Source organism: Crinia signifera, chromosome 4 (assembly GCF_055691185.1).
Source record: "Crinia signifera chromosome 4, ASM5569118v1, whole genome shotgun sequence".
NCBI lineage: Eukaryota > Metazoa > Chordata > Amphibia > Anura > Myobatrachidae > Crinia > Crinia signifera.
Window position 1 is genome coordinate 5,796,376 of NC_139220.1, and position 72,089 is coordinate 5,868,464.

Here is a 72,089-nt window from a genome sequence, read left to right on the forward strand (position 1 = left end):
GGTATAGTCTGAGGTAAATCAGTGTATTACACCTGACTGATCTCCTCCGTATTATCCAGGTATAGTCTGAGGTAAATCAGTGTTTTACCCCATGACTGAGCTCCTCTGTATTATACAGGTACAGTTTGAGGTAAATCAGTGTATTACCCCATGACTGAGCTCCTCCGTATTATACAGGTATAGTCTGAGGTAAATCAGTATATTACCCAGTGACTGAGCTCCTCTGTATTATACAGGTACAGTTTGAGGTAAATCAGTGTATCACCCCATGACTCAGCTCCTCTGTATTATACAGGTATAGTCTGAGGTAAATCAGTGTATTACACCTGACTGATCTCCTCCGTATTATACAGGTATAGTCTGAGGTAAATCAGTGTTTTACCCCATGACTGAGCTCCTCTGTATTATACAGGTACAGTTTGAGGTAAATCAGTGTATTACCCCATGACTGAGCTCCTCCGTATTATACAGGTATAGTCTGAGGTAAATCAGTATATTACCCAGTGACTGAGCTCCTCTGTATTATACAGGTACAGTCTGAGGTAAATCGGTGTATTACCCCATGACTGAGCTCCTCCGTATTATACAGGTATAGTCTGAGGTAAATCGGTGTATTACCCCATGACTGAGCTCCTCCGTATTATACAGGTATAGTCTGAGGTAAATCAGTGTATTACCCCATGACCGAGCTCCTCCGTATTATACAGGTATAGTCTGAGGTAAATCAGTGTATTACCCCATGACTGAGCTCCTCCGTATTATACAGGTACAGTCTGAGGTAAATCAGTGTATTACCCCATGACTGAGCTCCTCCGTATTATACAGGTACAGTCTGAGGTAAATCAGTGTATTACCCCATCAGTCAGCTCCTCTGTATTATACAGGTGTACACAAAAAGGGGGGCGGTGAACCGAATCAGAGCGCTGTAAGTCTGCAGGCGGAAGGATGGAGTGCTAGTGGTAACCCCGTACCACCGGGGACAAGTATTCAAAGGGTAATGTGTACTAGACACATATGTTGCATTCCACAAAGATCCTCCTGCGAGCTTCAACAATACAAAAAGGGGATGAAAAAGGACGTTCCTATCTTACAAGGAGCGCTCCTCTTCTCCGATTTCAGGAAGATAAGTGTAAAATCACCACAGTGTATCCTTAGTCGTAAATGGGATAGTGGATAACCTTCTACCACACTTCAGGGGTGAGGGGGAGGTACCATACGTCCCTTGTGAGGGATAGGTGTCTCCTCTTCTCCGAGCGATAATATATTTCACCAAATGTCAGGTCACATCAGAAACCTTTTATCCTCTTCACATGTATCCATATGCCAATAAACCATATAGGGACAGAATAGAACCAAAATATGGTGTAATACAATTTCATTTATTGGTCACAAACATACAGATAGGGGACAATGATAAAAAGGTGTTTCTAAGGTCAGGTGTAAAGTAAACCAAATATAGGGATTCAAGCTATTACCAGAAAGGGTGGAGAACTTGGTGGCACAAAGTTCTCAAACGAGCATCAGAGGTAAAAAAGTCCCGGAAACTTTTCTCTCTAGACGAGTGTACACCACAAGGTCCTGGTAACGCGATCCTCAGATGGGTAAGTGACAGCTGGGTCCTACGCGTTTTAACCGCCTTCTGCGGTCTTTGTCAAGGATAAAGTTCCAGGCTGTCAGTTCCTGTTTAAAAAGGGTAAGTGTCCAATTAGAGATCCCGCGCTACGTCGCGTCAATCCGAGTTTCCGGTGTGTTACACCGGAAGTTGTCATCCGACAGTCTGCCCCACTTCCGTCCGTCTCATCTGGTGTATCGGACGCCACACTTCCGGTTTCGTATATGCACGCTCCGGAATAGTAGCCGCATTCAGATGTAAAATTCTCCTTCCATGTTCTGATAGGTCTCTGGGGGGGAGCCACGGGAGGAGATTGTGTCAAGATGAGATGCATAACGTTGATGTCTAAAGTGCGGATAGTGCGGATGGTTTCTCAATTCCATTATCATATATGGAGTAAAAAAAGAGGACAAAGTTAGAATAAATATAATTGAAAGATATATAAAAAAAAGGGTTAAAAGAGTATATTTTCTCATTTTGAATAAAAAATCTGGTTGAATAAGAGATGGGTAAAAGGAGAAATAAAAAATGAAAAATAAAGGGAGGTTAAAAATGTCTATAAAAACCATTTTATCTCAAAGTCTTTGTTAAGACCATTAGGGTATAAGGTATTGAGATTAAAAATACACTTCATTTCCTCCTTTGCCAGCTGAGATGCTTTATTTTTCTTTCTTGGGTCATCCTTGATTTCTTTGATGCCCATAAATCTGACGATATGGTTCGGATTGGATTGGTGAACAGTTTTAAAATGATGGGATAGACTGTGTGTTTCAAGGCCTTTTTTTATGTTGTTTAGATGTTCCGTTATACGGGTCTTAAAGGGTCTTGATGTACGGCCTATATAGAAGAGATTACATGTGCACTCAATGGCATAAACTATATTGGGGGTATTACATGTGATAAAATTTTCAATTAAAAAGTGGGTTCCATTAATAGTTAAATCGGTTGTTTTGGAGTGACCATTGCTCTTAATAGTCTGGCACCCCTTGCACAGACCGCATCTGTGGAAACCTTTAGTTCGGATCCTGCCACTTGGGTTAACTGTATAAAAGGCACTTCTTACAAGTTTGTTTTTAATATTGGGGGCCTTTTTGTAGATGAATTTTGGTTTCTTTGGAAGATGGATACCAATGACAGGATCTTTTAACAGAATTTTCCAGTTCTTTTTGAAGGATTTTTCGATAATTTTGTGTTGGGCATTGAATCCGGTTATGAACGCCCACTGAAAATCATCCCCTCCCTGGGTTGTTTCTGGTTTCTGTTTGGACTGTAAGAGGGTTTCCCTTTCTATTTCTTCTGTTTCCCTTAGGGTTCTGGAGATAGTTTCATTCGTATATCCACTTTTTACAAAACTTTCTGCCATTTTAGTTGCTTGTTGTTTATAGGTGCTAATACTGGAGCAATTACGTCTAAGGCGTTTGAATTGCCCGCCTGGGATTGCATTTAGCCAGGTGTTGTGGTGGCAACTGTTTCTCTGTATGTAGGAGAGACAGTCCGTAGGTTTTGTATAGGTTTTAGTCTCAAGGTGTCCCTCAATGTCTGAAATTGTAATGTCCAGAAAGTCAATACTGGATTGACTGATATTGAAAGTCAGTTCAATGTTGTTATCATTTTGGTTGAGGTAGTCACAGAAGATTTTAAGGTCAGATTCACTTCCTCTCCAGATAAAGACGATATCGTCTATATATCGAGACCAGGATACCAGATCCGCTCCAAAGCTATGCCCGCTCCACACATGTTCCTCTTCCCACAGTCCCATGAAGATATTGGCGTAGCTTGGAGCGAATCTGGTACCCATCGCAGTCCCCACCTTTTGAGTGTAATAGTTGCCATCGAACATGAAATAATTATTATTCAAAATTAGATCTATGCAGTCTATAAGGAGATGTTGCAGATGGGGATCTAGATTGCTTCTTTCGAGAAATTTTGTGGTTGCTCTAATCCCTTTATCATGTCGAATGATCGAATACAGAGATTTGACATCTGCTGTCACTAAATAGTATCCTGTCTCCCACTGGATCGTGGGTAGAAGGTTAAGGAGACTACTAGTGTCTTTTAGATGCGACCGATTGGTTTGAACTAAAGGCTGTAGATAATAATCAGTGAATTCTGATAAATTTGCAGTGACTGAATTAACCCCGGACACTATTGGTCGTCCTGGGGGGCAGATGGGGTTTTTATGAATTTTGGGGAGTAAATATATGACTGGTATCATAGGTTCTGTGATATTGAGGAATTTGAATTCCTTTTCATTAATGGTCTCTAAATTCTTGTATTTGGTCAGCAAAGTTGTTATTTTTTCTTGTATTTTCATGGTGGGATCCGATCTTATTTTGAGATAGGTTTCTTGATCTCCCAAATGTTTAGTGACTTCGTCGATGTACCATTTCTTATCTAGCACTACCACTCCACCGCCTTTGTCGGCTGGCTTTACAATAATTTCTTTGTTATTGCTAAGGTTTTTTAATGCCTGCCTTTCTTTTTTTGTTAAATTGTATTTGGTTTTCTTTATGGAGACTTTTTTAATATCTTCTACTACTAAGGAGCTAAAAGTTTCAATGAAATTGCCTTTGATGTGGGATGGGTAAAAAATTGATTTGGGTTTGAAGTGACTAGTGGTAGGTAGTTCTTCGGATTCCATTTCGGTTTCTTTTTTGTTCAGGAAAAACTTTTTGAGACAAAGTTTGCGTACGAATTTATGTACGTCCACAAAACTGTCGAATTTATTTATGTTAGCAGTTGGGGCATATTTGAGTCCTTTTTCAAGCACTGAAATCTCCATAGGGGAGAGGGTATATTTACTTAAATTAAATATTTTTACTTTGTTTAGAGTGTTATCCTCTGGAGTGTCTCCGTTTTGCGGGACATTATCTACAGGGATTTCATCATTTGGAGGGTTACTGATTATCTTTTTTCTCTTTCTGTTAGGAGAACCGTTATATCTCAGCTGCTACCATGTTCAAGTATAGGGAAAAAAGAGTTACCCTATTAGGACACATTTTTTGTAATGAGGTTGAAAGCTCAGAATTGATAGATGAAAACTTAGAGAGCATTATGAGGAAATTAGAAAAAATCTTGATCAAAGAGAATAAAATCTGGTGGGAGGTAGTAACTCTTGAAAAATATCTCGCACATGATATTATTCCTAGGGGTTTGATCATTGATAAACAGGCATCCTTTGAAATAGCGACTGAAAAATTCAAAGAAGATTGGAATAAAATTACCTATAATTGCTCCGTCCGCCTGATGACACTCATCATTGAGGAGAGGAAAAAACAACTCCTACTCGTGGATGATGAAATAAAAAAATATAAAGAACTGATCCATCCTTTCTCTGACCTACCAGAATATACCGAATACGAGAAAAGAATAGAGGAAAACATTAAAAAACTCTCTAAACCCATGATAGATCGCAAACTGAGAAAATTTATTCGAGATAAAAAGGAAACAACAACAACAGAAATACTGGAACCAACCCCAGCATGTGACTGTAAATCCCACAAACCTATAGGAAATATCAGACCTTTAGGACAAAGACGTAAAGGAACTAACCAAAAAAATCAAAAGGAAAATAGAAACCCTTATACATACCCCAATGGTCCTAGAAACACCTATAGGTATGAATATTCAGATCCCACCACCCCCGAAAGGTGGAATCATCAGAGAAATAGATATGATATTAACCGCCCCCAATACAAAAAATACAATGGCAATTTTAGACTACCCGACAATAGAAAACATAACACTGAAAACCATGTCAGCCCTTATAAAATTCCACAACATAGAAATCACAGAGAGAATTATCGTAATGAAACATATGATCAACAATGGGAACATCCGAGGAGACCGTTTAAAAGACGTATTAATTTCGATGATCATCCAGGATCACCATTAAATACACAAAACAGATACTCCCCCTTACAAAAGGATTCCAACAGAATCCGTTTTTTAGAGAGAGGGAGCGATCAACGCCATATAAAATAAATAAAACCAGGAGAGGGAAAAGAGGCGGCACCCGCATCAAGAAAAACAAGATTAAATCAAAAAGTAACAGAAAGAGAAAAAAGATAATCAGTAACCCTCCAAATGATGAAATCCCTGTAGATAATGTCCCGCAAAACGGAGACACTCCAGAGGATAACACTCTAAACAAAGTAAAAATATTTAATTTAAGTAAATATACCCTCTCCCCTATGGAGATTTCAGTGCTTGAAAAAGGACTCAAATATGCCCCAACTGCTAACATAAATAAATTCGACAGTTTTGTGGACGTACATAAATTCGTACGCAAACTTTGTCTCAAAAAGTTTTTCCTGAACAAAAAAGAAACCGAAATGGAATCCGAAGAACTACCTACCACTAGTCACTTCAAACCCAAATCAATTTTTTACCCATCCCACATCAAAGGCAATTTCATTGAAACTTTTAGCTCCTTAGTAGTAGAAGATATTAAAAAAGTCTCCATAAAGAAAACCAAATACAATTTAACAAAAAAAGAAAGGCAAGCATTAAAAAACCTTAGCAATAACAAAGAAATTATTGTAAAGCCAGCCGACAAAGGCGGTGGAGTGGTAGTGCTAGATAAGAAATGGTACATCGACGAAGTCACTAAACATTTGGGAGATCAAGAAACCTATCTCAAAATAAGATCGGATCCCACCATGAAAATACAAGAAAAAATAACAACTTTGCTGACCAAATACAAGAATTTAGAGACCATTAATGAAAAGGAATTCAAATTCCTCAATATCACAGAACCTATGATACCAGTCATATATTTACTCCCCAAAATTCATAAAAACCCCATCTGCCCCCCAGGACGACCAATAGTGTCCGGGGTTAATTCAGTCACTGCAAATTTATCAGAATTCACTGATTATTATCTACAGCCTTTAGTTCAAACCAATCGGTCGCATCTAAAAGACACTAGTAGTCTCCTTAACCTTCTACCCACGATCCAGTGGGAGACAGGATACTATTTAGTGACAGCAGATGTCAAATCTCTGTATTCGATCATTCGACATGATAAAGGGATTAGAGCAACCACAAAATTTCTCGAAAGAAGCAATCTAGATCCCCATCTGCAACATCTCCTTATAGACTGCATAGATCTAATTTTGAATAATAATTATTTCATGTTCGATGGCAACTATTACACTCAAAAGGTGGGGACTGCGATGGGTACCAGATTCGCTCCAAGCTACGCCAATATCTTCATGGGACTGTGGGAAGAGGAACATGTGTGGAGCGGGCATAGCTTTGGAGCGGATCTGGTATCCTGGTCTCGATATATAGACGATATCGTCTTTATCTGGAGAGGAAGTGAATCTGACCTTAAAATCTTCTGTGACTACCTCAACCAAAATGATAACAACATTGAACTGACTTTCAATATCAGTCAATCCAGTATTGACTTTCTGGACATTACAATTTCAGACATTGAGGGACACCTTGAGACTAAAACCTATACAAAACCTACGGACTGTCTCTCCTACATACAGAGAAACAGTTGCCACCACAACACCTGGCTAAATGCAATCCCAGGCGGGCAATTCAAACGCCTTAGACGTAATTGCTCCAGTATTAGCACCTATAAACAACAAGCAACTAAAATGGCAGAAAGTTTTGTAAAAAGTGGATATACGAATGAAACTATCTCCAGAACCCTAAGGGAAACAGAAGAAATAGAAAGGGAAACCCTCTTACAGTCCAAACAGAAACCAGAAACAACCCAGGGAGGGGATGATTTTCAGTGGGCGTTCATAACCGGATTCAATGCCCAACACAAAATTATCGAAAAATCCTTCAAAAAGAACTGGAAAATTCTGTTAAAAGATCCTGTCATTGGTATCCATCTTCCAAAGAAACCAAAATTCATCTACAAAAAGGCCCCCAATATTAAAAACAAACTTGTAAGAAGTGCCTTTTATACAGTTAACCCAAGTGGCAGGATCCGAACTAAAGGTTTCCACAGATGCGGTCTGTGCAAGGGGTGCCAGACTATTAAGAGCAATGGTCACTCCAAAACAACCGATTTAACTATTAATGGAACCCACTTTTTAATTGAAAATTTTATCACATGTAATACCCCCAATATAGTTTATGCCATTGAGTGCACATGTAATCTCTTCTATATAGGCCGTACATCAAGACCCTTTAAGACCCGTATAACGGAACATCTAAACAACATAAAAAAAGGCCTTGAAACACACAGTCTATCCCATCATTTTAAAACTGTTCACCAATCCAATCCGAACCATATCGTCAGATTTATGGGCATCAAAGAAATCAAGGATGACCCAAGAAAGAAAAATAAAGCATCTCAGCTGGCAAAGGAGGAAATGAAGTGTATTTTTAATCTCAATACCTTATACCCTAATGGTCTTAACAAAGACTTTGAGATAAAATGGTTTTTATAGACATTTTTAACCTCCCTTTATTTTTCATTTTTTATTTCTCCTTTTACCCATCTCTTATTCAACCAGATTTTTTATTCAAAATGAGAAAATATACTCTTTTAACCCTTTTTTTTATATATCTTTCAATTATATTTATTCTAACTTTGTCCTCTTTTTTTACTCCATATATGATAATGGAATTGAGAAACCATCCGCACTATCCGCACTTTAGACATCAACGTTATGCATCTCATCTTGACACAATCTCCTCCCGTGGCTCCCCCCCAGAGACCTATCAGAACATGGAAGGAGAATTTTACATCTGAATGCGGCTACTATTCCGGAGCGTGCATATACGAAACCGGAAGTGTGGCGTCCGATACACCAGATGAGACGGACGGAAGTGGGGCAGACTGTCGGATGACAACTTCCGGTGTAACACACCGGAAACTCGGATTGACGCGACGTAGCGCGGGATCTCTAATTGGACACTTACCCTTTTTAAACAGGAACTGACAGCCTGGAACTTTATCCTTGACAAAGACCGCAGAAGGCGGTTGAAACGCGTAGGACCCAGCTGTCACTTACCCATCTGAGGATCGCGTTACCAGGACCTTGTGGTGTACACTCGTCTAGAGAGAAAAGTTTCCGGGACTTTTTTACCTCTGATGCTCGTTTGAGAACTTTGTGCCACCAAGTTCTCCACCCTTTCTGGTAATAGCTTGAATCCCTATATTTGGTTTACTTTACACCTGACCTTAGAAACACCTTTTTATCATTGTCCCCTATCTGTATGTTTGTGACCAATAAATGAAATTGTATTACACCATATTTTGGTTCTATTCTGTCCCTATATGGTTTATTGGCATATGGATACATGTGAAGAGGATAAAAGGTTTCTGATGTGACCTGACATTTGGTGAAATATATTATCGCTCGGAGAAGAGGAGACACCTATCCCTCACAAGGGACGTATGGTACCTCCCCCTCACCCCTGAAGTGTGGTAGAAGGTTATCCACTATCCCATTTACGACTAAGGATACACTGTGGTGATTTTACACTTATCTTCCTGAAATCGGAGAAGAGGAGCGCTCCTTGTAAGATAGGAACGTCCTTTTTCATCCCCTTTTTGTATTGTTGAAGCTCGCAGGAGGATCATTATACAGGTGTAGTCTGAGGTAAATCAGTGTATTACCCCGTGACTGAGCTCCTCTGTATTATACAGGTATAGTCTGAGGTAAATCAGTGTATTACCCCATGACTCAGCTCCTCTGTATTATACAGGTGTAGTCTGAGGTAAATCAGTGTATTACCCCGTGACTGAGCTCCTCTGTATTATACAGGTATAGTCTGAGGTAAATCAGTGTATTACCCCATGACTCAGCTCCTCTGTATTATACAGGTGTAGTCTGAGGTAAATCAGTGTATTACCCCATGACTGATCTCCTCCATATTATACAGGTATAGTCTGAGGTAAATCGGTGTATTATCCCATGACTGAGCTCCTCTGTATTATACAGGTACAGTCTGAGGTAAATCAGTGTATCACCCCGTGACTGAGCTCCTCTGTATTATACAGGTATAGTCTGAGGTAAATCAGTGTATTACCCCGTGACTGAGCTCCTCTGTAATATACAGGTATAGTCTGAGGTAAATCGGTGTATTATCCCATGACTGAGCTCCTCTGTATTATACAGGTACAGTCTGAGGTAAATCAGTGTATCACCCCGTGACTGAGCTCCTCTGTATTATACAGGTATAGTCTGAGGTAAATCAGTGTATTACCCCGTGACTGAGCTCCTCTGTAATATACAGGTATAGTCTGAGGTAAATCAGTGTATTACCCCGTGACTGAGCTCCTCTGTATTATACAGGTATAGTCTGAGGTAAATCAGTGTATTACCCCGTGACTGAGCTCCTCCGTATTATACAGGTAGTCTGAGGTAAATCAGTGTATTACCCCATGACTGAGCTCCTCTATATTATACAGGTATAGTCTGAGGTAAATCAGTATATTACCCCATGACTGAGCTCCTCTGTATTATACAGGTATAGTCTGAGGTAAATCAGTGTATTACCCCATGACTGATCTCCGTATTATACAGGTATAGTCTGAGGTAAATCAGTGTATTACCCCATGACTGAGCTCCTCTGTATTATACAGGTACAGTCTGAGGTAAATCAGTGTATTACCCCGTGACTCAGCTCCTCCGTATTATACAGGTACAGTCTGAGGTAAATCAGTGTATTACCCCGTGACTCAGCTCCTCCGTATTATACAGGTACAGTCTGAGGTAAATCAGTGTATTACCCCATGACTGAGCTCCTCTGTATTATACAGGTACAGTCTGAGGTAAATCAGTGTATTACACCGTGACTCAGCTCCTCCGTATTATACAGGTACAGTCTGAGGTAAATCAGTGTAATACAGAGGAGCTCAGTCATGGGATAATATACTGATGTACCAATCACCAACCAATATTGTATCCCAATTTTTTATTTTGTTTTAGCGTGAGGGTGTCAATGAGACCCACATATTTTTGCTGAGCACAATCACTGGTTATATTATATATAGACAAACAAACACACCCATACCCCCAAGAGCTTCCACTGCAGAATCAGTACAGACCAAGGAGCATTACTACTATGTGGCATAATGCATTATTAGGGGCACTGCTACGGTGTGGCATATTGTTATAAGGGGCACTACTACTGTGTGGCATAATGCATTATAAGGGGTATTACTACGGTGTGGCATAATGCATTATAAGGGGCATTAATACTGTGTGGCATAATGCATTATAAGGGGCATTACTACGGTGTGGCATAATGTTATAAGGGGCATTACTACTATGTGGCATAATGTTATAAGGGGCATTACTACTGTGTGGCATAATGCATTATAAGGGGCACTACTACTGTGTGGCATAATGCATTATAAGGGGCACTACTACTGTGTGGCATAGTGCATTATAAGGGGCACTACTACGGTGTGGCATAATGTTATAAGGGGCACTGCTACTGTGTGGCATAATGCACTATAAGGGGCATTACTACTGTGTGGCATAATGCACTATAAGGGGCACTACTACTGTGTGGCATAATGTTATAAGGGGCATTACTACTGTGTGGCATAATGCATTATAAGGGGCAATACTACTGTGTGGCATAATGAATTATAAGGGGCACTACTACTGTGTGGCATAATGCACTATAAGGGGCACTACTACTGTGTGGCATAATGTTATAAGGGGCACTACTACTTTGTGGCATAATGCATTATAAGGGGCAATACTACGGTGTGGCATAATGTTATAAGGGGCATTACTACTGTGTGGCATAATGCATTATAAGGGGCACTACTACTGTGTGGCATAATGCATTATAAGGGGCATTACTACTGTGTGGCATAATGCATTATAAGGGGCACTACTACTGTGTGGCATAATGCATTATAAGGGGCACTACTACGGTGTGGCATAATGTTATAAGGGGCATTACTACTGTGTGGCATAATGTTATAAGGGGCATTACTACTGTGTGGCATAATGCATTATAAGGGGCACTACTACTGTGTGGCATAATGCATTATAAGGGGCAATACTACGGTGTGGCATAATGTATTATAAGGGACATTACTACTGTGTGGCATAATGTTATAAGGTACATTACTACTATGTGACATAATGCATTATAAGGGGCACTACTACGGTGTGGCATAATGTTATAAGGGGCATTACTACTGTGTGGCATAATGCATTATAAGGGGCATTACTACTGTGTGGCATAATGCATTATAAGGGGCATTACTACTGTGTGGCATAATGCATTATAAGGGGCACTACTACGGTTTGGCATAATGTTATAAGGGGCATTACTACTGTGTGACATAATGCATTATAAGGGGCATTACTACTGTGTGGCATAATGCATTATAAGGGGCAATACTACTGTGTGGCATAATGTTATAAGGGGCAATACTATGGTGTGGCATAATGTTATAAGGGGCACTACTACTGTGTGGCATAATGCATTATAAGGGGCACTACTACGGTGAGGCATAATGTTATAAGGGGCAATACTACGGTGTGGCATAATGTTATAAGGGGCACTACTACTGTGTGGCATAATGCATTATAAGGGGCACTACTACGGTGTGGCATAATGTTATAAGGGGCAATACTACGGTGTGGCATAATGTTATAAGGGACACTACTACTGTGTGGCATAATGCATTATAAGGGGCACTACTACAGTGTGGTATAATGTTATAAGGGGCAATACTATGGTGTTGCATAATGACTACTGCACATCCTGAGGTTGGATCTGGGTAGAGCACGGTGACAAGAGCTAGTGGAGGGCATAACAGCAGGCATGAGTTCAGCAGTAGTTGGCGAGTACAATGGCGGTGTTTCCCTTTTAAAAAAATGCAGTGAAGAATTCTCTAGCTGCGTCATTAAAGGAAAAAAAACAAAACACTGGTGACCCAATCATTGCCCATGATCCCTTCATGCCAGCGAACATTAGCCAGAGGGTGTCAAGCAAGCTCATGACGAGGACGATGGAAGCCCTGGTGGTGCGGCAGCAATGCAAAAGAGCTTACAGGCTGAAGAAGACACTGCAGGACCTGGGCAGGTGTCGGCCATGCTGGTTCAGGAGTTATGGAGAGGGAGGGGGGGGACGGACGGACGGACGGACAGTGTTGGTGATTTCAAAATATTCAAACCATTAAAACCCCATGATGTTGATATATCTCCACCTCCCAGCTGGTTACCCCCCTCCCCTCACAGGTAACTTATTTCCAGCAGATTATTGCAGGAGATCTGCTGAAATATTGGGCGAGTGTGCACACATGGATTGGATGTAGAATCTTCAAGCTTACAGAGCAATATATCGTGAACGATATGCACAATACCGATATATCGCAAACATCGTTCAGTCGGTATCCTCAATATCATTAACATTGCACGCTCAGGCGGATCATTAAGGACCCCTCTGCCGTCAGTGCATGCAGCTCAATCTGGCAATATTGTCAGCGACTGTATACATAGGAAGGGTCCCGGTGACGTCACGGAGGGATATTGTAAACCAATATCGTTCAGTGTCATTGAACCGAGGCACCACCGATATAAAGATAACATTTAACGATTCCCAGCCTCGCTGATATTAAGAATTACATGACCAAGAATGTTATCAGGTGCGACACAAGTCAGCAAAATAAGGGCTTTACATCAATCTTTATTTTTATAGCACAATTCAGTACATTTATTTCTTATTATCAGTTACTTATATAGCGCAGCAAATTCCATTGTGCTTTACAATTGGAAACAGTGATAAAACAAACTGGGTCATTACAGACTGTCAAAGCGGTAGGAGGGCCCTGCTCGCAAGCTTACAATCTATAGATTTACTTTACATTGTAAACAAGAGCAGCAACGAAAATCATATCACAGAACAAAATCAAACAGTAATCATATTAAAAGCAAATGAAAGTCTAAAAAATTATATTCTCTGCATGTTTTAAGTTATAGTAAATTCTCTACCAGGGGTGCGTCTTACTCCTCTAATAATAATTTTATTAATGCATTGGTTGCCACAGCGACATCCCATCTGAAATAGAACTCCCATATTAGGACTATTCACTAAGACATGGACAGGGATAAAAGTACCAGCCAATCAGCCCCCAACTGCTTTTTTAAAGACGGTTTGAAAAATGACAGGAGCAGATTGTTTGGCTGCATCCACTTTATCTCCATCCTAATCTTAGTAAATAGACTACAAAGTACATTTTAAAAACCACTTGCAGCCATTTTACAGCATTACGATGTCCATTCTTTCCTGGTTTACCCTTAATCGTTGTGGTTTCACTTCTACCCAGGGCCCATAGATTTATTTACAGGTAAATCATCACACTTACTTACTAAAGGTAGATCTGGAGCGAGTGTGTGTACAGTAACGCCTGGTTAGGGTTAAAGGTTAGAAAATATCACTGTAAAACTTAAAATCAGTGAGATTAGATAGTCAATGAGAATAGATCGCACACATTTTTTTTTGCTAGGAGGTCTCATTAAATTAACGTGATTTATTTGTGTGTCCTCCTATTGGAGTATTGAGCTTCATTAGACTGAGGTGTCCATAGGGGAATCTGGTAAATCAGTACTGCTGAAATCGGGGGTTTGTTCCTCTTCCCATAACAATATGAGTTGCCTAATAGAGGGCTGCATTAAATCTATATGTTTGCCCTTGTAGATATAGTCTTTTAATAAAGGATTGCCCTCAACAACCTTTCTAAATTCTAGACGAATGTCTTTACTCTCAATAGCCCCATATACAAGTATGTCCACCATAGACCGCCCAAACTCTATCACACTTTTTGTTCTACCTGGTGCATCAACTGGATACCCTCCTGTATGCATTGCCACAAGATGTCCCTGATCATCGAAAACTGGGGCCCCGGAAGCCCCGTGATAGAGGCATGTCTCATAAGTTACTAGCCTGGGGTCCAGCATTTCCACAAAGCTGTACAAATTAAAAATATGAATATATGAAGGGTCAGAGGTAATCGTTTCATTAATAACTTCTCTACGTTGAATGAAATTGACCACTGAACACAAACCGATTTGTTTGCACTGACCTTCTGGGTGGCCAATGACGCTCGCCGTGCCATGTTCTGGTGGAAGAGCTAAACAGGTTAACAAACCTTCTGGATAAGAAGGCAATTCAACACGAAAGAACGCATAATCGTGCTCCTCAGAATAGGATAAAAATTCAATGGGGCACAAATATTCTTTAATATTTGGATTTTGATATGAATGTTCAAATTTGAATATTAGTTGAGCTTTACAAGGTACATTCTTAGTTATAATACTTTTCACTACATGGTGACAGGTGAGGAACATATCTCCAGTTATACAGAAACAGGTTCCATACTCATTGGTTGCTGGAAGCCGAATCTGTGCAACACTGACCAGGCGTTGTGCAAGCACTGTAAAGGTGTGTGCAGTTAAAGGTGTTTCTCGGCCCCGGTGACTGAAAGGCTTTCTGATGCTGCGCCAGGCCTTTTTCAAGCCTCTCTTTTTGACATAGGCCTTAAAATGAGTTTGAAAGGTCTCTGTCAGTTTATTAAAAGCCTCAGTAGGTGTGAACTGCCCTGTGCCATTGTTGGCTGACCCAGTGGGGAAGATGAGATTGGACTGATCTCCAAGTGATCCTGTATTTGTATGTATGTCACTATTGTCATTACGGCCAGGCACAATTATGGTGTATGTATCATCTGTACTGAGTTCTGACAGTGTCACTGTGCCCTCGTATTTATCCAGTTCTGTTCCTACAATATAAAGCAAGTTTGTGTCCTTAAATCTCTTATCATTTTTGAGAGCTTCTTCAATAGTTTCATCTTTATATCCAAAAACTGCCAGTGGTGTATTGACATCAAAACCTAGTTTGATGTAATGCAATATTCTCTTTACAGCTCCCCCCTTGGTCCTTCCTTTTTGTTTAACTTTAAAAAAAACCCCGCCACTTCCTTTCTTGTAAGGCGGAGTCAGTGCTACTTTACGATTTTCCATTGTACGCTTTGGTTGATTTAGAACTAGAGTTTCAGCTTCCGCCAGATCTCCACATGGAGCTGATGGATTAACTATTGCATTGAGCTGGTTACAAAAAATAATCAGAGGCTTTGACGCTTTGTATTCTTTAGAAAAAGTACTAGATTTCTTCAGTGCACCAATAATTCCTTTATGTGGATTGGCATTAATATGGGTATAACCCTCAGATTTGGAATTCCACTTAAATTGTAAAGTGACCAGTTTTGGAGTAGATTTATCTTTCTGTGTATTCTCACATTCAGAGTGCAGCGTCTAGAAAGAGAATGGAAACATGAAGAGCAAGGTAATAACACGAAGAACACACTCACAGCAAAGCCTTAACCCCTTCCCGACATTTGACGTACATTTACGTCATGGTCGGGAAGTACTTCCCGACACCTGGCATAAATGTACGTCATGACTTGTAACTGTCACCGCGTCTAGAGACGCGGTGACAGAGGGACGATGTCTGCTGTCCCTGACAGCAGACATCTTCCCTCATTGCCCAGGGGGGGCAGCGATGCCCCCCGCCATGGGCGATCGCTGCGATTGGCTGTTCAAACGTGAACAGCCAAAAGCAGCGTTTACTGTGTGATGTGTAAAATTTAGACTCTGCTGCCCCCTAGCGTCCAAAAAAAATAAAAGAAAGTTGAAATAATGATGTAATAATAAAGTTTAGATATGGTCTATGTTAGTTATTAACTATTTTGAGTGGTATGATTATTTGTCTCACAAGCAGAAAATTTTACATTTTGCAAATAGCAAAATGTTCAATTTTTTTACGACATTTTGGTATTTTTCACAAAAAAAAAAAAAAAACTGTATCGGCCAAAATTTACCACTAATTTAAAGTACAATGTGTCACGAGAAAACAATCTAAAAATAACTGGGATAAGTAAAAGCAAAAAAAAGTTATCCCCACTTAAGTGATACCTGTCAGATTTGAAAAAAAGGGCTCTGTCAGGAAGGCAAAAACATGCTGCGTCGGTAAGGGGTTAATTCACATTTCCACACTGTAGTGCATCCTCCCAGCACCCAATAGAGTAAGCCACACTGTAGTGCCCAATACAGTAAACGACACTGTAGTGCACCCCCAATAAAGTCCCATGTAGTGCCTCCCCCTAGCGCCCAATTCAGTAAGCCACACTGTAGTGTGCCGCCCCCCCCCCCCTAACAGTCTAATTCTAATGATGAAAAGGTGTGCAAACCCCCCCCCCCCCCCCCCCCCCCCAGGAGTGCAGTTTTATGTTCACACTATGTTCCGCTAGGACACACCCCTCCCAAACCTATATCTTGCCACACACTTAACAATGTGTACCCAGCCCACACCACCACAAATGGGACCTGGCACATGACAAATGCAGAACCCAAGGGGGGGGGGGGGGGGGGGGGGTATTTTGGTAGTATTCTGCAGCAAGTCATCACTAGCAACATTCCCTGCCTGCTGCTGCAGGAGCGCATATGATGGGCACACACTAGATATTCTAAATCTATGCTGTAATGCTGGATATCTGGTTGTGACCTTTGCGTAACCCGCTGAGTGCCAACATCTGTGAGATAAGCAAAATATCCGCTGAACATGCCAGAGTTGCTCACATTTGTTGTATAAATTCAAATAAAAACTGTAATAAAAAGATTCAATTCCCTCTATAAGGTGACGTTACAGGTCGTTATGATGAATAGAAAGGTTTGCTTGCTAATTTTCATACCTATTTTGCAAAATTCACTTGGCACTCAAAGGGTAACTTGTGTTAAAGGGGATTTGAGGGACAGAATCTTTGAATTTTTTTTTTTTTAAAAAGGTGTATTTGAGGTTTCTTGGCTCAGAACACAATATCACCATGTCAGATAATACACTTCGTTGGAAAACCTTTGTTCTTAAAAATACAGCCTTACACCTTCCCATGGAGTAACACCAAGGGCGGTATTCAATGAGCCTGATTCGCCAGGTTTTTATGGCGAATTTGTGCTGTGTGGCGAATTTCTGACAAAAACGGTGAATCACCCTATTCAATGACCACATGGCGAATACATTTGAAGGTTTTTTTCGCCATGATTCACCGAGTAGCAATCGCTATCTTTTTATGGTGAAGTTGAATGTGAACTTTTTAAATAAAGTGTTTTGTTTTTTTACATTTGGTGTCAAAAAATCAGGAATTTTATTCTGAGGAGGGGCATGCTATTTTTATTCATGTGCTGTAAGCACATGAATATATATTTAATTTTAAAAATAATATTTTTATTTTTTTTACACAGCAGCCAGCAGGGGGCACCGGAGCCGAGCCGCTCATTACATATTCATATATTCACTGCACGATCATTACGATCGTGTGTAGTGAATATACGCTCCCCTGCTGGCACCCCCGGGGGGCAGCCTGTGCTGCCTGGCACCCGGGGAGCCCACCTAACCCCCCACAAAGGTCTGGGCTAGGCAGAGAGACTACCATCTCTCTGCCTGGCACCGTCCTCAGGCTCCCTGCGGCAATCGCCGCAGGAGCTCATATTCGCCAGTCAGGGGCTCGCTGCCCCTGACTCGTTGAATACCGGAGCCCGCCGGCTCCGGAACGTGGCGAATGTGCAGCGAATCCAAAAAAGGATTTGCTGCACCTCGCAGGTATTCACATTGAATACCGCCCCAAGTCTTTTAGTTCTGCAGCTGTTGTAATGGCAAACTAAAAATGAATTCTTGCTTTTATGAATTGGGTTGATTCTGTGTACGCAATTTCTGTAGTCGGCTCTATAGATTTTTCAATCAGGCTAATAGTGTCTATTGCTACAGGCACTAAACACTATATAGAAACACTGCATAGATTGTGACGGACTGTGCTATAATCCCCTGAAAAGCATCTCTTATGGTGTGTGCACACTGTGAGACTAATTGTGTGTACACACTGTGAGACTAATGGTGCGTACACACGGTCGATTAGGCTTGCTATTGGATCAGATTGCATCAGGATCGAAACGCACGACAAGCCACCTGACACGCCTGCGATGGACGATGTACTGCAGATTTGCACTATATAGTCATTGCTCCCCTGTCTATCTGGGTTTCTATTTCTGCTGTCCCGGGAGCGCGCATTGTGATCACAAAGGTAAAAGCCTGTGCGATCTGCATGCGATCCAAATGTGATTTTGACTATATAGTCACATGCTGGATTATACCGTGTGTACACAGCATAAGAGCTATTCCCAGGCCATTCCAACACTGGAATAGGATTACTTTGAAACCATTTTTTTTCTTCACACATTGGCAACATGTGGAACTAAAACCTGTTCAAATATCAGTGCTTCATTATCTTGGAATAGATCACGTGCGGGAGGATTTAGTTTGGGTCGAAGTATTTCATTTATGTGTTTTTGGGCATTCATACAACCCCATATGATGACATTAACTGGGTGTTTCACGGTATAGGGCAGTATTCAATAAACACATTCACAGCGTGCAGCGAATCCTGTTTAGGATTCGCTGCAATGTCGCCGTGTTCCGGAGCCTCACTGTCCCCCTGCTATCCCCCTATTCAACATCGCAGGGGCTCGCTGCCCCTGGCGGCGAGTGTGAACCCCTGCGGAGGACACCGCAGGGAGCCAGAGGACGGTGGCAGGCAGGGAGATGGAAGTCTCCCTGCCTGCCCCAGAACATATGTGGGGGGGGGAGGTGGGCTCCCCGGCAGCACAAGCTGCCCCTCGGGAGAGCCAACAGGGGACCAGGTATGCACTGCTCCTGATCGTGCATATGTAATGATTGGGTGCAGTGAATATATGAATATCTAATGAGCGGCTCTCGGCTCCCGGCTTCCTGCTGGCTGCTCTGTGTAAAAAAATATATATATATTTAAAATTAAATATATATTCATGTGCTTTGAGCACATGAATAAAATTAGCATGCCCCTCCTCAGAATAAAATTCCTGATTTTTTGGCACCAAATATAAAACAACAACAACTTTATTTTAAAAGTTCACTTTCCACTTCACCATGAAAAGATGGCGATTTGCTACACGGTGACACACGGCGAAAATCACTTAGAAAGACGGCGAGAAGTGCGCGTTGAATAGGGTGATTTGATTTCTAACCACAAAAAAAAATCACCTTCCAATGCGAAAATAGCACAAATTCGCCGTGAAACAGGGCGAATTATCCTCATTGAATACTGCCCATAATGTAAATCTTCTCCTTACGTATTTTATGCCATCCCTGCCGGACAGGGAGATTTTGTTCTTGTCAGACCAAATCATACTGTCCCCTTGTTCTGCTTTCCAGGTAACATGGCTTTTAGCCTAGTTTAATCTTTCCAAAAACTTTGTTTGACAGAAAAAAAAATGAATGGAATTTTAGCATTTAGACCAAATCCCTGCAGTCCAGCTTCACATTGGTTTGCGCCATATCACCTTGTATACACCCAGATGATTTTGTTATGTTACCTATGCACAGTCTCTTCATTCTGCCTTCATCACTGTCTGGTTCTGTAGTGACTTACTCTCCATATGTCTCTCCAAAATGAAGAAATGTCACCTTTGGTTCCACCAATCTGTCTCCTCATTTCTCCATAACTGTGGCCTTATTCGCTTACTAGTACTATTTTACAACACTTTAACACTTTAATTTAATTATGTTATAAAACCAACTCTAACAGCAATCACATAACACTGACAAGTGTCCTCCTCTCCAACACATAACTGTATCCTACTGTGACCCGATGGGCTTATTGCTAAAACAAGGGAGGACACCTGATTGGCTCACTAAACACTCATGCTCATTATGGTTAACTTCATATTAACCTAAGCAAGTTGTGTTTCATTTTTTTGGCTATAACTTTTGATAGAACACAAGATATCCAGCATTGTTATTACATTCTTGATAAAAATTATATATAATTAAAAGATAATTTGGTACTTTATTCCTAGCATGGCGCCCACTGCATTAATTGCATAGAGGGCTATTCTGCATAAAAAAATTGCATCGCATGCCATTTTAGTGGCATGCGATTTTTTTTTGTTAATTTATTCACTGCTTTTATGTCCCAGGCCATCTCATCGCATCGTACCGCCCACAAAATTGCATGTGATCTCATGGGATGCGATTTTTTTGTTAATTTATTCACTGCTCTTATGTCCCCAGGCCCATCTCATCGCACCTCCCGCAAAATCGCATGCTATTTTCAGGGGTGCTATGCCATGACATTAGGTATACAATAATATGATTTTATGTTCCAAAAATAGGTTAAACGCACCCCCCCCCCACCCCGAAGCGTGGCGAGTGCAGCGGAACGTGTACTCCGACTTTTTCATTACCCCACTATCCACGTCAGCGTGAAGTTGATTTTATATAGTGTGGCGAGCGCAGCGAGCCCGAAGAGTGGCGAGCGCAGCGAGGGGATGCGGAATACACGTAAAGTAATCCGCATGCACTCGCCAAACTATATAAAATCAACTCCACGCCGACGTGGATAGCGGGGTAACGAAAAGTCGGAGGACGCGTTCCGCTGCACTCGCCACGCTTCCGGGTGGCGTGGATAGTGGGGGGGTGCGTTAATCCTATTTTTGGGACATACAAATCATATTGTATACCTAATGTCATGGCATCGCACACCCTATAAAATCGATTTTGCGGGACATGTGATGCCATGCCATGCGATATAGTGGGGTACAATGGCCATAGAAAAAAATGACAAAAAAAAAAAACCGCATCGCATGCCGCTTTAATGGCCCATGCGATGCGATTTCCTTACGGTGCCGTACGTAGGAAATCTGGGCGCCATGCTAGGAAACAAGTACCGATAATTCAATGTTATCACGTCAAAAGTTAGTGGCGTTGTGAGCCACCAAACCTCAAAAATACACCTTTGTGAAAAGGTTTCCACAATTTTGGCCACGTGTGTGTGTACAATAGATAAGAGATTTGGGTGCTGTTGGTATGTTTACGTGCGACTGTTGAGTGTCTTGGGGGGGGGGAAAAATAAAAAATGCTGCCCTTTCTTCACATACTGTATGTTAATCAGAGATTAATAGATGTGGTCATACTTCGTTCTGGACCCTCGCATGGTAATAGGACGATCAGTAAGCATAAGCATGTGTGATGTTCCGATGAGCCAGCCACCACCTCTTGTGGATAGTTTTACCTGTCCTGTAGATTTTTCGCTCTGTTGGTGGATTTTTGGGGGGAATTGATTGGGCACAGGTGACAGTTTTCTCTTCCGCTGTGTATCACTAGGACCCTGCTGCAAAGAAATAAGGAGTGAGGGGTATTGGACACATACACAATGCATAATGTAACTCAGGCTACCAACCTGGGTCTTCTGGACCCCAAACAATTAGGGGTGAGCAGGTCCGATTCTCAGAGGGATACGGTCATTGGATCACCACCAAGTAGTTCGACATGCAGGTAGTTCGACATTACTTTGAGGCAAACATGGTTTTTTTTACTGTTTTTTGAGCCGACAGGCGGTATTTCATGCCCTACCATCCACTAGGGCGTGGCGGGAGAACAAAATAGTGTGCCGAGCGTAGCGAGGCAACGTGCCCAAAGCATGGCAAGCGTAGCGTGCCATGCTGGGGGACGCGGTGCTACATTTTAGCGTTTAAGTCGACTGTCAACATTCGGGTGAAAAAAGAAAAAATAAAACCACGTCCATACCCTTCTCAGAGAACCGGATCACCCTGAACTTCTCAATCCAACCCAGGATCTGAATCTGCCTCAGGTTTTCCTGCCAGACTGATTTCAGATCAAGGCAAAATGTCATCATCCCACTCACGGATTCACTCGGGTTTCGGTAGCTGCTGCTACCAGCCATGGCATTGACGATGCAAGTCTATCAACTTCGTCAGCATTTGGTCAGTGTATGCACCATAAAGAGTCGAATTATACTCACCGATAATTCCTTTTTCTTCCTAGAGATCCCATGGCAGCCATAACACTGGGATGTTCCCTTCCCCCATAGAATTAGACAGGATAATTTTTCTCTAGGACCGCCCACCTTGGGGTATAATAGCCTCCTCTTCCTCCTCCTCCATGTCTTTTCATGTCTCCGAAATATGTCCTGGAGAAAAATACATAACATAGGGAGGGAAAACCAGTGGCTGCCATGGGATCTCTAGGAAGAAAAAGGAATTATCGGTGAGTATAATTCGACTCTTTCTTCTACGATCCCCATGGCAGCCATAACACTGGGACATACCCAAGTAAACACACGGGAGGGCTAGATACTGCATGAATTATTTTATATATATATAGTCATTTACCCGTAAGGGCTTCTTGCAATACATGCGTCCCAAAGTGGGCAGTAGAAACGTTGAGTGAATAATGGTTCGAGAAAGTATGAATGGATGACCATGTTGCTGCCTTACAGATCTCAGCTGTTGACGCCTTCGCCTTATTCGCCCATGAAGTAGACACTGCCCGGGTAGAGTGTGCCTGTACTATGGAAGGTGGTGCTTTGCCCTCTTTCTTATAAGCGAATAAGATGGTCTCTCTAATCCACCGAGATATGGTCTGCTTCACAGGTGCTTTGCCCTTTTTTATTCCTTCCGGAATCACAAACAGGTGCTTAGTCAACCTGAAAGGTTTCGTTCTTTCCAGATACACCGTTATCCCTCTCACCAGGTCTAACGTGTGCCACGCCTCCTCTTCTCTACCTTTAGGCTGAGGATAGAAATCAGGTAAGGTTATTTCCTGGTTTAGGTGAAAGGCTGACACTACTTTGGGAACAAAGTCTGGATGCGTCCGTAGTACTACCCTATTAGGGAAGATTATCAGGTATGGTTCCTCCATCCACAGAGCCTGAAGCTCACTGACTCGTCGTGCTGAAGTCACAGCTACTAGAAATACCACTTTCCAAGTTAGGTATTTTAGCGGGCAATCTTCAATCGGTTCAAAAGGATCCGTTGTTAGCACCGTCAGGAGCAGGTTTAGGTCCCAGGGGGCCACAATTGATTTAATCGGCGGTCTGATCCTCTTCATCGCCCTGCCGAACCTCTTAACGATTCTTTCTTCTGCTAGAGGTCTGTCCAACAACACACTTAATGCAGATATCTGTGCCTTAATTGTCGCTGTGGCCAACCCCATCTGGAAACCTTCAAACAAGAATTGTAATACTTGGTCAGTAGGAATGTCCATACAGTCATCTTTGAACTGCCCCCAACTGATAAACTTATACCAGGTTTTATAGTAGGCCTCCGATGAGACCTTCTTCCTGGCTCTCAGCATCATCTCAATCACTTGGGGTGACAAATTGTGTCTCTTTAGAATCTGCCGCTCAATTTCCATGCCTCTAGTTGTAAACTCGCCGGCTCTGGATGCAGCATCGGCCCCTGATGAAGAAGGTCCAGCCTGCTTGGCAGCTGCCACGGTCCTTGTATCGCCATCCTTAAGACATTGGAAAACCATGCTCTTCTTGGCCAATGTGGAAGAATTATTAGCACTATTACTTGGTCTTCCCTGATCTTTTTCAGTACTTTGGTTATCATTGGGAATGGCGGAAACAGATATCCCAGTTTGAATTTCCACTTGGTCGAAAAAGTGTCTAACGTCTTCGCCTGTGGATGATAGTACTTTGCGTAGAATTCGCTCACCTTCCTGTTCAAATAGGTGGCCATCAGGTCCACTTCTGGTGTTCCAAAGATCCTTGTTAACTGTAGGAACACCTCGCTGTTCAACTCCCATTCTCCTGGCAACACAGTCTTGCGACTCAGGTAGTCTGCTATGACATTTTTCTTGCCTGGAATATAATTTGCAGAGATTGACCTTAGGTTGTTCTCCGACCACTTCATAATTTCTTCCGACATCTTCATCAGTTTCAGACTTCTGGTCCCGCCTTGATGGTTGATATGAGCGACTACGGTCACATTGTCGGACATAATTTTTAGATGTGTGTCCCGAATCTTGGGTCTTAGTTGGTACATAGCTTCCCAGACTGCCTGTAGTTCCCTGAGATTGGAAGAGTTCTTTGCTTCTTCCTTGGACCAAGTTCCCTGGACCGACATCTTTCCGAGGTGACCTCCCCACCCCACTAAACTGGCGTCCGTCGTCAGGACCAGGAATTGTGGGTTCTCTAAGCTTGAGGTCTTGTCTTCCAAATCTTGGATCCACCATCCCAGAGATTGCTTTACATGGCTGGCTAACTTTATCATATGCTGATCTTTTAGCCCTCTTTTTAGCAAGGGCAGAAGGAACCACTGTAGCTGTCTCGAATTCCACTGAGCCCACGGAATCACTTTTATACAGGAAACCATCATTCCTAGTAACTGTACCGCTTTTATTAAGGGAATTTTCTTTCCTTGCAGGACTTCCAGAATTAGTTCTCTTATTTTTCTGCACCTCTCGAGGGATAGGGCTACAGAATAATTTCTGGTATCTATCCTTACCCCCAAAAAAAGAATATTTCTGGTCGGTATCAATTGACTTTTGTCTCTGTTTATGACCCATCCGTGGCTTTGCAGTGTCTCTGTGACCAGGTTCAAACTTTGCCTCACCTCGTCTACTGAGCTCCCAGCTATCAACAAGTCGTCCAAGTATGGCCAAATCTGGACCTTCTGCTTTCTCATCTCCGCTACCAGCGTAATCAAGACTTTGGTGAAGACTCTTGGGGATGTTCTTAACCCAAACGGAAGGCACTTGAATTGGAGATGCTGACCGGCCACATGAAATCTCAGGAACCTCCTGTGTTCCAGGCAAATAGGGATATGGTAATAAGCGTCTTTGAGGTCGATTGACACTAAGTACTCGTCCTTTCTTATGCCCGTCACTATGGATGATAGACACTCCATGCGAAATTTTATTTTCTTGATAAAATAGTTCAGATCCCTGAGGTCCAGGATCGTCCTGAAACCTCCACTGTTCTTTTCTACCAAGAATAGGTTGGAGTAGAATCCCTTCTTGTGGTAGATCTCGGGTACAAGCTCGATCGCACCCTGCTTCAGTAGTTGTCTTATCTTGGAGCATAAAGCTGACCTTTTTTCTTTTTCTATAGGTACCCTGGACGTCAGGAATCTGTTCTGTTGCGGAATTTCCATAAACTCGATATGATAACCTTGCTGGATTATCCTCAGTACCCATCTGTCGGATATGGTATTCTCCCATTGGCTCCTGAAGTGGAGGAGTCTGGCCCCTATCACTGCCTCTTGGGCATAGTCATGATCTTCCTCTGTCAGGCTGGAAGCGTCCTCGAAAGGGCTGACGGAAAGCTTGCCGCGAAGTGTTTGCTCCACCTCTCCGATAGTAGGGCCTACCAGGCCTGTAACTCCTCGAGTCCCTATAGGACTGCTTGGTCGTGCTGGGGTATGGAAAGCGACTCTTTCTGTCCTGCGGGAGACGTACAGACTTCCCTCCTGACAATCTCTGGATCATTGTGTCCAGGTTCGAGCCGAAAAGGAATTTCCCCTCAAACTGCAGAGTAGTCAGCTTGTTCTTGGAATTCGCGTCAGCGCTCCAGGGTTTTAGCCACAGGGCCCTCCTTGCGGTTACCCCTGCCGCCATAGTCTTCGCCGCAAAGGCCACTGAATCCAGAGAGGCCTCGCACAGGTAATCTATGGATTTTTGCATCACCTCCAAACTTTTCAGTACATAATGTTTAGATATTCTTTCTTCTATGTCTGTCTGTAGGTTAGCTGCCCACAGTCTCAGGGCCCTGGACACCGATGCGACTGCCACCGTAGCCTTAAGAGACCCCGCTGAGGCCGTATGAACCTTTCTAAGTCCATTCTCAATTTTCCTATCCATTGAGTCCTTGAATGCTGCTGCGTCCTCTACCGGGATGGTAGACTTGGAGGTCAGCTCCGCTACCGCAGCATCTACCTTCGGGATGGAGCACCATCCTAGGAACTCATCATCCTTATATGGGTACATCTTCTCAATACGATTTCCCAGAGTCAGTTTTTTATCCATATTCGTCCATTCTTTGGAAATGGTTTCCCTGACCATTTTGTGAACCGGGAACGTTCTTCCCTTCTTCTCCCTATCCTCGAATAAGGGGTTCTTTGTCTCTGACGTGCCTGGTTCTTCCTTATAATTCATCGCTTTATAGATGTTTTTTAATACATTCTCCACTAGCTCCAAGTTAAAAGATCTTACATCTTCTACTTCGCCTTCATCTGTAGAATCCTTTCTATCACCCTCTATTTCTTCAGCTGAACCTTCCTCCTGGCTAAATTCTGCCTGGGTTCTGGATCTTTTCTGGGTTTGTGACTGTGCAAACTCCTGCTTTGATACAAAGGATTCCTTCATCCAGTCCATGAGTTCTCTTAGAACATCTGACTTCTTCTCTTTTCTCTCCAATCTGTCCTGTCTGGCCTCACATTCTCCACATAGAGACTTCTTTTGGGCAGATGCAAAAGACTTGTCACATGACATGCAATTAGTCTGTATAAATTTCTTTTTGGCTGTTCTTTTCTTAGGAATAGCAGGTACATCCTCATCCTGTTCTATAGGCACACTACAAAAAGAAAATACTATTCTGTAGTAACATGCTACAAATAAAAACATCTAATGCCCACAAAAACCAAGGGCTTACCTCTGAGGGGCATTATCCGGCTTTTGGGGAGAAGGCTCATCCATTATGCACACAGCAGTCAGACAGCCAGGCACTGAGATCAGTGTAAAGCACGCTGTCCATTGCGTCTTTAAATATGGCGCCTTAACCCTCGGTTCCCTGGTTCACCTCCGTTCAGGATGGCCGAGCGGAACCAATATGCTTCCCCTTGTTTCCGTGGGGAAGCATTTACCGCCCGTCCCCCGGCGTCTCAGGCGGAAGTGACGCGCGCGCACACTTCCGCCCCGTCTGCCTGATGTATCCAGAGTGTGCAGACGCGGCTTCCAGCCGGTCTGCATCCACTCCACGTGGAGCGCGCACACAGCTTCTTCTATGCCGCAAGAACCCCGCTGGCGTCCTGAGCCATACTCACTACAGGTACCTCCGCTCGCACGTGGGACTTCCATTATTCACATATCCTCGCGTTGTATACAGGCAGGAACCATTGTACTAACATAGCTAAAGCTAGTTAGACACTTCTTCTCCCCGGGGAGCCACCCCTTCAGCTCCATGCTGCGTGAGGTAACCCTGCTTAAAAACAAACATAACAGCCTACTCTGTCCTAACTCTAACGGAGACAGGAAAAAAGACATGGAGGAGGAGGAAGAGGAGGCTATTATACCCCAAGGTGGGCGGTCCTAGAGAAAAATTATCCTGTCTAATTCTATGGGGGAAGGGAACATCCCAGTGTTATGGCTGCCATGGGGATCGTAGAAGAAAATCTCTTCCTTGGAGTTCATCTGGGATATGCTGCATCAATACCACTGGATAACTATGGAGTTTTTGCAAATAAAAACGTACACAAAACTAACTCCTTCACCCCCCCCGCCCCTCCTACCTCCGGCAGATCCTCAGGTCTACATTCAGCAAAACTTCTAAGAGAAAAATGGGAGGGAGGCTTTCATCCATCCGGGCGTTACCACTGGGATTTCCCAAAGCAAACTAACAGGGGTGGTGGTATGGCCAGCAATGTCGCACACAAATCGGACAACCAATGGTGTCAGTTGTCACCATAAAAGTGGGGAAGAATTACAAATTTGTTAAAGTGTGCTCAGATTACCAGGGCACACCTTGGCACAGCTGCTCCTCAGGGACAACATGGTGAACTGCCCAGGAAGCAGGAAGTAGAATGATCTGCAATGGGGCTAGACAAAGATCATCCTGCCAGATATAATCCAAAAAGAAATGGTATTCTGTAGAGGCAAGCCAATGGGAACCAAAGATTCTGTACAGTGGATGAAGGCCCATAAGTGTAATGTAAATCTTCAAAGTACGGACAACGTCCATGAATGATAGATCAGGCAACTGCAGAACAAGTATCCTGCACGAAAGTCTGGAAGCGCAATGTGTTGGGTAAGATAAAATGCGGAGACAACCTTTAGGAGAAATCAAAGGCTTAGTTCTTGGAACCACCCTATTGGAATGGTCAAGAGAGGCATACAAGACAAAGCAGCCAATTCAGAAACTATGAGCCAACGCAATCGCTAAGATTAATACAAGCATAGTCCGAACTACAGAGTAGTATAAGTAGCTGCCCATAGACGATCCGTTCTGTACTATGCGATGCGCGCTCCCACACATCTCATCGTACGGTACAAAAAGTATGTGCTGCACATACTTTTTGTACTAGCTGGTTATCGCATCGCATGCACACTGCATGCAATGCGATGCGATGTATACTATAGAAGTCCCAAACGGATCTGTTAAACGGACCGTGTATGGGCAGCTTTTGGCCTTTAAGAGGTCAGATTAAAGAGCTATGATAACGGGTAGAGCCTGCTTTCAAATCAGACTGTTGATTGGAAGGGATAGTTCCAGTGTGGCACAAAGACCCTGAAAATTCTGATGTTAAAACACAGCACCCCAACTGCCAAGAAATCTATGGTGACAATAATCCAATTCCAAATTGAAAAGCAGGGACTCCTGGGCGGGTTAACAACCTGAAGACACCACATGAGGAACAGACAGGTGTGAGGAGAAAGATGGAGAACTTGTCTGTCCAGCCCGGAACCAGTCCAGGACCAACAGTGAAGAAGTGAAGTTGAAGTGGACAGGTGTCGAAGATGAGACCCAGGAACATCATCTGTTGGGAAGAGGTGAACTTTGATTTGGTAACATTTGGTAGCCATCTGAAAGACTGGAGAAGATCCAGGATAAGCTTCAGCTGTTGAGGAAGGAGTGTGTCCAAAGGCACGGTCAGCAACAAGTCATCCAGATAGAGGACAACATTGATGCCGTTGCATCTACGTAAGTCTACCATGTGAGCCATCGCCTTCACAAACACTGTGCTGGTCTGTTTAAAGGTTGAGGGGGAGGGAGGGACAGTTGTGCCGGGCCGAGGTCCCCCACTGCTTCTGCAATTCAGAATGCAGGAGCCATACCCACTACTCGCCTGGGGCCTCCACCGTGGCTTTTTTTTTGTGTGGGGGGGGGGGGGGCCTCAGACAAGCCGGTTGTATCACCAGAGATTCTGCCCTGGGCCTACAGGCCGGGGGCTCCCTCTGATGTCTTGACCGGGGGTCCTGCTGTACGGGATGCACCTGATCCTCCGGCCCGACAATCTCACCGCCGGGGACTGCGGCGGGGGGGGGGGTGTCATGGCCACATACATATATGTCCTAAGACATTAGAATCTGGATTTGAACGCTCAAGAGGGTACATATGGAGTAGTACGACTGTTGGGGAGACTTGCAGTCTAACACGGATTACTGTGTGTGGACAAAGACGCTCTCCCAATGTGGATGGATCTTGGGGCAAGCCCAGAACACATGGAAGAGGTCTCTAAATTCCAGCCAGTTCCTCCAATAAAAAACTTAGACTGTGTGGGTATCTGGCTATAACTTTTGATAGAACACAGATAACCCGCATTGTTGATTACATGATCTTTTAAAAAAATGAGTGGTGTTATGAGCCATCAAGCCTCAAAAATACACCTTTTCGAAAAAGAGGGATTTTGTACTTACCGTAAATCAGGAGGAGTCCGAGAAGAGGTGACACAGGCCTGAGGAATAGTCAGCCGAATCCACCTAGAAAGAGTCTGCTTCAAAGCTGGCCACACGCGACGTAATGGGTCATAGGTGACAGTGTCAGACTTCCTAATGGGGAGATACTACCTTAGGTAGAAAGGACAGACTAGTGCGGAGTTCCGCTCTGTCAGAATGGAACTGAAGGAAGGAAGGCCAGTTTCTTTTGGAAAAAGATGGAGAGAGACCTGCACCTTCAGACCCAAACTCAATCCTCCCTGTAGAAAAAGGAAGTGTCTCGCCTTTTTAAACAGGGTCGTGCAAACTCCACGCCTTTCACACCAAACCGCATAGGAACGCCAAATGTGGTGATAGCGTGCTGAGGTGACTTCTTTCCTTGCACAGAGCATGGTAGGTATCACCGCTCTAGGAATACCAGCACGCCTCAGGAAGGACCTTTCAGCAGCCACGCCATCAAATGAAGACAACTTAAATCTGGGAAGATGAAGGGTCCCTGGCTGAGAAGGTCATCCTGAAGAGGCAGGGGCCATGGCTCGTCTATCAGCATTGCTGTCAGATTGGTGTACCAAGACCGACGTGGCCAGTCTGGTGCTATCAACAGAGCCGTGACACCTTCTCTCCGGATGCGTTGAAGAACTCGAGATATCAACAGGAACGGCAGAAAGAGGTACACAAACTGGAAGGGCCACGGAGTGACCAGCACATCCACCCCTTCTGCTTGTGGGTCTCACATCCAAGCGAAGTACCTGGGGAGTTGAAAGTTGTGTGGGGCGTCATCAGGTCCACCTGAGGACGGCCCCACCGATGGGTCAACCTCTGAAAAATCTGAGCGTGTAAGCACCATTCTCCCTGATGTACATCCTGCTGACTGAGAAAATCGTCCTCCCAGTTTTCTACTCCGGTTATGAAAATGGCCGACAGGGCTAGAGTGTGAGTCTGCTCCCAAAGCAGGATTCTGCCTACCTCCTTCATGGCCGTGCAACTGAAGGTGCCTCCCTGCTTGTTGATGTACGCCACGGCCATGGAGTTGTCGGACTGGATGTGGATGGCCTTGCCCTGAGGAGACGTTTTGCCTGGAGAAGGGCGTAATAGACGGCTCTTAGGAGAGTCTCCTCTCGATCAACGTTCTGGAACGGTCTTGTCCATAACCCCTGGAACTGGTGTTCCAAGGTGTCCACTCCCCAACCCCGGAGGCTGGTGTCCGTGGTGAGGAGGGTCCAATCCCAAACCTTTTTCCTTGCTGGAGGTTGGTGGTGTTGAGCCACCACAGTAAGGACAGAGGAGCTCGAGGGGATAGGGTCACCATCTGTTGTAGGTGAAGGTGAGATCCCACAAAAAAAAGAGAGGAAAGAGTCGGAACCAACCTGGGGTTGGTACCAAAGGGCGCTTGAAAGGAGTGGTCTCCTAGCAGCTGCTGGGAACAGGTCAGTTAGTCCTGTAAATGGTACACAAAAAACAGAAAAGAAGAAAGCAGCGCTGTACCTTTAAAAACTTTGAGAAATTGGATGATCTTTACAATAAATTTATTAGTAAAAATAGCTAAAACATGAGAAATGGAATTAGACTTTTTCAATTCATAAAAACAATAGTATGTGGTCCCACTTCCACACTAGCAGCACTTGAAAGGAGAGTCCGTTCTTATTATAGCCAAACAGTATTAATTGTATTGATAATAATTACCACTCCTGGTGTAACAGTCTCATGGATAGATGGTAGAGTCCAATGTCCAGGTGGTCGGCCCAAAGATGGCACAAATTACCGGTCCACCGGTGAGACGTGGGGGTCCAAATGGACCAAGGAGATGGAAGGTCTGAAGGAAGATGGTATTGAGGGTGGCCCTTAAGATGTTGAGCAGGGTCCCTGTTGATAACTATGTCCTGTAGGCTGGTCCGGACTGCGATCCTGGTGCGGATGGTGGAGAGTGGAGCTGGCACGTACTAACACGTTTCGCTGCACCTGCCAGCTTTATCAAAGGTGAGATCCCGACCACTGATGGAGAAGCGACAGCTGAAACGGGCTAGAGTGGAAACGCCCGTACTGTATGGCCTCGAAAGTGGAGACCATCTTCCCCAGGAGCCTGATACAAAAGTGAACGGACACCTGTCTGCAACGCAGAACAAGCCTGACCAAGGCCTGTAAGGATTGGATCTTGTCTGATGGTAAAAAGACTTTCATCTGGACCAGGATCATCCCTAGAAACAAAAGACCGTTATCCCGCCACCACCCTCCCCCTGTGGATAGTTTTACCTGTCCTGTAGATACTTCACGCTGTTGGTTTACTTTGCTGGGGCATTGCTTGGGCACAGATGATCGTTTTTTCTTCCGCGGTGTAGCACTAGGACCCTGCTGCAAAGAAATGAGGAGTGAGGGGTATTGGACACATAGACAATGCATAATGTAACTCCGCCTCTCAACCTGGCTCTTCTGGACCTCAAACAATTAGGGGTGAGCAGGTCCGGTTCTGAGAACCGGATCCCCCACAACTTCTCAACTCGAGTCGGAATCTGAGTTCGCGTCAGGTTTTCCCACCAGATTCTGATCCCAGATTGAGGTAAAATGTAATTATCTCACTGGCGGATTCTCTCTGCATCCTATATAAGTGCTCGCTGAATGGCACCATCGCCACTCCAGCATTGGTCTGCTGCTGGGAATGGGGTGGGACTGGTGCTGATCTGTCTCTGCACTGCTGTATCAGTCCAGGCTGTGCCCAGACAGTTCTGCTGTATCAGAATTCCTGGGGTGCTGCCTGCCGTTCTCGCCGTATAATTCCAGATGTGCTGCCTTGTGTGACATAAATCAAGGGGTGCCCTGTCTACTCTGCCGTCAACGTCAAGGGGTGCTTCTTGGGAACGGAGGAGAAAAAACATGGAATTTTTTTTTTTTTAAAGATCAGAAACCACTATTAGGGCCTTATTTTGGTTCATTCTTTCTGACAAAATCCTTCTTAGATGGACAAAACCATGTGCACTGCAGGGGTGGCAGATGTAACATGTGCAGAGAGAATTAGATTTGGGTGAGTAATTTTGTTTCTGTGCAGGGAAAATACTGACTGCTTTATTTTTACACTGCAATATAGATCTCACTTTGAAGTAAAACCCCACCCAAATCTAATTCTCTCTGCACATGTTACATCTTCCCCACCTGCAGTGCACATGGTTTTGCCCATCTAAGAAGGATTTTGTCAGAAAGAATGAACCAAAATAAGGCCCTTAGTGCAGAAGCTGCTGCCACCAGTCATCTGCTAAGGTCGATGCCCAATGTCAATGTACACATCCCAAAATATCCTCCTTGGAGTTCATCTGGGATACACTCATTAATGCCACACGAGTAGATTGTGTGGGCTACTGAGTTATGCAATTACACTTATACAAAACTAACTCCTTCACCCTCCGCCCCTCCCATCTCCCACAGATCCTTAGTCTACGTTTAGGAAAACCACTAAGAGAAAAACAGGGAGATTATATAGGGCGTAAAAAAAAAAACCAAAAGCATCTGGGCGTCATTACCACTGGGAATGGCCGGCAATTTCGCACGCAAATCTGACAACAAAAAGTGTGAAAGCATTACAATTATGTGAAAATGTGCACAGATTGCCAGGGCGCTGCTTGGCACAGCTGCTCCAGAGACACCATGGTGAACTGCCCAGGAAGCATTCGCAGCACGAGTGGAATGAGCTGCAATGGGGATGGACCAGAACATCGAAGGGCAAATAATCATGCCTGATATAATCCAAAAGAAAAAAATAGTATTCTTTAGGGGCAATCCAACCTCACTTAGGGCAGTCATTGGGAATGAACAAAGAATCTGTACAGCAGATGTGGGCCCATAAGTTAAGTGTAATCTTCAAAGCACGGAAAACATCCAAGAACAATAGATCAGGCACTTGCAGAACAAGTATCCTGCACAAAGGCTGGAAGCGCAATGTCTTAGTTAAGCTGAAACACGGAGACAACCTTTGGGAGAAACAAAGACTTGATCTCTATCCACACTCCCTCCTGTCCTCTTCGCTCCGCCGCCGACTGACCTCTCACCTCATCACCTCCTCCCACTCCCGTGTCCAAGACTTCTCTCGTGCTGCCCCCCTGCACTGGAACAACCTCCCGCCACCCATCAGGCTTTCTGATTCCCTTACCTCCTTCAAGCGCTCCCTCAAAACCTACTTCCTCCGACTAGCCTATCCCTCCTCCTAACCTCTTTTGCTGCTCCTATCCTGCCTACCCTACCCCTCCATAATTTCCTACTTATCCTATTGTTTTTCGTTCGTCCACCCACCTCCTTTTAGTCTGTAACTCTTATGAGTAGGGCCCTCCTTCCTCACGTACTCACCCTACCTCTTTACCTCACCAGCGCCCTGTTCTTCCCTCCCTCTACTTCATCTTTAGTCTCCTCCACAATTTTGACACCTACTTCAGAACTGATGCTGATTTTAGTTCTACCAGCTATACCCCTATTTATGCTGTATTTTATCAACACACCCTATACGTTACCTTGTAATTTGTTTTTTGTTTTCTATGTACGGCGCTGCGGACACTTTGCGGCACCTTATAAATAAACAAACTGCTACTACTAAAGGCTTAGTTCTTAGAGCCACCCTATTGGAATGGGAAATGATAAAAAGAGGTGTACAAGACAAAGCAGCCAATTTAGAAACTCTATGAGCCTTGGTTAAGGTTAACACAAGCAAAGTCTGAACTACAGAGAAGTATAATTCTTTGGTCTTTAAGATATCAGAATAACGAGCTATGATAATCATGGGAAGAGCCTGCTTTCAAATGCACTGAAGCACTCACATAAGAATTGCCAGAGGTGGAAAGAGATACTCGAGGCAAAACTGCCAAGTAGTGGTCATGGTGTCCACTAAAGTTGCTTGAGGATTTCAGGAGAGAGCTCCGTACTGGGGAAGTTTTCGGTTTAAGCGGAGGAGGGTGATATATACGATTGTAGCAGCAGACGCCAAACACATCTTAAGGTGCCCATACACGTTACAATTATTGTATACAATATTGTATACAATATCGCATCTCATCGCATATCGGTTTTGCGATGAGATCAGATGAGATCTAGTACAAAAAGTATGTGCAGCACATACTTTTTGTACTAGATCTCATCTCATCGTAAAACCGATATGCGATGAGATGCGATATTGTATACAATATTGTATACAATAATTGTAACGTGTATGGGCACCTTAACTGTCGTGGCCGGCACCTCCTCACTGCTGCACTAAAGATCCCCACCTTTAGTGTCCTGTGCTGTGCTTCCCGCATCTGATGCTCTGCCTGCTTCAGGCTGGGGGCCGCTTGAAGTGACAGCACGGGCCACAATTGGCCCTGGGCCGGGCTTTGGACATGGCTGTTTTAAGTCTATTGAAGCTTAAAAATTCCCCAGTCTCAGTTGTGGCAATGACCGAGCAGATAGATTCCATTTTAAACTTCTGTAGAAAATGAGAAAAAATTTCAACAGCTTAAGATTTAGGATCGGAGGAAATGATCAGTCTGATTCATCTACCAAAAAAAGACTGAAATAAAAGCCTACACCCCACTGAAGAGTAACAACCGGCAAAATTATGCCGTAATCACAAAACACCTGGAACAGAGCCTGCTCCCAGAGAGTGCCTTAAGGAAGAGTGATAAAAAAGGGATCTGGGGAAGGATGTCCGAGGTCCAGAATGTACCTTTCGGGAGACGGCATCGCCCTCCAAACAGTCCAGGAGAGAATAGAGCCAAATAAACCTGAATTTGAGCAAACAGAACCCAACCAAAAGGCGGTTGAGTGCTGGACCCTGAAAGTCATGCAGAAGGTTTGAGAGCTGGTTCGAATCCAGGCCGACGGGTGACTTGGGACCCACAGGCTTGAAAGGCATCTCTGCTGGGAAGATCCACGAAAAGACTGAAAATTTCTTCTACTGTGTAGTCGAAAGGACCAGAACCTGAGAGTCTTGTTTCAGAACCAAAACTGGAAGTCAACTACAGATCTAGCCAGCTGCATCGATAGTGTCATGTTGCAGGTGCGACATGTGTGGCAAAAGGCGCACCCGTGACTCATTGAGAAAACATTAGCCTGTGCCTGGATCTGTGTTTCCGAGCGTGGCTACATCTGTACTTTCACCACCACTGGCTTGAGATAGACCTTATATAGATTTCAGAATACCATCAATTACTAACCAACGTTTCATGCTCTAGAATCTAGCCTTTTAGGTTTTAGAATTTTGAGCTGCACCATTATTGCCGTCTAAAGAATCTGGATAAACATGAAGGTTGTGCGTTAATATAACAGCAGCAAGAACAGAGAATAGAAAGAATCAGCCTCAGAAACATAATGCGGCCTCGAATCCCAGGGATCTGGTAGACCTGTTCAGATTACGTAGGGTGGGACTAGTGTAGGGACTGTGGCAGCTGATTAGACCTGGTGACTGATCCTCCAATGTATTATATGAATTGTGGTGAACAGAAATCTTTTACCTTTGCATTAGATTCTTTCTTCTTTTCTCTCTCTTTCTCTCCATGATGATGTAGCCAGCATTTCTTACTGACAGGATAAGCCTGCAGACCCTTAATTAAGAAAGACAAAAAAAAGTGTGATTTGTGTTCCAAAAAAAACTCACCCAGACTATAAAAAATGAGATTTATGTCTTACCTGGTCTACGAGGACATCACGGGCCACAGTGTTACAGTGGGTAGTAAGGAGATGGGAGAGCACCAGCACCCTAGAGGTTAAACTTGAACTGCCTCCCAGGCAGCCGGGCTCCTCCCCTCCTCTACCCCGCCTCCAGGCCAGGAAGCTCAGTTTTTTTAACAAGCCAAGGCAGGAGACAAGATAGAAGGAAGAGAAGCACCGCACAGAAACACATTCTGAACATGTTAGTACCCTCAACCGAGGGATAATATAACATAATCATAACTTAACCATAACGGAAGTAAAGCAGGCGCGGCAGGGAGGGATCCCTGTGGCCCCTGATGTCCTCGAAGAAAGAGATTTACCAGGTAAGACATAAATCTCATATTCTCCTTCGGGAGACATCAGGGGCCACAGCGTTACAGTGGGACGTCCTAAAGCAGCCACCTATGGGTGGGGACGCGCCTGTGCCGCAGCCAACACACTCTGGCCAAAGGCCGAGTCCTGGGAGGCAAACGTGTCAAAAGCGTAAAAACGCAAGACAGTAATGGCGGACGACCAAGTCGCCGCCCTGCAAATTTGCTCAACTTTAGCACCGCCTCTTACAGCCCAGGACACCTCCACAGACCTAACGGAATGTGCCTGAATCCCTGCCGGAACCGGGAGGGAGGTGTCCAAATATGCCTGCCAGAGCGACTCCAGCGGGCAGTAGTTTGCGTAGAGGCGGGCCACCCTCTCATCCGAACACCATATAGTACAAAGAGAGAGAGAGAGAGAGAGTCTGACTAGTGCAACAGCCTAGAACGGTGCACATAGCACATAAATGCGCCCCGGCCGGACAACGTCCAAGGAGGACCAAGCCGTAGTAACAACAGACTGTCTAAATGCCGGAACAATAATGTCCTGGTTGACCTGAAAGCCGGACACCACCTAAGGTAGGTGAGAATGGACGGTAGGAAAAACCACTCGGTTATAACCAAGAACCAAGGACTTACAGGACAGAGCTGACAGGTCAGAGACTCCCCTGGCCAAAGCTATCGCCAACAAGGAAACGATCTTCCAGGCGAGTCAACACAGGTCCACTGACCGCAAGGGCACAAAAGGTGGGCCCTGAAGAAGTCAGGATTAGAGAGATCCCAGGGGGCAACTGGGGTAACTAAGGGAGGCTGGATCTGCAAGACATCCTGCAGGAATGTACAGACATCCGTCGACAGGGCCACCCGTCGACAGAACAAGATGTGCAAGGCTGAAATTCGAACTTTAAAGATGATCAACGCAACCCAGCCTCCAGACCCTTCTGCAAGAAGGACAGAACCCTAGCCAGGTAGTAAGTCCCGGAATCTGAAGCGTAGAGTTCGCAGCAGGAAAAGTAAGCCCTCCATATGCGATGGTACACCCCATCTAGGGAGGTTTCCTCGCCCTGGGCATGGTGGAGTGAAACCCGCTGGGTCTTACCCGGGAGGTCTCAACAGCCACCCCGTCAAAGCCAAGTGCCTCAAAGCCGAAAGAGAGAGGCGGACCATGAGAGCATGCCTGTGTCCAGGGGTAAGCGAATAGGAGGGGCTACTGACTGCAGATCCGAAAACCAGATCCGTCTGGGCCAAGGTGGAGCAACCAGAATCAACGTGCCGCCCTCCGGCTTCAGCTTGCGAGACATTCGCAAAAGGAGGAAAGTGGTGGAAAGGCGCCATCAGTGTGGACGGCCACGGAGCGGACAGGGCGTCTACCAGGCAAGCCCCCCCCCTCCGGGTCGCAAGACCAGGACCCGCACAGTGGTGGTTTGAGAGTATGGCGAGAGGCTGTCAAGGCCACCTCGGTTGGGCCCCACCGTTGTACCAGCATCTGAAACATCACTCTAAGGAGGGTCAAGTCGTCGGCATCACAGGTCTGACGGCCGAGGAAGACCGCCACCCAATTCTGGAAAACCAGGATAAAAATTTCTGAAAAAGCAGGGATCATCTCTGAAAGATGTCGGATGCTTCTGTCATAGTGGGCTGACAACTAGTGCCACCCTGGTGGTTAACATATGCCACCCTTGTCGCAATGTCCGACTGGACTTGCACCGGCCAACCCCTAAGTTAGGGTTCCGCCAAGCGGACTGCCCGGAAGATTGTCTTTAGTTTGAGGACGATGATGGAGGGCTGGGCCACTAGAGTGGTCCAGATACCCTGGAACGACCTTTGAGAAGTGACCACCCCCCAAACACGGGAGGCTAGCATGCATGGCTCCAGTAGCGAGGTCCCATCCAGAAGCCCCCAGGAAAGGGGGGCCCTGCTGGAGACCAGGCGAACTTCTGGGCATGGATATTGTGGGAGGAAACCGGAGTACCAGGAGTAAACCCATGCAAGTCTGGGGAGAATATACAAACTCCGCACAGTTAGGGCCATGGTGGGAATCGAACCCATGACCTCAGCGCAGTGAAGCAGTAATGTTAACCACTACACTATCCGTGCTGCTCCTTGGACAGTATTGTAGAGGGTTGGTATGGAACTGAGCCTATTCTGCCAATTCGAAGGCCGATCCACCAACCCCAGGGACCCCACGCAGGCATGCACAGACACCTGCCAGGGGGACAAGAGATGTCTGATCCTGGACTGTAGAGCCAGATGGCAATCCCCCAGAAGGGATATCCTCTGCCGAATGGTATCTAAACCTGCCCCCATATTTGGCACTGGCCCAAATAAAAAGGAAACCTCAAAAGGGACTTTGAGTTCAGGCCTTCCAAGAGCACAGACACCGGTCTGTGTGTGCAGCTATGGCTGAAGGTGACCCTATGGAGGTGAGTGGTGTAATTTCTAGAGCCGTCACCCCCAGGTAAAGTGTCACCTGATACTCAATAGAAGGCAGCAGGGTTTCCTCCGACACCCCTTATGCAGCGTCCGCTGTGAGAGAAGTGGCTCACGCAACTAAGGCCTTAGCCACCAGCAGATGCCTGGGGCAGGAGTGCGTCCACTTTAGGGACAGTCTCCCAGGGGACTATGTCCTCCTGTGGAAGAGGGTAAAAGGAAGGGAAACCGCCGATGGCAAGCTAAACTTCCTGTTAGGAATCTCCCAACTGATGACCTTAGTCGAATTCACAGATTTACGGAATAAACCCAGAATACACCTAGGGAGACACCCAAAGGTGTAGGCGGCTCAGCGGGGTCGTTTAAGGTAAGGACCTATTTGACAGCTGAGACCAAGGTCGGCACCTCAAGACGAGGTGGGGGGGATTCACCTTATCACAGGCCCCCCATCTTCCATACCGTCGTCACTGTGATGCAGCAATGCTAACCATTACACCATCCGCTCTGTCCTATATGCTTCCGACAGGCAGTGATGGTGTTAATTCACAGGATACAATGTTGCACTTGGCTCTGCTGTGCCCACAGTTTGAACTCTGTCTGCTCTGTAACCTGACTCCTGGAGGAGATTATTACAGGGGAGCCCAGGCAGTGAAGGAGTGGAACCCCAGACTGGCTTGATAAGCTCTCTGTGTCCCTCCACACATGTTAAGTCAGCATGACCTAACCAGCAATACATGGCCATATAGTACAGTGTAACACAGATTAAACTGACAGGCAGCTAAACTGTTAACAAACAATGCAGCATACAAGGGCAATGCAATTAATGCCACAAGGCTCCTCTCAGAGCACAGTACTGTACCGTGTCCCGAAGGAGGGGTACAGGGGGGACATGCCCAAATGACCCGGCAGTGAAGGAGTGGAACTCCGGGTGGCTGTGAGCTCCTCCGTGTCCCTCCTCACATGTCGCAGGCAGGCAGGAAGGGATTTCAGTGGCGGGAACTCTCTGTGTGTTAAACACAGTTCCCTGCCTACTGTCCCCGGGTGGAGAGGCTGATGTGGGGGGAGCCTTCTCCCCTGCTGACAAATGGCCCCCAGGGAGGTGTCCACATGCGGCGCCGGTAAAAATGGCAGGGGTCCGGCGCTACCGGGCGGCCCCGCATACCTGGCGCCGCTGCCCACAAACCGTTTCCCTGGTGGTCCAGCGGGAGCGGGTGGCGAACCAGCTGTCCGCTTGTCAGCGCAGTTGGCGGTCCCCCCCCACCGAACTGCTGCAGCCGCAATGCCCAGCAAGCGCAATCGCGCGCGCTCCCAGTGGGGAGCGCGTTACCTTTTGTCAGGTCCCCGGCGTCCGGTGGCGGCTGTGGCTCCCCAGTGCCTGGGGGCCGCTGCAGGTCCCCACCCTCGAGTGGCGATGCAGCTCCGGACCCCGGGTGATGGAGCAGCAGCGCAGGTGTCTGTGCAGACCCCCAGTGCTGCTGCTCTGTCACTGACAGAAGTCAGTGTAAAAGAAAAATGAAAAATAAAATATAAAAATCAGGTGCATCTGGCTCCTGCCAGCACCCGAAAAAAACTGAGCTTCCTGGCCTGGAGGCGGGGTAGAGGAGGGGAGGAGCCCGGCTGCCTGGGAGGCAGTTCAAGTTTAACCTCTAGGGTGCTGGTGCTCTCCCATCTCCTTACTACCCACTGTAACGCTGTGGCCCCTGATGTCTCCCGAAGGAGAAAAATAAATACAATTTGTTTGAAGACTGATTATACAAAAAGAGTGCCAACATCTGTGTGAGATGCACAAAATATAGTCTAAAAATGCCAGCATTGCTCAAATTTGTTATTTAAATTTAAGTTCCCAAGCGCCACAAGGACCCTGCTGCTGACTTCCCATCCACTGCAGGAACCCTGGCGCTGTCTGCCCAGCCGCCGCAAGATCCCCCTGCAGGACCAACTGCCCACCCCCGCTGCCTGCCAACCACCGCCGCAGTAGTCCCAGTGTAGGGGCCCTTGAAGTGTGGGGGGCCCAGGGGCGACCATCCCTGTCATCCTGTGGGTAATACGGCCCGGATGTCCAGTGGCGGAACTATAAAGGGTGCAGGGATGCAGTTGCTTTGGGGCCCGGGACGGGCAAGGATCCAGCATGCAATCCCCTGCACCCTCTTGAAGGTCTTTCTTATAAACAGTGCCACACTGGTAGTGGCAGCAGCACCGCAGCCCCCAGTTAATGAACGTAGTCTCCTCCCCTCCTGCGGGTCAGCAGGAGACCCGGTGCCAGGATCGGAAGAACAGTGGTGCTGCTGCGTTGCTGGGGAGACCCGGTGCCAGTCTCCCCAGCACTCTCTCTCCATTTACCCAGCCCTCCCTCTCAGTCTCCCTCCCTGACTCCCCAGCCCCCTCTTTCCCTCCCTGTATCCCCAGTCCTGATCTACTTTTGTGCCCCTCCCCGTCTCTCCCTGCCCCTTCTCTCTCTATCCATGTCTCCCCAGCTCTTCCATCTCCTGCTCCCTCTCCCTGTCTCTCTCTCTTCTCTTTTTAGCTGACTTCCCCCCTTTTATCTCTCCTCTTTTTCTCTCTCATGCCCCCTCTCCAAACCCCCTCTGCTTTCTCTCTTCCCTGGCTCTGCCTTTCTCCAACTTTCTCTCCCTCACTCCCCTCTTTTTCTGTCTCCCTCCCACCCTGACATTCTCTCATTCCCACCCCTCTCTCTCTCTCCTTCTTTTCTCTCTAATTACCACTTTTTCCATGAATCTCTCTCTCTCCTCTCTTTTCTCTAATTGTAGATACAATGGTAATCTGTGTGTGTGTGTGTGGGGGGAGGGCTTTCAAAGTTCTAGTTACGCCCCTGTATCTCATATTTAGCAAGATCTGTCACTCATCCCCTGTGTGTATAACGTGATTTACAGCATTATACATAGTTTCTGCCTTAGCCCCCCCCCCCCCGCCCAGCGTTATACACAAACCCACCCCCCTAAGGAAAAGGCCAGCGTTATACACATCCCCACCCCCTTGACAACCTCCCCCACCCACAGCCAGGGCTACAGTACACGGCCACCATCCACCATTACTCCACAGCCACCAGGTGAGTGGCGGGTCTGCCCGCACCCCCCTCTGCGAGCGGGTCTGCACGCACACCCTGACCCCCCCCCCCCTCCCCACGAGCGTGTCTGCCCGCACACCCTGCCCCCCCCCCGCGCGAGCGGGTCTGCCCACCCCCCCCCCCCCCCCCATCAGAGCGGGTCCACCAACACCGCCCGTCTGCCAACCCCCCCATCAACACCGATGCCCGCCCCCTTTCCTCCCCCCCCCCCCCCCTGCTAGCACCTCCCAAGAGTGTCTGTCCACAAACGCCACCCCCCTCCATCAACACCGCTGCGCTCCCCCCTTTCGCAGCAGGTATGCCCGCCCCCCCCCCCATTCCTCCCCCAGGGCAGCGGATCTGCCCGCACCCCCCCCCCCCCCTCTGCCAGCACCTCCTACCCCCCACAAAGATGGATGATTTAATTACAAAAACGTGGTAGGCATCCACATCCAGACAGGAGACCAGCCAGAGGAGTGTGACTCATTATCACTGACGAGAACAGAGGTGGACACATTCATAATCAGATTCCCCACTGCCACCGTATGTTATCATTAGTATGCATGTAATTGGGCCTTATAACCAGTACCTGGGTCACTGTATAATGAGAAGTCTTTTACAGCAGAACAAGGTAATCCCAGCTATGGGAGTTACCAGAAATGCAGCGGAGAGGGTGCCAGGCCCTACCATATATACAGACGCTAACGCTACGGGCAGGTGGCTGAACCAGTCAGATGTCAGTGAGAATTGCTACAAGGACTGTATCCTCCATCATCCGGATATATGGGATTTCCAGTCGGTGGAACAAGGGACTCCGTCACATATTGCGTTGAACGCCACAATGCTGCTTCTGGACCATCACAAAGTTGGATAGACCAGAAGAACTAGCACAGGATCAGTAACTGTATACCATAACTGGACCTATATCCCTTATAGGGCCTGGTGCCCTCATCTGAATTGTTGCAAACTCCCATAGCTGGGATTACCTTGTTTATGCCATAAGAGTCTGATTATTATACACTGACCAGGAACACGTTATAAGACACAACTACATGTACAATTATTGTTACTAAAGGTTTGCTACTGTACATTTCACATAAACAGATAGATATAGATAAACACACACCCCTCAGTGTCTGATCTAAGATTGGCACCTGGTGACTGGAGCAGCCCTGCTCTGTGATACGTTACCTTTTCTGCGGCTTGTGGTGTCTGTACACCGCTTTCATTTCCAGAATCTGAACCGTTCTCCTTGTCCACAGTCGGATCACAACTCTGGTTTTCCTTAAGAGATGAGAAACCGCATTAAATTCGCCAAGATCAGTGTTCTTATATCTTCCCATACCCCGTATATAGATGTGTATAACTTGTTTTATTAAATAGAAATAATAAAAGTAAAAAACTTAAATGTAAGAGTGCCCCAGCACTAGAGACTACTCTGCCCCTTGTTTTGCTTCGATTAAGCGAACCTGACTCTTGGGAGCACCACCAACCATGTTAGGACCATAACCCAGGTATGATGGTCCATGAATGTTATTGTAGGATAAACCGAAGTCACCTTGGACAGCTGGAAAATCGTTCTCCCTGTGCATCTTTCCATACTGCCCAACATGCCCCACTCCAGGAGGGGTAAAACGCCCTGATTCTGTACTTACCCCTTGATCTACAGTACGATGCCCTCATCTATGTTGATCTAGGTGTTAGTGCAGATAGAGGTTTCACCACAGATGGCGATCATACATTCAGGGGGTAGCCCAGGAGCAGAGCATGCCGTCCCTCCTGGAATGGGTCATGTTGGGAGATAGGTCTGTCTTTTCGTACATATGGGGAGTTAGAAACTTGTTGCCGTTGTGGCTGCTACATCTCTTATATATTTAGCCAGATCTGTCACTCAAACCCGCCCCCCCCCCCAGGGAAAAGTTTTTTATGTGTATAACGTTCCACCCCCTTGACATCACCTCCCCCCGCCCAGCCAGGGCTACAGTACACGCCCACCATCCACCATTACTCCCACACCCCCTCCCGCCATTTTGCGGGACCCCCGTGACACCCCCCCCCGCGATTCACAGACCACCGCCTCTCCCGTTGTTCACGGCACCCCCCCCTTCCTGCGATTTGCGACACCCACAACCCCCCTCCCGCGATTCGCGGGACCCCCACGACCCCCCCCTCCCACGATTTGCGGCCCACCGCCCCCTCCCGCGGTTCACAGCACCCCCCCCCTGAGCTTTGCGGAACCCCGCCCTCTCCCGCGATGCGCGGACACCTGCGCCCCCCCCTCCCGCAATTCTGCCCCCTCCCTTGATTCACGGCACCCCCACGATTCACACCCCCACCCGCGATTCACGGGCCCTCGCAACCCCCCTCCCGCAATTCACTGACCCCCACAACCCCCCTCCCACAATTTGCGAACCCCAGTTTCCCACGATTCACGCGCCCCCCCGCCCACAATTCACACCACCCCCCCGCGACCCCCCTCCCGCAACCCCCCACGCCCGCGATTCGCGGCACCCCCTCCCCTGATTCACAGAAACCCCCCCGCGACTCCCTCCCGCAATTCGCAGCACCCCCCGCGCGCGATTCGCGCCACACCCCCAACCCACCCACGATTCGTGCCGCCCCCCTCCTGCGATTCACAGCACCCCCCCTGCTGTGATTCACGCCCCCTCCCACTATTCGTGGACCCCCTAGCCCACGATTCGCACCACCCCAGCCCCCCTCGCACGCTTTGCGGACCCCCACCCTCTCCCACGATTCACGGACACCTGCGCTCCCGCAATTCTGCCCCCCTCCCTTGATTCATGGCACCCCCCCTGCGATTCACGCCACCCTCACACCCCCTCCTGCGATTCACAGACCCCCACAACCCCCCTCCCGCAATTTGCGGACCCCCACACATCGCGGACCCCCGCGCTCACCCACTTCCGCGATTTGCAGACCTCCCTGACCCCTTCCACCCCCCAGCAGAAGAGTTACTTGGTGGGAACTATTTTACCTGTGCAGATTGTTGCATCTGTGGCTTCTCTCCAGTCAGGTTTCCTTCCAAAGAATCTAAACGATTTCGGTCTCCAAGGGGCCGGGAAGGCGGCTGACACTGCTTTTAGGAAAGACGCGATGAGAAGGATATTTGCTTAACCACTTGCCGTGGTTGCATTAGGCACAGCCAGAACATGCTGAGTATTCTGTGACGTGATCACCACAATGTGTGATGTGACCAGTCAGAAAGGGAACTTGGGTTTTAAATAAAGTCTTAACCGGATTCAATCATGAAAAATAAATACTAAATTAGTCTCCGTAAAGGTGCTAAGGACCACTCATTGCTTACAAGATGTGGTGACAGAAAAAGGTCCACACAGGTCTCTATCATCTCAATAAAACAATACCACATTCTATATGTCGGTATTTTGACCCTGTCGGGATTTTAAATGTCGGGATTTTAAATGTCGGGATTTTGTCCTTGTCGGTAGTATGACCCATTCGGGATTTTGACTACATCCCTCCACATCATATCCCCACCGGCGTGGAGTTGGTTTTATAAAGTGTGGCGAGTGCAGCGAGGGGACATGTATCCGCGGGGCTTGCCACGCTTCGGGCTCAGTGGCTCGCCACACTTTATAAAATCAACTCCACACCCATGTGGATACTGGGGGTATGACGTGGATAGTGGGGATATTAACCAGTGTGTAGTATCAAGGCTCCAGAAGCAGTTACGTAGTTTACGTAGGCAGCATAGTGCTGTATTGGTATTCTCTATACACCACTACGTAACTGCCGCCGTGAAACTAAACACGTACCATAAATTCATAGTATGTTGACCTTCTCAAGTGTCGACCAAGCTCATGTTAACCTTTTGTCAAGGTCGACCTAGAGTATGTTGAGTATTTTTAGGTGTCAACCTACTTACTGTTGAAAATTAGTAGTTCACCAGATACGGTGCAGCAGTCAGAGCAGAGAGATTCCTATGGGAGCGGAGGCACAGGATGCCAGTTGGGGGTGTTTGCCCAGGATACCAATGTCAGAAGCGGTGATAGCAGGATTGGCTGTGGTGAATCATGTGAACACATCCAACATGGCTGCATCCATGTCTGGTGCTTGGAGGGAAACCTGGTGTGGTTCTAATAGGCCTACGGCCTGTAATGATGGGCGAGAAGCTGGAAAGCAGAGAGGTGTGTAGTACTGCGGCAACATGGAGGAAGCTGGAAATCTGCGCGGAGCGCCGGCCCGGACTGCGCACTGTATGCAGACCACAGAGCAAGCCTGGACAATTACTGTACTTCAGAGGTCAATAAGTGCTATTAATTATCCATATCTAGACAGGCACACTGGAACCATGGCTTGAGGCAGAGGAGGAAAAGAGCGAGGGCCTTGCCTGGGCGAGATTACAGTCTGCTTTGTTGTGAATTGCTAACAACGGTTTGAATGGAACCAGTTTATAACAGGGAACCGGGGAGACCATGGAAGCAGAAAAATAATGAGTTTCCACCATTGTTAATTCTCCATTCCGTAGCAATGCGAGTCCCTTATCGAACACAGAGGTCAGTCTCACCGGATATGATATAGAATTCTGCTAACCGGCAACTTTGTGATACAATTTTTTATTTTATTAAGTTTCTTATATAGCGCAGCATATTCCGTTGTGCTTTATACCGGTACCTTCTCTGTAAAACTGAGCATCTTGGTCCTTGTCTCCTTTCCCGAAACTAAACAGTTTTCCTTGCCTCTGTATTGGTTGCAGGTCTGGATCTTCTAGAAAAAAAAAAAAGAAAACGAGAGAGAAACCGGACAGCACTCATAATGCCGACATGTCAACTGAAATGTAAGATTATACCCCTTTCACACTTGCAAGCCAGGTTCTAAGTTCCGGGTGCCACCCGGCTTGCAAGTGCTTTCACACTGGCCACCCGATCCAGAATAAAGTCGAGCGGGTGGCGTCATCTGGAGGCTTGGCCGGGGCGGCGCTGGGAGATGTCAGCACCTCCCAGCGGCGTAATTTCACTGCAGTGAACGGGATCTGGGTCACGCTGACCCGGAATACCCATTCACACTCACCGGATCCCGTGTCGATTCTGGAATCTACCCAGGTCAGGACCTGGGTAGAAATCCCGGAATTCTGAACACGGGATGCAGTGACAAGACCCTTTCACACTGAGCTAAATCCCGGGTTGATGCGCGTTCATGTTCACCCGGGATATTTTCGCACGTGTGAAAGGGGTATTAGACTTCCCATGGGTTTATGCCAGGGCTCGACAAATCCCGGTCGCCAGGTCGCCACGGCGACCAGATTCTGCTTCCTGGCGACCAGATTTTTTTTTTATGGAGGAAGCAGAATCTGGTCGTGGCAGCCCGGCCTTCCCCATACACAGCCCACCGCAGCAGCCTGGCCTCCCCCGCACACAAACCCCAGCAGGCAGCAGCCCGGCCTCCCCCACACACAAACCCCAGCAGGCAGCAGCACGGCCTCCCCCACACACAAGCCCCAGCAGGCAGCAGTCCGGCCACCCCCGCACGGCGGCGCACACAGGTCTAGTGTTCGCCGCGCCCGGTTTTTAAGTTTCTAATGTGCCCTCCCCGGAGAGCTGACACGCTGCCTCTGTTCAACAGAGACCTCAGCGGTGTTTCAGCGCAGTGGAGGAATTGCTGACAGCCGCTCTCAGCAGAGGGAGAGGTGGCGTGTCAGCATAGTTAACAGCGACTGTTAGCGCTTACAGGTGCTCCCTGCTGTGCTGACATGCCACTGATCACCTCTGCTGAGAGTGGCTCACTAGGACAGGACATCGGCATCGGTTCTTGCTGGCCGTAGGGTGCCCCTTCCGAGCAGCCTGGGGCGCGGGGGACGCACAGCTGGCTTATGGGCTGGCACCATATTTTAAATGGCAGTCGGGGTCCATTGGAGGGAGAAGCTTGAGCCCTGCTTCTCCCCTCATAAGAGGCCTGCCAGGGCAGTGGGTATTATTTGGGTGTTATCCATGGCACTGTTGGGGGGCATTATATCCAAGGCACTGCTTGGGGGCATTATATCCATGGCACTGCTGGGGGGCATTTTGTCTGTATCATTACTGGGGGCATTATATCTGTGGCACTACTGGCAGCATGGCACTACTGGGGGCATTTTTTCTATGGCACTCCTGGGGAGGGATTGTAAATGTGTTGCCAGTTCAAATGCCCTCCCAATTGAAAAAATGTGCCCTGCTTGGTGATTACAACCCTGCCCTAAAAAAAAATCCTATAGTGAACACTACAAGCCCCAGCAGGCGGCCTCCCTCGCACACAGCCCCAGCAGGTAGCATCCTGGCCTCCAGTGCACACAGCCGCAGCAGGCCCGGTTATCCCCACACAGAGCCGCAGCAGGTCCAGCTCCTCCTTCCACTGCGAAGCCACCATGTACCCGGCTGCTGCTACCACTTACCCCCAGCCGCTGATGGAGCAGGGAGACTTCCTTCCCCTGGTGACCAGCAGATGCTCAGCCGAAGCCCCGTGGGCTGAAGGGAGAGACCTGACCACTCCAATATAGCACACCTCCAGCCTTAACTACAGCCTACTACAGGCCTGCTCCAGGGAAGGTGAGGCCAGGAGGCTCCCACAGTGGCACCCATAGAAACAAGAATTTACCCCTGGCAGAGCATGTTAACCTATGGCATCAAGCATTAAACCCATATCAATGAGCATGTAGGTAAGTGGAACTTCTGTGGCATAATATGTAATTACGGCATATGGTATTATACGTAATAGGCATTAGTGTGTGGCATATTGTGTAATGAGCATTAGGATGTTTGGTATAAATGTGTAATGGACATTACGACGTGTGGTATATGTAATGGTCATTATGGCATGTATAGATGTAATGGGCATTATGGCGTGTGTTCATGTAATGGACATTATGGCGTGTGCAATTTTTTTTTTTCGGTGCACGGCTTTGGCACGCACTGTCTCTGTTATTAGTATATCTGGCTCCTACATTTCCATCCTGGCTCCTAGATTTTATAGAAATTTGTCGAGCCCTGGTTTATGCTGCAATATCATTGCTGACAATCACAATGTAACATTGTGGCAATGACGTCTAGTCCATGTTGTCATTAGCCTGTCATCTTACTGAATGTCTACATGGTGTATACACTGCCCGCACCTTTGTCCTGTTAGGTGACACATACATAAGCCCTAAGCTCCTGTACTACGGACACCTCACATCTTGGTGCTTCAATGTAACAGATTATACAGAGATAGCAGCGTACTGTAGTGCGGAGCGCAGCCAGTAAGGGGCGGTGGTAGCAGCAGCGCTGCAGTGGGTATACCACCGCAACAAACTAGGAGGACACGTCTAATTATAATGTGGGGAATGGTTTTACCTGTAGTGTAGATTGTGGCATTTCTGAGGCCTGTGGCATTTCTGAGGCCTCTCTCACATTCTTTTTTGGGGGAGAATCTGAACGATTTTTCTCTCCAAGGGTGCGGGTAGAGGGATAGCCCTGGTTTTAGAAAGATGTTGAGAATAGGATTCGTTATATAGAAGTGCGGTCCGTCTCAGGAGAGCTGGGCTTGGTTCATGATATAAAGGTTCTACTAAGGGGAATATAATAAATATATATATATAGTCTAACGGGATCATTTGCAGTGGCCACGACTGTTCTAGCAGAACCAGTACGTCATGTGAGAAGGTTTCAGCAGGCCTGAAGGAGCCTGTATTGTGAATGTGCTATTCATATACAATACTTCAATCCATGTGGTTGTGTCCTAGTATATGGTAAATATTCAGTAAATCGTGTCAATTTGACCAGTTGGGAGAACCCAAGGAGCCCCTAATAACAGCAATCATTACCCTTCAAGTGGTGGGTTTTCCTGTAAAACCTACCACTGACACTGCAGCCACTGATCCTCTGCAGCAGCCTCTGCTCCCCTGGGGCTGCTGCTGCCGGCTCCGGCTGTTCATGGCCGCTCGGGGAACAGGGAGCGACCTCGAAATTCCACGTGTGGAGACGTGGAAAGCGCTAGGCAGCAGGGCCCTGGCGCACAATTGCTGGGCGGAGGTAAGCAACAGTGGGGGTGTTTTAGGAGAGCAGGTGCGTGGACGATTCCAGATGGCAGTGCGCCAGTGATGCACTACTAAAGGTTCCACTGGCGCACACCTACACATCGTGGCATGGCCGGAGAGGTTAGGTCTTTTATACCAAGGACTATTCCGTGAGAGAAAATAAGTGTTAATGGGTGTTTGCCAATAGAATCCGGGACATGTTCCTGTACCTATGGGATATCTGCTTTCAGGACTTTACAGTTTTCATTGTATGTGTGAAAGTGACAGAGTCCAGGGGTCATTACTCTTTTATTCCAGTACAAAAGCTTTAAAGCTTCCCGGGCCGGCCGGTTACTATTTGTTGCCTTCTGAGCGATGCAAGTCCAGCAGAAGCCAGATCGCTGAGCCAGTCCGGTCTTCCAGAGCCCCCACCCGCCTTGAAATTAGATTAGAACACACTACCTGGCTTTGGCTATGGGTTGTCCACTGAAATGATAATCAGGTTATAGCCCAAAACCTTGGATCTGGTCTTCAGATAAGGCAAATTTAAAAATGTGCTCCCCCAACGGCCCGAGCGGAAAATAATGTCTCCAAAACCAGAATCTGGAGAACGTCTCACCTGTGTGTGGTTCCTGCTGGTATTCTCTGCCATGGGAACAGATAGCCAATCGCCTGCAAGAGTTATCATACATGACATTGTCAGCAGAAGTATGGACCATTGGATAGACAGCAACTAGGTCGAGATAGGGTTTTTCACTTTTTTTTGTCCTGAATGACGACATGCACTGTGCCCCCTCGCTGCACTCGGAACACTTTTATTCTCCCACCGCGCCTTAGTGGATGGTAGGGCATGAAATACCACCCGTTGGCACATTCGCTCAAAAAAATAAAAAACATTTAAAAACCCATGTCGACTTTTTGGGGGTTTGCTTTTTACAATTCGGGATTATACACGTAGAGAAGCAGAGGAGTGCCGACACAGCTGTTCATTTACCCACTTAACGTGGAAAAAAAAAAGTGGGATTGTTGAGCACCAATAACCGATATCCAGTAAAAACAGAGGAAAAAAAAAAAAAAACTTAGATTTCACATTTTTTCCCAAATGTAACATTTTGGTTTAAACCTTAGTTTTATACTTTTATCGTAGATACAATTTTCTGTGTTTGACGCTTTATCCTTCAGAGACACGGTCATATGACAGACCATCTCCAAGCGCACGCAACCACTTCAGCGACATGCTCATATCAAGGACCATCGCCAAATAGGTCGACAGGGTTGGAAGGTCAACCGTCAATCTGTCAACATGAGTTTTTTCCCCTTTTTTTAGCCGACATTATGGTATTTCATGCTCCACCATCCACTGGGGCATGATGGGAGAATAGAAGTGTGCCAAGCGCAGTGAGGCACCGTGCCCCCGAAGCGTGGCGAGTGCAGTGAGTCATGCGGCACAGTGACGGTGTCCATGTTAACGGTTTCTACATTCGGGACAAAAACGTGGAAAACTCATGTTGTCCTTTTGACCTTGTCAATCTAATGCGTGTGTCAACCTTCCAACCTACTTCAGGGGTCGATCCACACCCCACAAACCCTCTTTAGGGATCGTCTCGCATGTGCAGCAGCAAATGAACCTGCTCAGCCTAGTGTACAGCTCAGTAACAGGCTGACCATGCCTGGCAATATCAGCAGCACATGTGCACCTTTGGTTGTAGCTTCCCCAAGAACGGTGTTAGGTGTGGCATCAGATTGATGTGGCACCTGTGACACCTACAGGTACAGCTCAGAGTCGCAGCTATGGCTGTAGCCTCCCCGAGTACTGTGCTAGGTGTGGCATCAGATTGATGTGGCACCTGCGACACCTACAGGTACAGCTCATAGTCGCAGCTTTGGCTGTAGCCTCCCCGAGTACTGTGCTAGGTGTGGCATCAGATTGATGTGGCACCTGCGACACCTACAGGAACAGCTCATAGTCGCAGCTTTGGCTGTAGCCTCCCCGAGTACTGTGTTAGGTGTGGCACCTGCGACACCTACAGGTGCAGCTCATAGTCGCAGCTTTGGCTGTAGCCTCCCCGAGTACTGTGCTAGGTGTGGCACCTGCGACACCTACAGGTGCAGCTCATAGTCGCAGCTTTGGCTGTAGCCTCCCTGAGTACTGTGCTAGGTGTGGCACCTGCGACACCTACAGGTGCAGCTCATAGTCGCAGCTTTGGCTGTAGCCTCCCCGAGTACTGTGCTAGGTGTGACATCAGATTAATGTGGCACCTGCGACACCTACAGGTACAGCTCATAGTCGCAGCTTTGGCTGTAGCCTCCCCGAGTACTGTGCTAGGTGTGGCATCAGATTGATGTGGCACCTGCGACACCTACAGGAACAGCTCATAGTCGCAGCTTTGGCTGTAGCCTCCCCGAGTACTGTGCTAGGTGTGGCACCTGCGACACCTACAGGTGCAGCTCATAGTCGCAGCTTTGGCTGTAGCCTCCCCGAGTACTGTGTTAGGTGTGGCATCAGATTGATGTGGCACCTGCGACACCTACAGGTGCAGCTCATAGTCGCAGCTTTGGCTGTAGCCTCCCCGAGTACTGTGTTAGGTGTGGCACCTGCGACACCTACAGGTGCAGCTCATAGTCGCAGCTTTGGCTGTAGCCTCCCCGAGTACTGTGTTAGGTGTGGCACCTGCGACACCTACAGGTGCAGCTCATAGTCGCAGCTTTGGCTGTAGCCTCCCCGAGTACTGTGCTAGGTGTGGCACCTGCGACACCTACAGGTGCAGCTCATAGTCGCAGCTTTGGCTGTAGCCTCCCTGAGTACTGTGCTAGGTGTGGCACCTGCGACACCTACAGGTGCAGCTCATAGTCGCAGCTTTGGCTGTAGCCTCCCCGAGTACTGTGCTAGGTGTGACATCAGATTAATGTGGCACCTGCGACACCTACAGGTACAGCTCATAGTCGCAGCTTTGGCTGTAGCCTCCCCGAGTACTGTGCTAGGTGTGGCATCAGATTGATGTGGCACCTGCGACACCTACAGGAACAGCTCATAGTCGCAGCTTTGGCTGTAGCCTCCCCGAGTACTGTGCTAGGTGTGGCACCTGCGACACCTACAGGTGCAGCTCATAGTCGCAGCTTTGGCTGTAGCCTCCCCGAGTACTGTGTTAGGTGTGGCATCAGATTGATGTGGCACCTGCGACACCTACAGGTGCAGCTCATAGTCGCAGCTTTGGCTGTAGCCTCCCCGAGTACTGTGCTAGGTGTGGCATCAGATTAATGTGGCACCTGCGACACCTACAGGTACAGCTCATAGTCGCAGCTTTGGCTGTAGCCTCCCCGAGTACTGTGCTAGGTGTGGCATCAGATTGATGTGGCACCTGCGACACCTACAGGAACAGCTCATAGTCGCAGCTTTGGCTGTAGCCTCCCCGAGTACTGTGCTAGGTGTGGCACCTGCGACACCTACAGGTGCAGCTCATAGTCGCAGCTTTGGCTGTAGCCTCCCCGAGTACTGTGTTAGGTGTGGCATCAGATTGATGTGGCACCTGCGACACCTACAGGTACAGCTCATAGTCGCAGCTTTGGCTGTAGCCTCCCCGAGTACTGTGCTAGGTGTGGCACCTGCGACACCTACAGGTGCAGCTCATAGTCGCAGCTTTGGCTGTAGCCTCCCCGAGTACTGTGTTAGGTGTGGCATCAGATTGATGTGGCACCTGCGACACCTACAGGTACAGCTCATAGTCGCAGCTTTGGCTGTAGCCTCCCCGAGTACTGTGTTAGGTGTGGCACCTGCAACACCTACAGGTATAGCTCCTAGTCGCAGCTTGTTTCCTACTATCTGACATTGTGTAATCACAGGAATTTGTGCGGGATTTTTATCACTTTCTCTTTGTACTACAGTCACTGCCTGTTTCATTATTACTACTGCTGGGCACATCAGGTGGGTGAGCAGAACGCCCACATTAGCAGACACTGATGCCACTTTCATCCTCTGACCGATTACAGTCAGAGGATGGCACTGAGTCCTTCGTTAGATCATTCTGATGTGTGCCCAGGACCCGGTAGGTCAGCCCGTAGGGTGAAATATCAGATCCTGGGTACATGTCAATAAGTGATGTGGAGAGATATAGTAGCAGCCAATCAGCTCCTAACTGCCATCCCACAAAAATGACAGACAGGAGCTGGTTGGCTGCTACTTTATCTCTCAAGGCTTAGTACAGGACTTCCCAAACATTTTAGAATCACAGCACCCCATAGTATCAGAGTTTTATGCACAGCCCCCCATAGTATCAGAGATTTATGCACAGCACCCCCATAGTATCAGAGTTTTATGCACAGCCCACCGTAGTATCAGAGTTTTATGCACAGCCCACCATAGTATCAGAATTTTATGCACGGCACCCCATAGCATCAGAGTTTTATGCACGGCACCCCATAGCATCAGAGTTTTATGCACGGCACCCCATAGCATCAGAGTTTTATGCACAGCACCCCATAGCATCAGAGTTTTATGCAAGGCCCCCCATAGCATCAGAGTTTTATGCAAGGCCCCCCATAGCATCAGAGTTTTATGCAAGGCCCCCCATAGCATCAGAGTTTTATGCAAGGCCCCCCATAGCATCAGAGTTTTATGCAAGGCCCCCCATAGCATCAGAGTTATATGCAAGGCCCCCCATAGCATCAGAGTTATATGCAAGGCCCCCCATAGCATCAGAGTTATATGCACAGCCCCCCATAGCATCAGAGTTTTATGCACAGCCCCCCATAGGCCAATAGTTTGTTATGGAGTCATTAGTAAGTTATATAAATTGTGTTTATATAACATCTTTAGGGTTATTTATGTGGTGAGGGACAGGATTTGCTTCTGTTTGACCACAGCATTGATGATTACCAGCCACACAGACACTGGTTTTGCCCAATTACAACAATAATTAATTTTAATTGGTCCTGGACCACCAACCCAAGCCACCCCAGGGTGCCACAGAACAGTTTGGGAACCACTGGCTTAGTTCATAAACCACACAGTGCACTGTCATACCGTATGCACCTGTAGTCCAGGTGTAGAGCACCAGTGTGCAGCTGATAATGTGACACAACAATGCACGCACCGTACAGGACTATACACAGCAGCTGCATGCACTGCGCAGGACTGCACCCAGATTTGGACCATACAGGACTACGCGCAGGACTGCACCCAGCCGCTGCATGCCCCGCGCAGGACTGCACCCAGCCGCTGCATGCCCCGCGCAGGACTGCACCCAGCCGCTGCATGCCCCGCGCAGGACTGCACCCAGCCGCTGCATGCCCCGCGCAGGACTGCACCCAGCCGCTGCATGCCCCGCGCAGGACTGCACCCAGCCGCTGCATGCCCCGCGCAGGACTGCACCCAGCCGCTGCATGCCCCGCGCAGGACTGCACCCAGCCGCTGCATGCCCCGCGCAGGACTGCACCCAGCCGCTGCATGCCCCGCGCAGGACTGCACCCAGCCGCTGCATGCCCCGCGCAGGACTGCACCCAGCCGCTGCATGCCCCGCGCAGGACTGCACCCAGCCGCTGCCTGCCCCGCGCAGGACTGCACCCAGCCGCTGCCTGCACCGCTCAGGACTGCACCCAGCAGCGGCATACACCCAACAAGACTATACACAGGCAGATCTACATCAGAAATACCATTTACCTGTACACACCGGTGTCCTCACAGCCGTCCACCTGCCGAGTGTCAGTAACAGATACAGAACCAATGGCCCCCTATACAGTGTGGAAATGACCACTGACTACACTCCTATACAGTGAGGAGAGCGCTGGTCATCCACACCTAACGTTACCGACTCCCGGAAGAAGACTGACAGAAAGTGCGGGAAAAAAAAACAGTTTAAACCAGATACTAGCCTACGCCCAACGGTGACGCTGGAATCACGTGGTATCAGGGACAGTGAGCATGACGTCATGCATAGGGCAGGACCAATGGAAGGGACGTCTCGGACTCTCGGAGTCAGTGATAAGCTGGCCCGGAGTTGCTGTTCAGCAGCAGCTGTGGTCACCGGCGGACGGGAGTGAGCGCAGTGTCTCGGGGCGTCCGGGCTGCGGCCGGGAGTGAGGATGTCAGTCAGCCGCTGGGGGCTCTCCGGCTGTGTGTGTGTGTGTGTGTGTGCGCGCCCAGGGTTGTTTCTATTTCCCTTTCGTGGTAATGACATGGTCCTTATGGTGAAGGGTAATTAGCTAAATCTTACTGAGAAGTATTCCAGTGCTGTGTGTGTTTGCTAAGTGTTGTGTGTGTGTGTGCCCAGTGATGTATGTATGTATGTGTGTGTGTGTGTGTGTGTGTGTGCCCAGTGATGTGTGTACCTAGTGTGCTCAGTGATGTGTGTGTGCCCAGTGGTGTGTGTATGCACCTAGTGTGCCCAGTGATGTGTGTGTGTGTGTGCCCAGGGATGTGTGTATGCACCTAGTGTGCCCAGTGATGTGTGTGTGTGTGTGTGCCCAGGGATGTGTGTATGCACCTAGTGTGCCCAGTGATGTGTGTGTGTGTGTGCACCTAGTGTGCCCAGTGATGTGTGTGTGCCCAGGGATGTGTGTATGCACCTAGTGTGCCCAGTGATGTGTGTGTGTGCACCTAGTGTGCCCAGTGGTGTGTGTATGCACCTAGTGCAGGGGAAGCCAACTCCAGTCCCCGAGAGCTTCCAACAGTTAAGGGGCACCTTACACACTGCGTTAGGACTGTGCTGTGCGTTTTGAACTTCAAGCTCCCATGCGATTTTGCAATGCGATGTACTGCACTTTGCAGGTGCGGATGCGATTTCAGCCTTTTTTGTTTGTTTTTAAGTTAGTTCCAAATGTACATCGCATGTACTACTAAAGTGATGTGCTTTTTGTGCTTTACAATATTGTACCCGCGGAAGCGGTACATCTGTCAGAATGAACTTAGGTCTACAGTCATTAGGTCTACCCCACTAGGTCGACTGGCAGGAAGGTCGACCTGACTTAAGGTCGACATGGGCCAAGGTCGACATGAATTAAGGTCGAATTTGCATAAAGGTTGACATGAGGAAGGTCGACATGGGTTTTTCACTGTTTTTTTTTATCCGAATGTCAACATGGACACAGTTGGCAATGAGAATCGGACCCTCGCATCGCTCGCAATGCTTCGGGCACGGTGCCTCGCTGCGCTCGGCACACTATTTTATTCTCCCACCACGCCCTAGTGGATGGTAGAGCATGAAATACCACCTGTCGGCACATGTCGGCTCAAAAAACAGTGAAAAACCCATGTCGACCTTATGACCAGTCGACCTTCCTCATGTCGACCTTTATGCAAATTCGACCTTAAGTCATGTCGACCTTGGCCCATGTCGACCTTAAGTCAGGTCGACCTTCCTGCCAGTCGACCTAGTGGGGTCGACCTAATGACTGTAGACCTAAGTTCATTCTAATAGATGACCGCTTCCCGTACCCGCGGGGATGTGCATCGCATCCCCGCAGGTACATGCGATAATCGCGGCGTGTATGGGCACCTTTAATGTTTTGCAGGTCTCCTCACAGAATCACAGGTGCAGTAATTAGGTCCACCTGTGGATCATATATAATGTGTTAGCCAGTAATGAGTGCATCTGTGAGGTGAGCTGGAAACCGAGAACTGTTGGTAGCGCTCGAGGACTGGAGTTGGTTACACCAGGCCTAGTGTATCCAGTGATTTGTGTGTGCTCAGTAATGTGTGTGTGATCCCTCATGACCCAATGTAACCACACCTAACCTGGCTAGCCTTTCCTCATAGCCCAACGTAACCATCCCTAACCTGGCTAGCCTTTCCTCATAGCCCAGTGTAACCATCCCTAACCTGGCTAGCCTTTCCTCATATCCCAATGTAACCGTACCTAACCTGGCTAGCCTTCCCTCATAGCCCAATGTAACCATCCCTAACCTGGCTAGCCTTTCCTCATAGCCCAATGTAACCATACCTAACCTGGCTAGCCATTCCTCATAGCCCAATGTAACCATCCCTAACCTGGCTAGCCTTTCCTCATACCCCAATGTAACTATCCCTAACCTGGATAGCCTTTCCTCATAGCCCAATGTAACCATCCCTAATCTGGCTAGCCTTTCCTCATAGCCCAATGTAACCATCCCTAACCTGGCTAGCCTTTTCTCATAGCCCAATGTAACCATCCCTAACCTGGCTAGCCTTTTCTCATAGCCCAATGTAACCACCCCTAACCTGGCTAGCCTTTCCTCATAGCCCAATGTAACCACACCTAACCTGGCTAGCCTTTCCTCATAGCCCAATGTAACCACCCCTAACCTGGCTAGCCTTTCCTCATACCCCAATGTAACCATCCCTAACCTGGCTAGCCTTTCCCCATAGCCCAATGTAACCACACCTAACCTGGCTAGCCTTTCCTCATACCCCAATGTAACCATCCCTAACCTGGCTAGCCTTTCCCCATAGCCCAATGTAACCACCCCTAACCTGGCTAGCCTTCCCTCATAGCCCAATGTAACCGTACCTAACCTGGCTAGCCTTCCCTCATAGCCCAATGTAACCGTACCTAACCTGGCTAGCCTTCCCTCATAGCCCAATGTAACCATCCCTAATCTGGCTAGCCTTTCCTCATAGCCCAATGTAACCATCCCTAATCTGGCTAGCCTTTCCTCATAGCCCAATGTAACCATCCCTAACCTGGCTAGCCTTTTCTCATAGCCCAATGTAACCACCCCTAACCTGGCTAGCCTTTCCTCATAGCCCAATGTAACCACACCTAACCTGGCTAGCCTTTCCTCATACCCCAATGTAACCATCCCTAACCTGGCTAGCCTTTCCTCATACCCCAATGTAACCATCCCTAACCTGGCTAGCCTTTCCCCATAGCCCAATGTAACCACACCTAACCTGGCTAGCCTTTCCTCATACCCCAATGTAACCACCCCTAACCTGGCTAGCCTTTCCTCATAGCCCAATGTAACCATCCCTAACCTGGCTAGCATTTCCTCATACCCCAATGTAACCATCCCTAACCTGGCTAGCCTTTCCTCATACCCCAATGTAACCACCCCTAACCTAGCTAGCCTTTCCTCATAGCCCAATGTAACCATCCCTAACCTGGCTAGCCATTCCTCATAGCCCAATGTAACCATACCTAACCTGGCAAGCCTTTCCTCATAGCCCAATGTAACCATCCCTAACCTGGCTAGCCTTTCCTCATAGCCCAATGTAACCACACCTAACCTGGCTAGCCTTTCCTCATAGCCCAATGTAACCACCCCTAACCTGGCTAGCCTTTCCTCATAGCCCAATGTAACCATCCCTAACCTGGCTAGCCTTTCCTCATAGCCCAATGTAACCACCCCTAACCTGGCTAGCCTTTCCTCATAGCCCAATGTAACCACCCCTAACCTGGCTAGCCTTTCCTCATACCCCAATGTAACCACACCTAACCTGGCTAGCCTTTCCTCATACCCCAATGTAACCATCCCTACCCTGGCTAGCCTTTCCCCATAGCCCAATGTAACCATCCCTAACCTGGCTAGCCTTTCCTCATAGCCCAATGTAACCATACCTAACCTGGCTAGCCTTTCCTCATAGCCCAATGTAACCACCCCTAACCTGGCTAGCCTTTCCTCATAGCCCAATGTAACCATCCCTAACCTGGCTAGCCTTTCCTCATAGCCCAATGTAACCACCCCTAACCTGGCTAGCCTTTCCTCATACCCCAATGTAACCACACCTAACCTGGCTAGCCTTTCCTCATACCCCAATGTAACCATCCCTACCCTGGCTAGCCTTTCCCCATAGCCCAATGTAACCATCCCTAACCTGGCTAGCCTTTCCTCATAGCCCAATGTAACCATACCTAACCTGGCTAGCCTTTCCTCATAGGCCAATGTAACCATCCCTAACCTGGCTAGTCTTTCCTCACAGCCCAATGTAACCACCCCTAACCTGGCTAGCCTTTCCTCATACCCCAATGTAACCACACCTAACCTGGCTAGCCTTTCCTCATACCCCAATGTAACCACACCTAACCTGGCTAGCCTTTCCTCATAGCCCAATGTAACCACACCTAACCTGGCTAGCCTTTCCTCATAGCCCAATGTAACCGTACTAACCTGGCTAGCCTTTCCTCACAGCCCAATGTAACCACCCCTAACCTGGCTAGCCTTTCCTCATAGCCCAATGTAACCACATCTAACCTGGCTAGCCTTTCCTCATAGCCCAATGTAACCATCCCTAACCTGGCTAGCATTTCCTCATACCCCAATGTAACCATCCCTAACCTGGCTAGCCTTTCCTTATACCCCAATGTAATCATACCTAACCTGGCTAGCCTTTCCTCATAGCCCAATGTAACCGCACCCTATATCAATTTTATTGCCCTTTTCTGAACCCTTTCTAGTTCCAAGATGGATTTTATGGAGTGTTGCCCATAACTGTTGACTGTATACAAGATGAGGCCATTCCAGCGATTTATATAGTGGTAATATTACACTGTCGTCCCTCGCCTCTAGGCCCTTTTATCCATGCTAATACCTTATTGGCCGCTGATATTGAGCACTGCAGCTAAGTGTACTGTTAATGAGCACCCCAAAATCTTTCTACATTATACAGTATATTTCCCTACATGTGCCCCATTTATAGATATGCATGATTGAATGGAAGATGAGGTTTAACAGATAAATGTCAGATTATACATTGAGGGACCAAAAACAGTCTCCCAACCTCCCAGTTTATTCAAGTCCCCCTGTAGAGAAACTATTACCAGCTCTGATTTTATTCCCTGGCATAGTTTCCTTGTTTTGCTCACTAAACCAGCACCAAGATCCTTAATAACTATATTAAAAAGAACAGAACCCTGCGGTACACAACTTTTGACCAATTTAATGTTCCCTTTACCACAACTCTGTTTCCTATTCTCCAACCAGTTTGACCCAAGTACAAATGTTGTTTCCCAGACCCAGCTCCCTTATTTTGTAGACCAACCTTTGTGGCACCGTATCAAAGGCCTTTGCAAATTCGAAGTAGACCACACACGTAGAGTCTGTCTTGGTGGCGTGTTAAAGCCCTTGTATATTACTGGCCCTGGATCTGTGACAGTTTTCTCTTGTAGCCTTTTTATAACCAAATAGAAAAATGATCCAGATGCACTAATCAAACATTACAAATTAGAATTGTAATACATTTAGCAAATATTTGATTTTTTTTTTGCATAATTTTGGCCAGGTTATGGGCTTACCCACTACAGCCAGGTAACTTGGGAAATGTGTCAGTGAGTAATGTATGCACCTGTGCTCCTGCTCGGTGAAATGTGTCAGTGAGTATTGAGTGCACCTGTGCTTCTGCTGGGTGACCTGGGGAATGTGTCAGTGAGTAATGAGTACACCTGTGCCCCTGCTGGGTGACCTGGGGAATGTGTCAGTGAGTAATGAATGCACCTGGGCTCCTGCTGGATGAAATGTGTAAGTGAGTAATGAATGCACCTGTGTACATGCTGGGTGACCTGGGGAATGTGTCATTCAGTAATGAATGCACCTGGGCTTCTGCTGGATGACCTGGGAACTGTGTCAGTGAGTAATGAGTGCACCTGTGCCCCTGCTGGGTGACCTGGGGGATGTGTCAGTGAGTAATGAATGCACCGGTGCACCTGCTGGGTGACCTGGGGAATGTGTCAGTGAGTAATGAGTACACCTGTGCTCCAGCTGGGTGACCTGGGGAATGTGTCAGTGAGTAGTGAATGCACCTGCTGGGTGACCTGGGAACTATGTCAGTGAATAATGAGTGCACCTGTGCCCCTGCTGGATGACCTGGGAACTATGTCAGTGAGTAATGAGTGCACCTGTGCCCCTGCTGGATGACCTGGGAACTGTGTCAGTGAGTAATGAGTACACCTGTGCTCCTGCTGGGTGACCTGGGAAATGTGTCAGTGTGTAATGAGTGCACCTGTGCACCTGCCGGGTGACGGGGGAATGTGTCAGTGAGTAATGAATGCACCTAAGCACCTGCTGGGTGACCTGGGAACTGTGTCAGTGAGTAATGAGTACACCTGTGCTCCTGCTGGGTGACCTGAGAAATGTGTCAGTGAGTAATGAGCACACCTGTGCACCTGCTGGGTGACCTGGGAACTGTGTCAGTGAGTAATGAGTGCACCTGTGCCCCTGCTGGATGACCCGGGAACTGTCAGTGAGTAATGAGTACACCTGTGCACCTGCTGGGTGACCTGGGGAATGTGTCAGTGAGTAATGAATGCACCTGTGCACCTGCTGGGTGACCTGGGAACTGTGTCAGTGAGTAATGAGTGCACCTGTGCCCCTGCTGGATGACCCGGGAACTGTGTCAGTGAGTAATGAGTACACCTGTGCTCCTGCTGGGTGACCTTGGAAATGTGTCAGTGAGTATTGAGTGCACCTGTGCACCTGCCGGGTGACCGGGGGAATGTGTCAGTGAGTAATGAATGAACCTGTGCTCCTGCTGGGTGACCTGGGAATGGGGAATGTGTCAGTGAGTAATGAATGCACCTGTGTACCTGCTGGGTGAAATGTGTCAGTGAGTAATGAATGCACCTGTGCTCCTGCTGGGTGAAATGTGTCAGTGAGTAATGAATGCACCTGTGCACCTGCCGTCTTACCTGGGAAATGTGTCAGTGAGCAATGAATGTACCTTCTGGTACTGGAAACATGCAATTGGGTGCCTGAGAAATGAGTTTCCATTCCAATTACATAGCTCCCGCTCTCCTATCACTAGAGGGCGCTGCTGGCCATTACTTAGCCCAAGACTTCATCCTCCAATTACATAGCTACAGCTCTCCTACCACTAGAGGGCGCCGCTGGCCATTACTTAACCGAAAACTTCATCCTCCAATTACATAGCTACAGCTCTCCTACCACTAGAGGGCGCTGCTGGCCATTACTTAACCCAAGACTTCATCCTCCAATTACATAGTTTCCGCTCTCCTACCACTAGAGGGCGCCGCTGGTCATTACTTAACCAAGACTTCATCCTCCAATTACATAGCTTCCGCTCTCCTACCACTAGAGGGCGCTGCTGGCCATTACTTAACCCAAGACTTCATCCTCCAATTACATAGCTTCCGCTCTCCTACCACTAGAGGGCGCTGCTGGCCATTACTTAGCCCAAGACTTCATCCTCCAATTACATAGCTACAGCTCTTCTACCACTAGAGGGCGCTGCTGGCCATTACTTAGCCCAAGACTTCATCCTCCAATTACATAGCTACAGCTCTTCTACCACTAGAGGGCGCCGCTGGCCATTACTTAACCCAAGACTTCATCCTCCAATTACATAGCTACAGCTCTCCTACCACTAGATGGCGCTGCTGGCCATTACTTAACCCAAGACTCCATCCTCCAATTACATAGCTACAGCTCTCCTACCACTAGAGGGCGCTGCTGGCCATTACTTAGCCCAAGACTTCATCCTCCAATTACATAGCTTCCGCTCTCCTACCACTAGAGGGCGCCTCTGGTCATTACTTAACCAAGACTTCATCCTCCAATTACATAGCTTCCGCTCTCCTACCACTAGAGGGCGCTGCTGGCCATTACTTAACCCAAGACTTCATCCTCCAATTACATAGCTTCCGCTCTCCTACCACTAGAGGGCGCTGCTGGCCATTACTTAGCCCAAGACTTCATCCTCCAATTACATAGCTACAGCTCTTCTACCACTAGAGGGCGCCGCTGGCCATTACTTAACCCAAGACTCCATCCTCCAATTACATAGCTACAGCTCTCCTACCACTAGAGGGCGCCGCTGGCCATTACTTAACCCAAGACTTCATCCTCCAATTACATAGCTACAGCTCTCCTACCACTAGATGGCGCCGCTGGCCATTACTTAACCCAGGACTTCATCCTGCAATTACATAGCGACAGCTATCTTACCACTAGAGGGCGCTGCTGGCCATTACTTAACCCAGGACTTCATCCTCCAAATACAGAGCTACAGCTCTCCTACCACTAGAGGGCGCCGCTGGCCATTACTTAACCCAAGACTTCATCCTCCAATTAAATAGCTTCCGCTCTCCTACCACTAGAGGGCGCTGCTGGCCATTACTTAACCTAAGACTTCATCCTCCAATTACATAGCTACAGCTCTCCTACCACTAGAGGGCGCCGCTGGCCATTACTTAACCGAAAACGTCATCCTCCAATTACATATCTACAGCTCTCCTACCACTAGAGGGTGCCGCTGGCCATTACTTAACCCGAGACTTCACCCTCCAATTACATAGCTACAGCTCTCCTACCACTAGAGGGCGCTGCTGGCCATTACTTAACCCAAGACTTCATCCTCCAATTACATAGCTTCCACTCTCCTACCACTAGAGGGCGCCGCTGGTCATTACTTAACCAAGACTTCATCCTCCAATTACATAGCTTCCGCTCTCCTACCACTAGAGGGCGCTGCTGGCCATTACTTAACCCAAGACTTCATCCTCCAATTACATAGCTACAGCTCTCCTACCACTAGAGGGCGCTGCTGGCCATTACTTATTTATTTATTTATTAACAGTTTCTTATATAGCGCAGCATATTCCGATGCGCTTTACAATAGCAGACAGTGATACAACAAAACAGGGTATTTACAGACAGTCGAAATGTAGGAGGGCCCTGCTCGCAAGCTTACAATCTATAGGGAAATAGGCATTGATACATAAGGATAGATACTGTATTCTTTATTGCATCGATTCCACTAGAACGCAAGGTTCTATGACTGGTTCTGGAATTTGATAAGCTTGCCTGAAGAGATGAGTTTTTAGGGAACGCTTATTGGTTTGGAGACTGGAGGAGAGTCTTATTGTGCTTGGGAGGGCATTCCACAGAGTGGGTGCAGCCCGAAGAAAGTCCTGCAGTCGGGAATGGGAGCGAGTAATGAGTGTGGATGAGACGCAGATCTTGGGAGGAGCATAGAGGTCGTGTTGGATGATATTTTGGTACTTATGTAATATCTGGGCTCCCGTTTTTCTTATGAGACCGTGTCCCCTCGCGGGGCTCGCCACGCTTCGGGCACGGTGGCTCGCTGCGCTCGCCACACTGTATAAAATCAACTCCATGCGTAGTTGGATAGTAGGGGTATGAAAAAATGGGGTGCATTTAACATGGGAGCCCAGATAATACATAAGTACCGATATTTTGAGATAAGAGAATATATGTATGTTGGTGTAGTTTGGTTTATGGCTTTGTGTGTAAGTAAAATAATTTTGTATTGAATACGGTAGAATACAGGTAACCAATGAAGTGACTGACAGAGTAGCTTTGCAGACGATGAACGTCTGGCTAGGAAGATTAGCCTCGCAGCTGCATTCATAATGGACTGTAGTGGTGAGAGTCTGTATTGGGAAGGCCAATAAGGAGACTATTGCAATAATCAATGCGTGAGATGATGAGAGCATGGATTAGAGCTTTTGCAGTGTCCTGTGTAAGGTAAGGGCGAATTTTAAATATGTTTTTTAGGTGCATGTGGCATGATTTTGAGACAGATTGAATGTGGGGAACAAAGGAAAGTTCTGAGTCAAGGATAACACCTAGGCAGCGAGCTTGAGAAGTAGAATCAGAGAAACGAACACTAAAGGAGCGGTTAGAGAGGTAGGATGAGAACCAAGAGAGGGCTGTGTCTTTAAGACAGGGGTGGGGAACCTCCGGCCCGCGGGCCGGATACGGCCCCCGCACCCAGTATGTCCGGCCCGCCCATATTACAGCAAAGTAAAGCCACCCAGCCGCCCGCCTATATCACATACCAGCCGCCCGCCCGCCCGTCTATATTACAGTAAATTATTACAGCCGCCCGCCCACATACACGCACGGACGGCTTCTGCTGCTGCCGCCGGGGAGACGTGAGGAGGACGCGCCCGCCAATCACTGCCGGCGCATCACTTCCACAGCCACTGTGATTGGCGGGCACGTCCTCCTCACGTCTCCCCGGCGGCAGCAGCAGAAGCCGTCCGGGCGTGATGCGGGCGGTAGGGAGGGGGACTCGCGAGGCTTGGGATGCGCCCGCCATGCACTGCATGGGCGGGAGCATCGGAGTTCAAAAAAGTCTGTCAGGACTCAGAAGATACTGTCCAGCGGCCGCAGCAGCAGCAGCCATCACGCTGTGCTGTGTAAATCAGTATAAACTTGAAAAGGTAAATGCCGCTCCTCTCACCCTCCCTTCCCCAGTGACTGACAGATCCAGGGGTTGTCATTTACCCCTGGATTCACCCCCAAACAGGTTTATGTGATTATGTCTGATTATCATAATCAGACATAATCACATTAACCTGTTTGGGGGTGACCCCCCCCCCCCTTCCTCCACACTGTCACTTTTTATGAATAAATGACAACCCCTGGATCTGTAAGTCATCCATATCACCCTCACAATGCTGGACATTAATTAGCCAGCCCTGGTGTCCCTGCCCACATGTATATGTCGCTGCCCGTGTGTATAATGCCCACATTTATATACCGCTGCCCTGTGTATAATGCCCACATGTATATGCCGCTGCTCGTGTTTATAATGCCCACATTTATATACCGCTGTCCTGTGTATAATGCCCACATGTATATGTCACTGCCTGTGTGTATAATGCCCACATGTATATGCTGCTGCCCGTGTAGAATGCCCACATTTATATACCGCTGCCCGTGTGTATAATGCCCACATGTATATGCCGCTGCCCTGTGTATAATGCCCACATGTATATGCCGCTGCCTGTGTGTATAATGCCCACATGTATATGCCGCTGCCCTGTGTATAATGCCCACACGTATATGCCGCTGCCCTGTGTATAATGCCCACATGTATATGCTGCTGCCCTTGTGTATTATGCCCACATGTATATGCCGGTGCCCTGTGTATAATGCCCACATGTATATGCCGCTGCCAGTGTGTATAATGCCCACATGTATATGCCGCTGCCCTTGTGTATTATGCCCACATGTATATGCCGCTGCCCTGTGTATAATGCCCACATGTATATGCCGGTGCCCTGTGTATAATGCCCACATGTATATGCCGGTGCCCTGTGTATAGTGCCCACATGTATATGCCGCTGCCAGTGTGTATAATGCCCACATGTATATGCCGCTGCCCTTGTGTATTATGCCCTCATGTATATGCCGGTGCCCTGTGTATAATGCCCACATGTATATGCCGCTGCCAGTGTGTATAATGCCCACATGTATATGCCGCTGCCCTTGTGTATTATGCCCACATGTATATGCCGCTGCCCTGTGTATAATGCCCACATGTATATGCCACTGCCAGTGTGTATAATGCCCACATGTATATGCCGCTGCCCTTGTGTATAATGCCCACATGTATATGCCGCTGCCAGTGTGTATAATGCCCACATGTTTATGCCGCTGCCCTGTGTATAATGCCCACATGTATATGCCACTGCCCTGTGTATAATGCCCACATGTATATGCCGCTGCCCTGTGTATAATGCCCACGCGTATATGCCGATAATTGATAATTTTTAAATGGCCCCCGAAGGGTTTTCAAATTTTCCAAATGGCCCTCGGTAGAAAAAAGGTTCCCCACCCCTGCTTTAAGACCTAGGGATTGCAGTGTTTGTATGAGAAGTGTGTGGTCAACAGTGTCAAAAGCAGCAGAGAGATCTAGAAGAATTAGTAGTGAGTAGTGGCCTTTAGACTTAGCAGTGACCAGATCATTCACAATTTTAGTCAGTGCTGTCTCTGTGGAGTGTTGGGCACGAAAGCCTGACTGATGCGGGTCCATTAAGTTGTGCGAGTTAAGAAAGTGTGTGAGGCGAGTATAAGCAAGTCTTTCAAGTAGTTTGGAGGTGCATGGAAGTTGAGAAATGGGACGGTAGTTTGAGAGAGAGCTTGGATCAGAATTCTGTTTTTTCAGAATCTGAGTAATAACTGCTTGTTTGAACAATGAAGGAAAGACACCAGTAGAGAAAGAGAGATTACAGATTTTAGTTAAGATTGGAATGAGCACAGGAGACAGAGATTTACTTATTTGCGAGGGTATAGGGTCAAGAGGAGAGGTAGTAGAGTGGGAGGCAGAGAAAAGTGCAGATACTTCATCTTCATTTGTGGGATCAAATGAAGCAAATTCTTCAGAGGGCTCGGGTATGGAATTGAGCATATCACCAACTGAGTTGGAGCATACCAATTCATCTCTGATCTTGTCAATCTTATCCCTGAAGTAGTAGGCAAGATCTTGTGCATGGATAGTGGCTGGTGGCTTGGGTGAGGGAGGGTTGAGAAGGGATTTAAATGTATTAAAAAGACGTTTTGGGTTAGAAGCTTGAGCAGAAATGAGAGTTTGGAAATATGTTTGTTTGGCAGTTTCCAGGGCATAACTATAGTACTGGTAGATATTCTTATATGTAAAGAAATCCATTGGACTGTGTGATTTACGCCATTTACGTGAGATATTTTGTAGGTGTCTCGTTAATTTAGAGTGCCACGGTTGGCGTCTAGGCCTACGTGGAGTGTGGTGGGTAACTGGAGCCACTTCATCCAGGGCTGTTTTGAGGGTTAGGTTTAGGTGTGATACCGCCATCTCAGGAGTAGTGAATGCAGAAATAGGAGCAAGCTGTTGTTGCAGTGAGGAGGAGAGTACTTGAAAATTAATATTTCTGCGGTCTTGAGGTGGATTAAAGGATTTCTGTGTTTTTGAGTTAGCAGTACTAGAGGACAGAATGCAGGTGATAAGGTTGTGATCTGAGAGAGGGAAAGGAGAATTGGTGAATTCCAACACTGAGCACAGCTTAGTGAATATCAGATCAAGACAGTGGCCATCCCGATGAGTAGAGAAGTCAGTCCATTGGGAGAGGCTGAGAGAGGAGGTTAGAGAGAGTAGTTTGGAGGCATGAGCAGCAGATTTTGGGCTATCAATAGCAATGTTGAAGTCACCCATGATGATGTTTGAGATGTCAGCGGAAAGGAAGTGAGGGAGCCAGGCAGAAAAATCTTCCAGAAATCGTGTTGGCTGCCCAGGTGGGCGATAGATAGCTGCAACACGCAGCGAGAAAGGAGTGTAAGTTCTGATGGAATGTACTTCAAATGATGTGAATGTGAGTGATGGAACCTGTGGTATAACTTTGTATGTGAAGGATTGGGATAGTAATATTCCAACCCCACCTCCTCTGCTGTCACCAGGCCTGGGTGTGTGTGTGAAGTGGAGAGCACCATGTGACAGGGCTGCAGGGGAGGCTGTGTCTGATTGTGAGAGCCATGTTTCTGTTATAGCCAGCAGGTTGAAGTTGTTTGAAATGAAGAGGTCGTTGATGGATGTTAATTTGTTGCCAACAGAGCGTGCATTCCATAACGCACATTTTAGTGATTTGGGGGATGATGGGAGGCATTTGATGTGTATGAGGTTAGCTGGATTACTATGTGCCTGAGAGTTAGGTGCCTGCGAGCGGGGCAAGCAGCTGGGGCCTGGATTAAGTGAAATGTCCCCAGCTAATAGAAGCAGTAGAGAGAGATAGGTGTAGCTGCAGGTGGTTTGTGAATGTTGTTTCTGGCGACAGTTTGTGGATGTTATTGTCAATGTAGAGAGATATGTAAAAATCTCATGAGTGTTAATAAGAGGGGTGTGGATAATGGAGGAAGAAATGTGTATAGAGGGCTGAGCTTAGGGTTACCACCTAGTCCCTTTAATTCCGGACACATATTAATTACACAGGTTCTGTGGCTGGCTGACTTCAAGACTCCACTTCTCCTGATTTTAAACTGCCACAGAACCTGTGTAATTAACATGTGTCTGGAATTAAAGGTCCTAGGTGGTAACCCTAGCTGAGCTTCAGGGAGAGTGAGAGAAGAGACTGATTTTGAGAGAAAACCATGGAGAGCGAAGCAGAGCAATAGTTTATAGTACATGGTGTATTTGAACAGTTCTATAGGCCAAGAGTTATATTAGACTTGCAATAGTTAATACCAGCTTACTGGTGTTGCTCAGATAGTAATTTATAAACCCTACATATATGTGAGTGCACGCTGATTAGCACAGCTGACCATAGATTGCATACAATGCTATGGCATGCAGTGAAGTAAATGTTTTCAGTTGTAGAGTTACCCTGTATTTTGTGAAGCAGACACCAGCCTAATATGGCTCCAATTAGCAAGGTTGCAATGTCTAAATGTACAAACACAAGTATTGCAATATAGAAGCAGATTGTTATTAGAATGGATGAATCACATACACAAACAGGCAGCATAGTGACAGTGTGAGTATATAGGAGTATAGGTTAGGTACATACGCTCAATTTTAGAGGTTGAAGCAAAGGGTTTTTAAACTTTCTTAGGCTTGAAGATGTCTTGGTGATGAGTTCATCTGTTTTCATCCTGTTCAAGTCCTGAATAAGTCCTGAATTTGTTGTATCATTACAGAACCCTTTTAAATAAACCCTTATAAAATAACCCAACAGCCTAGAGAGGCTCCCTTATAAATGATGGATTCTGTCCATGTGAAGTCAATACAACTAATCAAAGCCTGAACAATCCACCCCTCCCCAATTACAAGGCAGGCAATAAAACTCCAATATAAACAAACATTCAAATAGCAGATTGCCAGCACTTGAAGACAAATTAGTTAAAACTTATACAAGAGCTCTCAAATCTATAAATAATATTAGCACTGTCTTGGATTACCCAATCAAAATATTTGATTCCCTGTTAAGCTGCAGGAGCAGACAGGCCAGTATATACTTAACCAAGACTTCATCCTCCAATTACATAGCTTCCGCTCTCCTACCACTAGAGGGCGCTGCTGGCCATTACTTAACCCAAGACTTCATCCTCCAATTACATAGCTTCCGCTCTCCTACCACTAGAGGGCGCTGCTGGCCATTACTTAACCAAGACGTCATCCTCCAATTACATAGCTTCCGCTCTCCTACCACTAGAGGGCGCTGCTGGCCATTACTTAACCAAGACTTCATCCTCCAATTACATAGCTACAGCTCTCCTACCATTAGAGGGCGCCGCTGGTCATTACTTAACCCAAGACTTCATCCTCCAATTACATAGCTTCCGCTCTCCTACCACTAGAGGGCGCTGCTGGCCATTACTTAACCCAAGACTTCATCCTCCAATTACATAGCTTCCGCTCTCCTACCACTAGAGGGCGCTGCTGGCCATTACTTAACCCAAGACTTCATCCTCCAATTATATAGCTTCCGCTCTCCTACCACTAGAGGGCGCTGCTGGCCATTACTTAACCCAAGACTTCATCCTCCAATTACATAGCTTTCGCTCTCCAACCACTAGAGGGCGTTGCTGGCCATTACGTAACACAAGACTTCATGCTCCAATTACATAGCTACAGCTCTCCTACCACTAGATGGCGCCGCTGGCCATTACTTAACCCAAGACTCCATCCTCCAATTACATAGCTACAGCTCTCCTACCACTAGAGGGTGCCGCTGGCCATTACTTAACCCAAGACTCCATCCTCCAATTACATAGCTACAGCTCTCCTACCACTAGAGGGCGCTGCTGGCCATTACTTAACCAAGACTCCATCCTCCAGTTACATAGCTACAGCTCTCCTACCACTAGAGGGCGCCGCTG

The 72,089-nt window shown here is 47.2% G+C and overlaps 1 protein-coding gene across 13 annotated transcripts; it reads right to left on the minus strand.

The window, feature by feature from the left end:
• Positions 1 to 13,229: 13,229 nt before the first annotated feature.
• On the minus strand, positions 13,230 to 56,446 carry LOC146073584 (uncharacterized). 13 transcript variants are annotated; one of them, XM_083180834.1, is made up of 10 exons: positions 56,227 to 56,446; positions 51,190 to 51,242; positions 49,909 to 50,028; positions 47,219 to 47,311; positions 45,561 to 45,662; positions 43,757 to 43,849; positions 36,562 to 36,651; positions 32,348 to 32,446; positions 21,714 to 21,812; positions 13,230 to 15,870 (listed from the first exon to the last, which is right to left on the minus strand). In XM_083180834.1, exons 2-10 carry the CDS (start codon positions 51,220 to 51,222, stop codon positions 14,131 to 14,133), a joined length of 2,469 nt encoding a protein of 822 aa, XP_083036960.1. In that variant the 5' UTR covers positions 51,223 to 51,242; positions 56,227 to 56,446; the 3' UTR covers positions 13,230 to 14,130. The 13 variants fall into 13 exon arrangements, with proteins under 13 accessions (XP_083036960.1, XP_083036958.1, XP_083036957.1 ...); XM_083180832.1 differs by having other exon boundaries at positions 47,219 to 47,308; positions 49,909 to 50,034; XM_083180831.1 differs by having other exon boundaries at positions 45,561 to 45,659; positions 49,909 to 50,034.
• Between the last annotated feature and the right edge of the window lie 15,643 nt (positions 56,447 to 72,089).

What these genes read in the sequence shown, in the direction of transcription:
- LOC146073584 (XM_083180829.1), bottom strand. Translation starts at nt 51,222, where the DNA reads ATGGCAGAGAATACCAGCAGGAACCACACACAG. An exon ending in CCAGCAGGAACCACACACAG is followed by an intron (nt 50,035 to 51,189) that starts GTGAGACGTTCT and finishes ACATCTTTCTAA; the next exon opens with AACCAGGGCTATCCCTCTAC. An exon ending in AGAAAGAATCTAATGCAAAG is followed by an intron (nt 32,447 to 36,561) that starts GTAAAAGATTTC and finishes ATTTCTTTGCAG; the next exon opens with CAGGGTCCTAGTGCTACACC.